This window comes from Lycium ferocissimum, chromosome 10 (genome assembly GCF_029784015.1).
Source record: "Lycium ferocissimum isolate CSIRO_LF1 chromosome 10, AGI_CSIRO_Lferr_CH_V1, whole genome shotgun sequence".
Classification (NCBI taxonomy): Eukaryota; Viridiplantae; Streptophyta; class Magnoliopsida; order Solanales; family Solanaceae; genus Lycium; species Lycium ferocissimum.
The window spans coordinates 54418461-54490549 of NC_081351.1; the positions used below are offsets into that span (position 1 = coordinate 54418461).

Genomic DNA, 72089 nt, shown 5'->3' on the forward strand with positions numbered 1-72089 from the left:
ATAGATAAGATAAATATAGTTATCATCACCTTGTATTGCCTTTAACTCTTAACTCTAAATTAACTTAGATTCATAGGTAATAAAATTAGATAAAAGAACTGCAACTCTTACCAGATCTTTTTTTTCAGGCATCATGTAACCATCATCAAATTAAAGGAGAGACTATTAGTTCACTTTTTTTTTTTTTGGATAAGGAGACAATATTATTTTACATTGTTTTTGTCTTGTTATAAAGATTAAAAAAAAGCGAACTCAAGAAGATCAAGCATCAATGACAACGGAGAAGTCATTCTGACTATATTAGTGGGCTTCACTAATTTTATATCTCATATAATATTGTTTGCATGTAGCATGGGTCATTACAAGTATGGGTTCAAAGCAGATCCTTACTGGATACCAACAGTTCATTAATATCATTCAAAATATACTTTAGGTCCTGTTTGTAGATAGAGATTGAACAAAGTACATAGCAAGACTAAATATAAGACCCAATCATGAAGTGCGAGGTACTAGACAACCCAAGCTTAAATAGGTCCGGGAGATGAAACTAAAAAAAAAAAGAAAGAAATAAGGGAATATAATTAATGACATTTCAAGTGATGTGTTACGTAAATGACAAGATTTAAGACAAGCGAGCTTTACCCGGAAATTCTTGCGCGCGTATGTAAGCACAGGGATCCTTCTTAACACCATTAGCATGAACACTTTGGTTGGTCCATTTGCAATCTTTTATGTTGGTGAAGAAGTTTCTTGATCACTTTTAGCAAATACTTCTTTCTCCAAAGATGTAAACCGAGTTCATTCAGCAAATAGTTCAAGACCACCGAAAGTTGCTTGTTAGCGGCTAACATTTAATTGTCGGTAGTACATTAGTTAGAGAAGAAACTAGCGGCAATTAGCTACTAGCCACTAAATATTTGCCGTTAAAAGGCTTTTTTGTAGTAGTGATGGGGTGTTGAGCTTATACTTGTGCTCTTTGTATTTGCGATTAGATCAACCATTGAACGAGCACGTCCGACTATGACAAGGAGAAGTTGCGGGAAAGACTAGCTAAGATTTCGAGTGTCGTTGCCGACTATGACAAGGAATTGTTCCCGGGTGATTGCACTCTCATATTTCCCTTGCTAATCGGGAATAACTAAATAGTTAGAGATGAGTAATGTTTTTTTTTTTCCTTGCGGTGGTGGCATTGCTCTTCTTTACGCAAAGAAAAGAAAGTTAGATAAATTAACAACAACCAACTTTGACCAGAAGATTGGTGTATAAATCATTCAGAATGCTCTGAAGGTTTGCTATGCTCTTTAACTCTTGTTAATTAGTCTACAATATAACCCCTCAGAAATAGAGTAGATCACAACTTATGCCATGGTTTAACTCATGATTGCAGACACCAGTACATACAATAGCCTAATGCGGGAGTAGAGGTGTCGTCGTTGTTGGTATAAAACCTTATAAGATGACTTAAATTGGTACTACAATTTACTAAAGTCCAACCAACCAGAATTTGAATTATAACCAATGATAAAACCAAATTTTGATCATAAAATAACCAAAAAAGCCGGTGCAATGAAATGATGAAGTATTCCATAGTGAAACCGAAGAAAGAACTTTCGGTAAAGCAATTTGCTATTCTTCCTGGTGGTCATACTCATATCCATGTATACAAATAATGTCCCAAATTTGTTCCCTTAGTGCATCATTCGGCGATACTATCCTTGTACACACACGCATTTGTGAACCTATTGCATACTTGATGTTATCATATGAATTGCATGATGTACTAATGTGAAAAAGATGCTACTATTTATTACAAAAACCAACGGATGCTCTAATTCCATGTACTAGAGTAACCATTAGCGAAACAATATTGTATCACTTCATATCTAAGATGAATAGGATCAGTGGCACAATAAATATGTAGCACTGCATAATTTGAACTCCTAGAATCCTGTTGCTGATCATGGCCATATAGTATCCTGCTATATATCCCACTAGCAACTGTATGAAAGTACAATATTTCCATATCATTTCCTATAAATGTAGGATCAATAGAAAGTAGTATGATATCAATATTGAAACAGGCTTGTACCAATTCATTTCCAAGATACTTAGGATCATTAGCACAAACAAGTTTCAAATTTTCTGAACTTCTGATGTTTTTTTGCTTGCATGTAGAGATCAAACATGCAAAAAAGAAGAAAGAGTTAGTAATAATTACCACCATGTTCTCCTCCTTAAGGACTTGAACATGATGGTAGTGTTCCCCTCTCCTCTCCACATCAGAAACCTTCTGCCTCCATATGCATTCTAAACAGCTGCTTAGCCTTAGTCTTTCGGCACATATTTGATCATTTATATCCAAGTTGTATGAAACTCTTTTTTGCTGGTCATCCTGAGACTTCAATTCCAACGAAAAATGGATAAATATATCTGCTCCCTATCTTTGGAATTCATTTCTCTTTTTATTTGGTAAAATTGAATGGTTAGTATTCTTGATGTTTTAATTTCATTACTTATTACGGAAAGATATCAAGAAATATTACGGGAAAAATCACGATCTCGATCGATATTGATCAATGTGAAGCATATTACGAAGTCATTTTGGGAACAAGGAAGAGAAGAATATATCGTAGTCCTTCACCCATGCATTAGTTTTTTTATGTTATACGCTTTTCTTTGGAAAGAACAAAATTATGCACTAACAATACTTGATGGATGTGTGGGTTCTTTTGGTAGTTGATAGCTTGGTGTTGTCAGTGTTTTGGACTAAACGATTAGGATTCCGTTATCTATTTTGAATCTTTTTTATAAATATTATTTTATGTGAATATCGGTTATTTTTAAGGGTATTTATTAATTTGTATTTAGTATGTTACAACGGTGCATTTAAAAAAACAAAATGGAAGAAAAATATTTGTGATAGATTTACGTGATTTTTAGTGGGTGCTAGAGGAAAAAACGGTAGGCTACGAGATCGCGACAAATATTGTATTGTCGCTAAATGCGAGGCACAATTAATTCAAATATTTTGCGACGGATTAGCGACAATGGTTTTCGTCGCGAATTTACTAAAACGACAAAATGAAATATGAAATTAGTCACGGAATTCATAACAATAGCAACAAAATATTCTTGCTATAATGTGAAACGGATCTCATACGTCGCTACTCCGTCGCTATATTTGCTACGGATTTATTTTCGAGTCACTAATAGGTTAACGAGCGCAAAATCGTAACGAGCGACATTCGTCGCTAATGCATGCAACACGTGTTTATGCAACGGATATGTCTATGGCGATTAGCGACGAATACGTCGAGTCACTGTATTGTTTTTTAGTGTGCTTGGCTCGTCAACGAGGCCTCACTCGCTAACTGAGGAAGCGTAGAAGAAATAGGGCGACTTTGTGAGCTTAGCGACTCGCTTCTACCTCCACCTTCTCATTGGCATCTTTTATATAATCCGTTACCGCGTGAAAACAATAAACTTTTTTCCGGAAGATAACATAACGACCTCGCTAAAGTTACATCGACTTTGAATAATTTTCTTGGAGCTAGGACTGCCACAAACGACATCCTTTAGACTCGGAAGCATAACCGAAAATATGCACTTATGACCCAGAAGCTTCCCATCATTAACATGAGCAAAAACAATGCATCCAAAAACTCTAAGAATAGAGCAGTCAACGGGATTACTAGGCTAAACTTCTTTGGGAATTTTAAAGTCAATAGATGAATGTGGAGACAGTGAAGAGGTAACGAAGCGCGTAAAAACGGCTTGGTCCCGAAATCGAGCGGGTGCCATAAGCTTGACATTTGAGAGCATACAACGGGCTATCTCGAAAAGTAATATTCTGTTTATACGTTACGCAACTCCCGTTATAACAGGGCTTATGAACGAGAGTCTCATGTCTAGCAATATCATAAATAGTGCAGAACTCATTAAACTCATTACAATAGAACTCTAAACCATTATCGATCTGAAACCTTCTTAATTTTTGGCCGAGTTTGGTTCTCAAAAGGGCTTTGAATTTCTTGAAATAGGAAATGCTTCACTTTGCACGTATTAGGAAATAAACCCGAACCTTCGAGAAAAATCATCAGTCAACATGTAGCGTTTTTCCTCCAAAAGGGAATGAACTTTGGAGGACCCCGCCATCCGAATGAATATAATCGAGAATGCCACGTGTACGGTGTTTCTTCTACGAAGAAACTAACTCTCTTCTCCGTTTCCCATAAACACAATGATCACAAAAGTCAAGTTTACCGGTACCGAGTTTACCAAGAAGAACCTCTTTTTGCTCGGAATAGTCATACCTTTCTCACTCATATGGCCCAGACGCATATGCCATAAACGGGTGAGATCATCGTCGGATACTGAAGTAGAAACTGCTACAGACCCCGTCACAATTGAACCCTGTAGGTAATAAAGAGTCCTACGTCTTGTTCCTTTCATCAAGACCAGGGCACCTTTTGAAACCTTGAGAACTCCACCTTCAACTGAATATTTACATCCAAGAGATTTAAAAGTACCCAGAGAAATAAGGTTCCATTTCAAGTCAGGAACATGACGAATGTTGGTCAAGGTCCTGATAACACCATCATGGGTCCTAATTTTTACAGTACCAATCCCAATAACGTTGCATGGGGCATCATTCCCCATTAGGACAGCACCACAAGCTTTCTCGTATATTTGAAAACCGATCCTATGAGGACACGCGTGATATGTACATCCAGAATCAAAAACCCATTCAAGAATTTTTCTTATCACGAAGGCGCATGAAAACATCGCCTTCGGAATCACTTTCAACAACTCATAACCTTGTGGTTTTACGCAACATTTTGTTATTTTCTACTCTCTCTAGTTTATCTTCAATTTATGACAATCACCAACTATGTGGTTTGTCTTCTTGCGGTGTTGCGAAATTTTTCATTGTTGAATTTACGGCCTCTAGACTTGGACCTAAAATTCTTTCTATTACTCCCTTTATCATGGGATCTTCCTCAATGTTAGAAAACCTTGTCCTTTGTCTTCAGAACGCACTTCAAAATCAAATTTTCCTTTGGACAACAAATTAGATTTGACATCCTCATAACTCAGTGTTTTATTACCACTATATAGCATGATTTCTTTAAAGTGCTTATACGTAGAGGGTAGGGAGACCACCTACAATATTGCTTTATCCTCATCTTCGACCTTAATGTCTAAATTTTCTAGGTCAAGAATAACAGAGTTGAACTCATCAAGATGATTTTGAATGGGGGTACCTTCAGCCATAGAGAATGTGTATAGCGGGTCCTTCGGACGAATTTTATTTGCAAGACTTTTCGTCATGCTGGAGTGACTCTAACCAACCGCAGGCTCCGCACACGTGATGGTCTCATGTGAATAACCTCGCGAAGAACCATCTTAGATAAACATAGTTGGATATTTGAAAGCGCCTTTTCATCCAATTCCTCCCATTGACCATCTGTCATAGACTCGGGTTTCCTTGATTTCCCAAGAAGAGCCTTCTTTAATCCGTTCTGGGTAAGAACGACTTGCATCTGAACTTTCCAGATACTAAAGCTTATCTTGCCGTCGAACTTCTCGATATCAAACTTGGTTACGGTAGACATCCTGGATCTTAAATGCTCTGATACCACTTGTTAAAAATTAAACGAGCGATGCAGCGAAACCGATTAGGATGCACCAACACAAGAACAATAACGCAAGAAAGAAATACACGTAATGAACACAAGATTTACGTGGAAACCCAAGACGGGAAAAACCAGGGGCGCGAAGCGCAGAGAAATCAACTATAAGGTGAGGAGTACAAAACGATCTCAACAGGGTGTCAAAGCACAACGAGATCAAATAAAATGAAAGATTACAATCTCTCAATGAAAACCCTCTCTAACCTAAGTGTGGAATATAGTCTTGTGTGTAGTCTTGACAATTGTTCTCTTTTTATTGATGTTTTGGCCGAAAATCTCCTTTAAATAGGGGTTGAAGACGTTCAAAATACTTTGGAGTTAGAGATAGGATAAGCGCCGAATCCCAGTTGGAATGGGACAATTTCGTGAAACCCTTTTGGGACATATTCTAACATTAAGATTTAAGCACTTGTACTTTGATCTGAATAGTTCTTAACCATTAAGATCATGAACAAAGTTTTAATATCATTAAGAGATATTTTTGTATAGATGATTTTCACCACCACTTTATCCACAATCACCAACTGCTACCTCTGTCACCACAACTACCGATGCCAATCACCAGCTACCACCACCAACCACCTCTGTCGTCACAACCACTACTGACAACCACTACCACCACTGCCAACTATTACTGTTAGTCGCTACCACACCTACCACCTCCATATTATAATTATATCCACTGTCACCACCATTGTCACTACTATTAGCCACTTCCATCATTACGACAATCCCTACTACCAACCACCTCCACCATCACAACTAGCACTACCGGCCAGCTACCACCAAACACATCCTCGACCACCACATATTTTTTAATCACTACCATCACCATCAACACTGCCAACAACAAACATCAACCAACTCCAGCACAACCACCACCATCACACAAGTCACTACAACACCAAACACCTCTATCATCACAACTATCACCACCACTGTTACCAGCCACTAACACTAATAATCACCACCCCTAGCACCACTACCATCACTAGCGAACATAAATGTTTCATTTTTTAATCAAATAATTATTTTATTTTATTTTAAAAAAATTATATTTAATTATTTTATTTATTTGAGTTGTATATTTATTATATTTAAAAATAAATAAATTATGTATATTCAGATGTTAAAAACAAACAGTCTTAATCATTTAATGTTCATATCAAGAGACAACATCTTAATTATTCAAATGTGCATTCAGATTCAGACGTCTTAATCGTAATGAAAACATATGAGACCTCAATTGACCATATTAGAAAAACTAATCTCAGCATAATTAATTTAACATTTGGTTAGCCGTATATCTTTCCGGCCGAACTCTTTTTTGTCAAAAAAAAAAAAAAAAAAAAAATTCAACAGGGATACTGATTATTTTAGTATTTCAAGAAGATCAGATGCTCCTAACATTGGTTTATTTCTTATTGATGTGCTTGTGGATCTTGTGTGGCTATTTTTTTTTAAAAAAAAAAAATTGGGCCTCATGACAATCTTTAATTTAGTTCCAATGCGAAAGCATTTACTCCTTTTACTATATAGCATTCACTCTATAAACCTAATTTGAGTTGGCAGAGATTTTTGTTGCTTTATTTGCATTAACCAATCTTGATTTACGTGCATGTTTGCACTAACCTAATCTTTAAATTTGGGGCCCAAAAGTAATTTGCATAACATTTTTTTGGATAATTTAAATAAATTTTGTCAAAAAAGGGTAAGCTTAATGACATAGGTAATCCTCAACTCCCAAAAGGAAGTGGGAGAAAAAGGGAAAGCATTATATTCCAAAAGCACCAAACAGATATATACACTTCATTATGTTTATACGTGCATGACAAACGGAAGCATAACAAAATAATTATGTTAGTTGTAGCATAACATATGCCTGAACCTACCACCACAAGCAAAATTTGATAACAAAAGAAGCCAAATAATTGTTGTTTTCAAGTGTTTCACCAACCTTATAATTCAACTTTCACAAGGTTGAACTCTTATCTTCTTAGTCTTCTATCATAAGCTTTGGTACTTTAGGAAAATATGAATATATACTTGGCAAGAATTCATTGGTTTAAAAAATGTAGATACCAAAAGGATTTAATTAACGTATACACATTGACCGTGCAAATAAATGTATAGATAATTGTTAACTTGCTTTATAAAGTTAATTGCCTTATAAATTTTCAGGTTATCAATTTCACTTTAATAACTTTTAAAGTGATCTGACAAATAAAATAATGTTTACATTGTCAGTGTATAGAAATCAAATACTTAGTACTTACATAACTTTGGCCATAAGTTGATGTTAGGTTATTTTGAGGTGGGAGGTTAAGGTCAATTCCAGTAAATATCAGACTATACCTATAAGAAGAAGGGATCTTGATTCGTTGTTGCATGTACAACTATCTGCACTTCTCCTTAATAGAGGGTTTTGTTGGTTGTTGCAGTTATTTTATTTATATACTTGTAGGGCTGCGGAAACACAATAAGGTCCATTACTAATATTTTTATGGTGTGGAATTTGACCAATTGATCAGGCGCCCCCCACCCACCTCCCCCAACCCACACACACACCCAAAAAAAAAAAAAAAAAAAAAAAAACCCTTATAGGTCAAATAATTGTCAAATTTTGATATTTAAATAATTCATCCATGCTTATTTTAAATTCGTGTTGAAATGATACCGTATATATCCACCTTTCAAAAGCTATTGCTAAAACAAGCAAAGTCCAGTTTTGCTCTAATCTAGTCAATAGAACTTTTCTTTTCTACGAGAAGGAGAAAAATCAGCATACGACTTTACACGTTCCTTTAACGAATTTCTATAATTCTTGTAATGTCAATTAAAGACAAACGCAGACATTTAAGTTGAAATAAAATTGCTCTGACGTAGCCATTACGTTACAAGTCAACCTACTTAATTGCTAGAAATAATCTTGTCTCCTGTTATTAGCATTCGGCAGCTAAAATTGATATTTTAACTAAAAATTTGGTAAATTGTAGCGAACTACCCGTTTAAACTAAAAGGTTGTTTACAGGAAATCAAAAAATCAATCCGAACCGAAAACCAAATTGAACCGGAAAAAGAAAACCTATTTTTTCTTGATTTGATTTGGTTTTTAGTCTTAAATTTTAAAACCTGCTAATATTTGGTTTGGTCATTATTTTAAGTAAGAAATAACCGAAAAATTAAATCAAGTCGACTATATAAATATCTAGCTAAAATTTATAATTATATTTATATATATGTATAAAATTTTCTTTAAAATAAAATTGTAGTATATATATTATCTTTCGTAATCTTGGGTTGCTTCTTAGATGAGTTTTAAGAGTTTAAACTGCAATAAGCCTATTCAGTCAACGTTTTGGCTCTACTATACACTAGTGAAAATCTCCGCACTTCACGCGGTTACAAATATATATTTCTTAAGTATAAAACAAAACAAAAAAAATATAAATATATATAACTTTTTCTATTTGTTGATACATGAAAAAATGTACAAACATTGGTTGTTCCTAAATTTAGCATAAAAATGTTTATACTACCAAGGAAATGAGAATTAAATATAAATGTGTAAAAAGTAGAACCGACATGAGCGCAAAATTCGCAGTGTTTACTTGGACAAAAGAGAAAAAAAATATAGAGAAAAAAACACAAAACAAAAAATAAGACATATCACTTGTTTGTTTGCCTTTTAGACTCTCCCCGTGTAGCTATGGGAACAAAACAGAGAAGATCAAAATTTAAAATACCAAAACTCATAAGAAAAATTGAGAAGATCAAATTTAAAAAAAAAAAATTCAAAAAATTTTCAAAATTCAAAATACTACAATCGATAAGAATGATAATCACCTCCCGATTAACAAAATTAAAAGGAAAAAATAAAAGCAATAGTTGTGGAGATTTAGAGTGACACACAAGGATAATAAAATCATTGATGTAAAACGATAGTTCGTCTAAATATGTTATTCTTTGCAAAGTAAGTGGTCGTTACTTTGGACAAACTTTGGACAACGACTTTGGGCGTGGAAAATTTCACCAAAAAGTTCTAAAATAATTTATTTTCTATTTTCTTGCTTTCAATCCTAAAATCTCTTATTTCCTCTTTGCTTTCTCTTGACCCAAAGATATCAATTATGCATACCGCAAAATGGTTAAAAGATCTTATTCTTGCAATTTTTGAATTGTGGGTTTAGTTGTCTCACTTAGGTTCAGAATTCAATTTTAATAGCTATTTTTAATTTCCTATCTTTTCCTCCTGCTCCAAAATCCTGAAAGATTTGAGAAAAAAATACATAATTGAATATCTCCTCTGTTCCTTGCTTAGCAAAAACTTGCAACCAATGAGTATGACTATTGTAATTACTACCTACCACACAAAGAAAAGGGAAAGAAATATAAAAGAGAGAAAAATTGCTTACAACTTTAAAATAAGATTATGACGATAGAGAAGAGAAAAAAATGTAAAAATACTTTAGAATCGACGTTGCCTTCTCATGTCTCCGAACACTCCAAGGTAGCAAAGCCTAACTAAAGTATATAATTCTTGCACCTTTCTTTTTCAACTCAACATCATCGCATTTACCATCAGACCGATTCAAACCTTCATAAGGCCACCTGATGCTTAAGAATTTAAGTACAAAGAGTTTCACATCCATACTTCTCGCCTTTGCGTATTCTCAATGCATTATATGATGAGTTAACAATAATAATAAAATTATGTTAGTATAATAATTGCTAAAAGTAACATTAATAGGGAAGGAGAAAAGACCTTAAGTTAATGGTAAATAGTTTGGTTTGGTGTCCATACCATTGCCATTTCAAGTTCTCATTGTATTGCTAAACATTATGCGGTATATTGCTCAGTTTCAGGTTTTAAAAACTGAAAGCATAGCGACTACACTTGTAAGAGTTGTAACTATTAGCATTAACAAAGCTTTAGTGGGGAATTTAATTTGGAGCACCCATTTACATAACACATAAATGACCTTTGAACTTTTTAATATAACACATAAATGGAAAAAAATAGAAAAAGCCAAAAAAAGCGATAAAAAAGATAAATGTCAAATTATACCATGACAGTGCTACATGTGATTGTTTACGCCACTTTATATTATATATAGATATGTTGAGGCAAACCCATGCTTTTATAAAGTATAATTCCCTACATTAATTAATGTCTTCTAAATATATGTCCAAGGAACTTTTACCATTAGCTAATCCCCTCATTCTATTTTTGTTAGTAGTAAGTAACATTTTTTATTTCCTATATATGTTCTTTCTAATTTCCTAAAAAATTTCAGGTGGTATTTAGATGGACAGATAGTAACCTTATTCTGATCAAGGTGGTTTAGCATGATAAGAAATTGGATCAAATTAACTCTATATTGTAAGACATTCTCAAGGGTGAAAATACTTCCTGCAAGCAAGGAGTACTAAGAATATAGTGAAGGAGGAGCAACAATGTTTTTGTTTGAAATTTATCAATATCGACTATGAGCTAAATAATTTGAAATATTTGAATATCAAATAGTAGGTGAGAACTGATTACGACGTAAAATTAACACAAATATTTTAGTAATGATTACAATGTGAATCACTCCATCAAGAACCTTGATTCAAAATATAGGGTGATACGATTATTCAACTATTTCTCACCAGAAAAAGAAAGCTTAGTTGGGATCGATACTAACTAAGAATGCTATTGAACTAAGAAATTTTAACTCCGAAATACCTGGAAAGCGAAACTAGGTAAGATTCCAAATTTTTAAAATGAACGTTTGAAAATACTGATTGAAGCTCAACATTTACACTTGTTACTAGACCGGGCCAATTGCATGTATAAAATGTGAGTCTTAAAGTAACCAAAATTGTGTTATATGAGTATAAGTAATCTAAATGTGGTCTAAATAGTACCCACCCAACCTAAATAGCGTTCATCCAACCACTAAACTAAAAGTAGTCAGAGGATGTACAATATATGCATAATTCATGCGCACTCGTGTATCATTAATGTATAATTTATGTATATCGACTCAAAAAGATAAACACTAAATTTTGCCGGCTATTTATGTAAAGATTCCTAGTGTTTTTTTCAGTTGGCCCCAGCAAATGGCATTGAAATAAGGGTCTTTGTATATATATATATATTAAGGAGAAATATTTACGAAACGTGACGATAGTTTTATATTTACAAAACATAACATTACAAATCCTATACAAAACATGCTTTATATTTAAAAAAAAAAAATTATTTTTTATTTTTTTAAAAATCATTTTTTAAAAATATTTTTTATTTTTTTAAAAAAATATTTTTTTTTTAATTTATTTTTATTTTTTAAAAAAATTAATATTTTTTTTTTTGCTCAAAAACTTATGTATGAAAGTTGTATGAAATGTATATCTCGCTCAAGACTTAAAAAGTTTGCTCAAAATTTAGTGTATGAAAAATGTATGAAATGTGTGTATATCTCGTTCAAGGCTTAAAAATCCGCTCAAAATTGTGTGTATGAAAACAATATGAAATTTGTATCTTGCTCATGTCTTAAAATTTCGCTCACATTTTCATGTATAAAGTTCATGTTAGATTTCCGTAAAATTAATACAACTACAACAACATTGTAACAATTTTCATACAATATTCAAGGCTTAAAGTTTTCGCTCAAAATTTTGTATATGAAAATTATATTAAAAATTTTGCTCACACATACACATTTCATACAACTTTCATACATAGAAATATGAGGTAATTTTTTAGGCCATTGAGCAAAAAAAAAATTAATATTTAAAAATATATATAAAAATTATTTTTAAAAAAATAAAAATATTTTTTTTTAAAAAAAAATTTTTTTAATAAAAATATATATATTTTTCTGGAAAAAAAAAAAAAAAACAAAGAAAAATATATGAAAATCCGTCATGTTTTGTAATATATCGTTATGTTTTGTAAATAAGGAAAACTATCGTTACGTTTCGTAAATATTTTAACATGTATATATACATAGTTTTCCCTTGAAGTAACCTAACTCCAAAGAAAGCAACTAGAAATGACACCGGTTAGCCACTTTTAGGGTTGCAATTTAATACATAGCCATCATTTGGGTATTTAAAATTTAGTCGCTTTAAATTTAGCCAACAACCATTTATTTTACTTCTTCGCATAATTGCGACATGTTTCATCCTAATTTAGCCAACATTCGTTTCGTTTCTCATGAAGAGGAGGTGAACATCCAATATCTACTTTGGTCAGTTTCATCATACTTACAGAGGAAAAGCCAAAAATAGAAGATTGCTAAAAGATGGTGATACCTAACTGATAAATTCTAAGTGCTTTTTGGTTTGATGATTGTCAGACTAATTCAGAATCAGATAGAGACCTGGTTTATGATCTGCTCTATGTGTACCATGCACCGTCAGCAGAGACAGCTGTAAACCCGAGCTACTCACTGCGCACAAGTACAACAGTGAGTTGGCCCATGCTTTAGGTCAAACTATTGAATGAGTGGTCTCTATTCATCCCACATGCTTCCCACTATATATACAACATGTTACAACATATTGTGTATCGCTTGGAAAACCTAAAAATCACCCAAAAGGTGCAGCCATCGTAAGACTCTCCAAGTATTCAACAAAGCCAATCACAAATCAAGGACCAGTTCCAACACTCAAGATGCTTTAGTCTCCTAGTTTGTTTTAAGCTTTGTTTCATGTGCTTTTACTTGTAAACCTACTCTTCTTTTATAAGAAGCTGTTGTAGGTATTTCAAATTTTTAGTAGTTGTTAGGCAGTTTACCTTTCAAGCTATTAAGTGATACCCTTGGCTAGTGTTAGTCTAAGGTTTATTAGTTGGGTCCTACTAAGAGGTAGTCGACCTTAGTTTCCTTGGCTAGAGTTAGTCAAGTGGAGATATTTGCAATCGGAGTGTTACAAAGGTTGAGAGACTATGGGAGTTAGTTCCTAGGTTGCTACTATTTTAAGGGTTGACGGATTATGGGAGTTTGTTTCTAGCTTACAATAGAGTTGTAACCTTGAAGTTGCTCGTGTAGTGGAATTGAAATCCTACCGGGGTAGGTCGTGATTTTTAATCCCTTGAGCAAGGAATTTTCCACGGTAAAAACAGTGTCTTCTTTACTTACTGCATTACATAAGGGAACTGATACTCAACCAGATCTCCTCATATTGTGTTTGGTGGACGCACAGCCTATAACACTAACGATATCAATATAAACTTTTAGAGACTTTTTCTTAGAGATTAAACCAACTTCATCTTTCACTTTGACAATATTCTTCTTCACTAGTTAACTACAGTTCAAACTTTAAGTTTGCTTCTTGAATTATAAGTCATGAAGTTCAATTGTTATGGGCTTTTGCACCTTTTTCAATTTGAGCAGCAAGTTTCTATTTGTGAATGTAATAATTTTATTACAATATTCATTCTTTTTAAATTTACAATGCTATTGATTTAACTGTATGCAAGTGCTCTCTAGAGGTCTTTCTTGAATGTCTTTTCTTTGCTCTTTGGAGAAAAAGGAAGAAGAAAGAAGAAAAATAAATAAAAGAAGAAAGAAAAAAAAGGGAGGAGGAAGAGGACGATGGAGCAGAAGAAGAAGCAATTTGAAGTTTGTCCATCTGATTAAAATTTAAACATATTATAAATGCTGATTAATTTTCACAATCAGGTGCGAATTTATTATCCGAATTTGTAAAATTTAGGGAGTTGAGAAGGAATACAGAAACTGCTTCGAGCCAATATTCGTATACCAGACGCTACGGTGCTGAAATAACCCATGTAATACTCCTAGAAAAAACTCAAACGACGTAAAATTTTAAATAATGACACTTTACTATTAGACGCTTAACGTCAAACGTGCACTCTCCAATAGGGGAAGAATGACACGATTTTCCCTTCAAACGGGTTGGTCCTTAATTTTTGCCTTTTAAAATCTAACTTATTCCTAGCGGGACATAAGTTCGCCTAAGTTCTTCAAAGATGCGGACATGAATTTTGAGATATTATGATGCAAAAACATAAACTTATGCCCCCGAAAAGTTATTGGGAAAATTAAGTTCTATATCTATTTTTAAAAATATTTACGACATACTTGTTATGTCTGAGGGACAAAAATTAAATACGAGTACGAAGTAGGCACAGAAGTGCAAAATGACCCACAATAATTTCCATGTCGGCCCAACTGAAAACGGCCTAGCCAAAGCAGTTTCACAGTTATAACGTATAAAAAGCATCATCGCCATTTTTCTCTTGTTCATTATCCTTCCATGGCTACTACCATAATAACTGCTCCAACTTCCAGAATTGGAATGCACTGCCGTTTTGAAGCTCCAAAACACCATTTCTTCAACAGTTGTACCACCAACTTCTCACTTTCTATTTCAAGCCCTAATTTCAAGCTTTCATCACATACAATGCCCCCCAATTCTTTCCGAGTCAACGCTTCAGGTATGCGAAATGTGGTGGACTATGCTTTAGATTTATTGTTTCCCTTTATCAAATAGTATGTGATTAATCAGCTCCATTCTGATCTTCTTTTTCTTTGTTACCACTTACTTGTACTTCCTAATTTCGAGTATTAGCTACTTATTCGCTGGTAGAGACAATCGCCAAAGTCCTGTACTATTCATAGATTGTTGGTTAATTATGCTTAAGTTTTACGAAATAGCTTCTCAGTGACCGATTCTACATTCAAATTTGGGCTTACTTCTGTTCCCTGGCTTGTGTGGGATAGGATAGGGTGGTGGGTAGGGGTGTCAAATGGGCGGGTTGGGTTGAATTTGGGCATGTCAAAATTAATAAAAATCCGCCCAAAAGTTACTTTGGCTAAAAGCGGGTCATAACTCAACCCGCCCAATTCCTACTGATATGTTTTAATTTCGTTATTTGTTCTTTCATAATTTTTTAGTACCTAATAAAAGTATTTTCTATATTTATTATGGCTATATGTAATGTGGCCTTCATTTTGATATAGGCATAAGCCTATTAGCAAGAATCCTGGTGGAAGATTGAACTTGGGCACCAAGTTTTAATATGTGTGGTGGATACATTTGTTCATGACATTACAAACTTGGAGACCAAGTACTTCTTGCTATAAATAGAAGAGCTTCCCATAGTTGAAGACACACCAAAAACAATTTAAAGAGCTTCTCTTTCTCTTTGTCTTCTTCTCTTCTTTTAGAGTATTATTGTAAGAGAGTTGTCTGTTGGGAAATACTTGTGTGAACCCTTCTTTGGAGTGATCTTGTGAGGTTATTCTTTTGGGATACTTTTTGGGGGTAATTAGAGTATTTACTCTAATTTTGTACTCTCTATTGTACTCTTGTTGATATAGTGAAATCGCTCTTTTCCGCTTGTGGACGTAGGTCTCACTGACCGAACCACGTTAAATTTGTGCCTCATTTATTTTCTTTGCTTGCCGTTATAATCAACTTACTATTGTCTTTGTTATTGTCATTATCACGTTGTTTGGCTAAATTCCGCATTACCCGGATTCTCGACCCTAACAAATTTATATCAGAGCCGGATCTAACCGGGTTAATTTCAGTAGCCAAAGATGATTGTAACAAAGACTTATGTTGAGAAATTTGACCAATGTGCAAACGTTGGGATGTGGCAATTGAAGATGGAAGCTATCCTAATTCAGGACGGCTTATATATGGCACTGGAAGGAAAAGAAAAGTATCCAGAAAGTATGACGGGCCCCGAGTTTGCCTTCATAAACAAAAAGGCAAAATCAGGTATCATTTTAAATCTCTCAAATGAGGTTTTACGTGAAGTATCTGCAGAAACCACAGCCAAAGGCATGTGGGAAAAATTAAAAACCCTGTATATGAAGAGGACAGTGGAAAATAGACTTTACCTGAAGCAAAAACTTTACACATTTCGTATGGTTGAAGGTACTTCTATACTCTCACATCTTGATGCATTTGATTCCATTCTTATGGATTTGAACAATATTGATGCTGAAGTTAAAGATGAGGATCAAGCCGTGTTATTGCTTATTTCCCTTCCCCAGTCGTTTAAACATATAAGAGATACTATGCTTTATGGAAAGGATAATTTCTCTGTAAGAGATAAAATCTATCTGAAAATCAAAAGAACAGATAGATAGAGATATTACTGGGGAAACTAGTACACCCCATGGGGAAGGCTTGTTTGTAAGAGGTAGATCTGATAAGAAAGAATCAAGTAGTGAGAGGTCTAAATCAAGGTCAAAGTCTAGATACAGAAATGTTGTGTGCAAATATTGTCATAAGAAAGGTCATATTATTTCCAAATGCTATAAATTGAAAAACAAAGAAGAAAAATGAGCACCAAAATACTAACACTGCTGAAGCAAGTGTAGCTGCAGATGAGACCGAGGGAACAATATTTTTAGCTACTACCAATAGCTTTAAATCTATTGATGAGTGGATTTTGGATTCGGGTTGCTCTTATCATATCTGTCCCAATAGGGATTTGTTTACCACATACGAATCTGTTGGAGGTGGAGTTGTCTTGATGGGTAACAATGCTCCATGCAAAGACATTGGTAAAGGTACAATACGAATCAGAATGCACGATGGTGTGGTGAGAACTCTCACCGATGTTAGATATGTTCCTGACTTAAAGAAAAATCTCATCTCATTGGGCACTCTAGAATCTCTTGGGTGCAAATACACAGTTGAAGGCGAATTTCTGAAAATCTCTCTAGGTGCTCTGGTGATAATGAAAGCACGCAGATCTGGTACGTTGTACACTTTATTGGGATCCACTGTTACAGGTGCTGCTGCAGTTTCCACATCAAATCAACCTGATTCCGACATCACCAAATTGTGGCATATGCGATTGGGGCATATGAGTGAGAAAGGTCTTTCCATTCTCAACAAAATAGGTCTCCTATGTGGACAAAGTACCAGAAATATTTAGTTCTGCGAATATTGTGTGTTCGGGAAGCAGAAAGAGTCAGCTTCAAATCTCCAGCAATTCATCGAACAAAGGATACTTTGGATTGCATTCATTCAGATCTTTGGGGTCCTTCTCGTACCCCGTCAAAAGGTGGTGCCAGGTATATGCTAACTTTCATTGATGATTATTCAAGGAAAGTTTGGGTTTATTTCCTGAAAAATAAAAGTGATGTTTTCTTAACTTTCAAACAATGGAAAGTTTTGATTGAGAAGCAAACAGGAAAACATGTCGAGTGGCTTAGAACAGATAATGGTTTGGAATCTTGTGATGATGAGTTCAATGGATTTTGCAAAAATGAAGGAATTGCTCGACATCACACTGTGAGGATGACCCCTCAGCAAAATGGTGTTGCAGAAAGGATGAACAGAACTCTTTTGGAAAGAGCTCGTTGCTTGATTTCAAATGCTAGGTTGACAAACGCCTTTTGGGCAGAAGCTATCTCTACAGCTTGTTATATTGTCAACCGTGCTCCTTCTGCACCTTTGAACTTTAAGACTCCGGAGGAAATGTGGTCAGGTACTCCTGCTAATTATTCAGATTTAAAAAATTTTGGTTGTCCCGCGTACATGCATGTGAATGAAGGAAAATTAGAGCCAAGGGCTAAAAAGTGTATTTTCCTTGGATATGCATCTGGGGTGAAAGGATATAGACTCTGGTATCCTGATCCCAAGTCACCAAAATTTATAATTAGCAGAGATGTAACCTTTGATGAATCCTCTATGTTACATCCCAGAAAAGAGTCTTCTAGTTCTTGTAATAAGAATAAAGAGCAAGGTATACATGAGCAGGTGAAGGTGAAGGTTGAGCTTGGCATTCCTTCTGAGCCAAGCTCATCAACTGTGGAACAAAATGCAGTTGAAGCTCTTGAAGTTGAGCCAGAAGTTGAACCAAATGAGTATTCCATAGCCACACACAGACCAAGGAGACAAATTCAAAAACCAGGAAGGTATGGAGATTATGTTGCATTTGCTTTTTCAGTTGCACAGGAAACTGAAGAAATTGGAGAACCATCAAAATATTCAGAAGCAGTTTCTGGTGGTGATTCAGCCAAGTGGCTGATTGCAATGAATGAAGAAGTTGAATCTCTCCACAAGAATGGTACTTGGTCTCTTGTAAAGCCGCCATCAGGAAAGTGAATTGTTGATTGCAAATGGGTCTTCAAGAAAAAGGATGGCATTCCAGAGGTTGCAGATGCACGGTATAAGGCACGATTAGTAGCAAAGGGCTATAGTCAAGTACAAGGAGTTGATTTTAGTGAGATTTTCTCACCTGTTGTTAAACATAGCTCCATTCGTGTTTTGCTTGCCTTAGTTGCCATGTATGATTTGGAGTTAGAACACTTGATGTTAAGACAACTTTCTTACATGGCGAACTTGAGTAGCAAATATTCATGCATCAACCTGAAGGTTTTGAGATTGAAGGGAAAGAAGATCATGTTTGCTTGTTGAAGAAATCCTTGTACGGATTAAAGCAGTCTCCAAGAAAATGGTACAACAGGTTTGATTCCTTTATGTTGGGTTTTGGTTATTCGAGGAGCATGTATGATAGTTGTGTTTACTTCCGGAAGTTAAATGATGGTTCATTTGTTTACTTATTGTTATATGTTGACGACATGCTCATTGCTGCTAAGGATTTGACAGAAATTCACAATTTGAAAAGTCAGCTGAAAAGTGAATTTGAAATGAAAGATTTGGGAGCAGCTAAGAAAATCCTTGGCATGGAGATCAAAAGAGATCGAGGAGCCAACAGGCTATTCCTGACCCAGAAGTACTTGGAGAAAGTCTTGGAGAGGTTTGGCATGAAAGATGCTAAACCAGTGAGTACTCCTACTCACTCCTCTTGCTGCTCATTTTAAGTTATCAGATGCTCAATCACCGCATTCAGAGGAAGAAGAGAGGTATATAGCACAAGTACCATATTCTAGTGCAGTCGGCAGTATTATGTATGCAATAGTGTGTACTCGTCCAGACGTTTCACAAGCCGTAAGTGTGGTAAGCCGGTATATGGATTGCCCGGGTAAATCACATTGGCAGGCTGTGAAATGGATTCTCAGATACTTTAAACGCATGTTTGGAGTTTGGGAGAAATACTAACTCTTTGATTGGTTTTGTAGACTCAGATTATGCAGGTGATCTTGATAAAAGAAGATCACTAACAGGCTATGTATTTTGCATTGGTGGTTGCGCTATTAGTTGGAAAGCTACATTACAACATGTAGTAGCTTTATCTACTACTGAAGCAGAATATATGGCAGTGACTGAGGCGATCAAAGAAGCCTTATGGTTGAAGGGTCTATTTGGTGAACTCAGCTTATACCAAGGTGGTATTACCATTTTCTGTGATAGTCAAAGTGCCATTCACTTGACTAAAGATCAGATGTATCATGAGAGGACGAAGCATATAGATATCAAGTATCACTTCATCCGGGAAACTATTGCTGAAGGAAAGGTCTCTGTTCAGAAAGTCAACACTAGAGACAATCCTGCGACATGTTTACAAAGCCTCTTCCTGTTGGCCAGTTCAAGCTCTGCTTGAACTTGATTGCCTTTTATGAAGGATGATTTAGCCCATATGGGCTTTAGCAGAGATGGTGGAGCAAAATTACTATATCACTCAAAATTAGGCCAAGGTGGAGATTTGTAATATGGCCTTCATTTTGATATAGGCATAAACCTATTAGCAAGAATCCTGGCGGAAGATTGAACTTGGGCACCAAGTTTTAATATGTGTGGTGGATACATTTGTTCATGACATTACCCATGACATCACAAAGTTGGAGACCAAGTACTTCTTGCTATAAATAGAAGAGCTTTCCATATTTGAAGACACACCAAAAACAATTTGAAGAGCTGCTCTCTCTCTGTCTTCTTCTTTTCTTTTGGAGTATTATTGTAAGAGAGTTGTGTGTTGGGAAATACTTGTGTGAACCCTTCTTTGGAGTGATCTTGTGAGGTTATTCTCTTGGGATACTTTTTGGGGTAATTAGAGTTATTTATACTAATTTTGTACTCTTTATTGTCTCTAATTTTGTATTCTTTATTGTACTCTTGTTGATATAGTGAAATTGCTCCTCTCCGCTTGTGGACGTAGGTCACACTGACCGAACCACGTTAAATTTGTGCCTCATTTATTTTCTTTGCTTGCCGTTGTAATCAACTTACTATTGTCTTTGTTATTGCCATTATAGCGTTGTTTGGCTAAATTCCGCATTACCCGGGTTCTCGATCCTAACACTATATATAACCTAGCAATTTTTTTTTTTTAAACAAAAAAATCTTTTTATTAAGATTTCTTGTGGTTCAATTTGGGTTGCATATCAGTCCAACTTTTTATATGCTGAGATGGGCTGAGCTAATAATTGGGCGGGTTGGTTTTGCCACCCCTAGACTGGTGGGTGCTATGCAACCTTCCCCTTGCATTTCTGCAAGTTTCTGAGCCTCAAAAAGTTCACTGAGGAAGCAACTCTACCATTGTCGGAAGGCTCACTAATTCTACGTTTAAGTATCGAATGAAATTGGGTTTTTGCATATGGACTTGCAGTTGTCATTGTATAACTTGAGGTGCCAAAGAGATTATGCTAGATATGCAGTAGCAGTCTGTCATTGTATGACTTGAAGATGCCATAGGGATTATGCAAGATATGCAGAAATTTTCTGTTTCTCGTTTAGCTGCTTCATTTACTTTTGCATTCATTAGCTCTCAAGAATTGGGAACCGTTCATTTGACAAGAAGATTTCTTGGTTAATTGGATATCAAGACTACTTAGTTATGCTGGGAGGAATTTCCTTGGTTGAGCTAATTTCCATATCCAAGTAACTCATGAATTAACTCCGTAATTCCAATATTGACACACAGCCAATAGTCCCTAAAACTTATAACACCATTTCATTTCTATGCTACTTACACAACTTTCAAGAATTCAAAATTTAACTTTAACTATGATATCTCTATCAAGCTAACTGTTCAAGCTTACGTCAATATTTGCGTTCATATTCTATTGTTATCTTTCTCAAAAAAATATTCGCGTTCACTTTTACTAAGATAACAAAATATTCAATGTATATCTTAAATACCCTGTCTAATCTAATAGTGACATAGTGTTATATTAAATTGGACGGAGGGGTAATTATCAGCAATAGGTGGCGAATTGATGTCTGAAACAATACATAATGTTTACTCTTTAGATATACATCTTCCTAAAGTTCAATTGTCAAGTTTCAATTTTTTAGTCTTACTTATTGGTTCCTGAAGATGCTCCAAGTGAAGAATTGGAGGCTTCTTCTAGGGGGGCAGTTGGAGCAAACGACTTGTTAATTGTAGGACCTGGAGTTCTTGGGCGTTTAGTGGCAGAAAGATGGAGAGAGGTACTTCCTGAACTAATAATCATATGATTTCTTTGAGAAGTAGGAACCATCCTACCTCGTAACCTAACTAAAAATATACATGCATGTTTTTTTCTTGTTTGTTAAATCTGCTTTATTATGGAAATGTTTGATGTTCATTTTCTGAAATTGATATTAGCTGTATGAGTTTCTGGCTTATTAACTGTGACAGACTGGTAGATTTCTGCTACACTTAGTGGAGTATGCATCATAATTGAGACTGCTAAGAGTTTTGGACCATTTAATGTGGCAGGAATACCCAGGCTGTCAGATTTTTGGGCAGACAATGACCACCGATCACCATGATGAACTTATTAAAATGGGAATTAGTCCATCTTCTCGAGAGTCCAAGTTTACATCTAAGTTCCCTTATGTTATATACTGTGCTCCTCCATCCCGGACTGAAGACTACCCTGGTGATGTTAGGTAAGCTTGACAGTTCTTGCAATAGCTATCTCCTATCACCTATCTGTGGTGGCTTTTTTTTTGATATTTAGTTTCAAATAGTTTGGGGCTCATTAGGTATGGTGCATGGTGTCTCAGTTCTCGGGAACAAGAACATCAAGATGGAATTTTTTTTCTGTTAGTATCTAATTTATAGAAAACACAAATGCTTTTAAACTATAGTGCAGTAATAAGAAAAATATTTGCTTGTTTAGTAAAACTATTGTTTTGTTGTGAAATAGTCCCTCCTTTCCTACTGCTGTATGATTGCAAGTATCCTGGCTAGTCATTAGCAGTAAATGCTTTATATAGCTGGAAGCTGCATGAGTAATAGTGTACGTTTTGAAAATCATGTGTATGGGATGGTCAGACCAGTTTTCTGATTCGGCTCTGCTAATCTGGGCGGTAATGGTCAGCAGCAAATTTAGGTTTAATGATAGCTTTAACTTTCTTCAGATTCTCTGTGCTAACTTTGATCATATTGATACTTCAATTTGAGTTAATACTACAAAACCCAGTGCTACCTTAAATTAATTTCTACTTCACACATACAATGAGCAGGGACGCTGCATTAAAATGGAATGGTGAAGGTTCTTTCCTATTTACCTCAAGCTCTGCACCATATGACTGCTCTGATAATGGATCAGTTGATGAGGTGTGATGTCTTACATAAAATATTAGCCTTGCCAATTAAAGATACAGGCTTTGGAAACTGTTTTTTCTGAAGGAAACGACTGAATTTTAACTCATGAAGTTTCATTCTTGAGAGAATTCTTCATGTGTTTCAGTAAGGAGATCTGAGCTTTCATTAAACTCTTTTGGTTATCATTTATTTTTTATTTTTTTGTGTAGGATGGTCCCATAGTCCCAATTGGAAGGAGTCCAAGGACTGATATACTTCTCAAGGCAGAGGAAGTAGTGCTGGAGTTTGGTGGTTGTGTTGTTAGATTGGCTGGCCTTTATATATCCTTGGATACAGATCAAAGATCTAGAGTTCTTTTTGTGTAGCCCGTAATTCTTTATTTACCTTAACCACTAACACAAGGAAGGCAGAGGTGCGCACACATATTGGTTACATAAAGGAACTGTGGATGTTCGCCCTGATCACATCCTCAATCTTATCCATTATGAGGTGAATTGTGGCATCCATGTTTTGGATCATGTTTAGTTTAGAGGTTGCACTTTGTTGTTCTTCATGTGGCCTGTCTTTCCTACAGGATGCTGCTTCTTTGTCAGCCACCATCTTGAAGAAGAGACTTCGCGGTCGGATCTTTTTGGGTTGTGACAACCACCCCTTATCCAGGTCATCCAATCTACATGATTGTTAATTTTTCTGGCTCAAAGTCGAAGCTCTCTGATCCATGTTGCCCCTTAATTGTTGTATTACCTTGTCCAATGGCAGGCAGGAAGTAATGGACTTGGTCAATAAAAGTGGGAAGTTTGAGAAAAAATTCGAGGGTTTCACTGGTAACTGACTTATGTTGAAATCCTTTAGCCACTGGTTTATAGAAAATCATGCTACAGCAGTCACTTATTCCTTCTTTCAGGAACTAGTGGCCCTCTAGGGAAGAAGTTAAACAATTCAAAGACTCGTGCTGAACTAGGATGGGAGCCCAAATATCCAAGCTTCGCTCAGTTCCTTGGAGTTTCACATTAAACTGCTGCAAGAGCTCTCATTCTTTCGAATTATTGAAGAAATGCAGGAGAACTGTTTTCACAGAGTTGTCTTTTGATGCGGCATGTTTGGATCAGTGCTTTTATGCATTTAATTGCCACCATGTTATGCAGATATTGCGTCTGTAACATATGCCGGGGTTTTGGTTTTTCTTTACTGTCTCCACTGTAATTTGTTGTTAGGAAAGGATGGTTGTCTTTGTCAATTACTACTGAGATGTTTATAATATTGGATTAAGGTGACATTCTTGAAATGTTGGTTTTATAGTTAGAAAAAGAAAATCTAATGGGTGGGAAATGTTACGGTTTTATTAGCTTCCTCTGATGTAACTCTCTCTATGGAGGCTTTGTGATGATGATCAAGATGTTCTTGGAGACCCAACTCCTATCATTTATAAGTATAATCTCTGCTGTTTGTTGGAATGTTTTTGTTCTCATTAGAGACGTATATTTAATAATATAGATAAATGAGAAACTTAGAAAATCCTAATTTGGTTTGAATGCGAACTAGTATAAGAATAAAGCTAGAGTGGATACATAGGATTCATCTTGTAAATACTAACTGGTTCGAGATTGAGATTTAGTTTGATTGGTTGGTTAAATATAGTACAATTTGCACGATTGTCCTTATTCGAGGGTGGTATTTAACTTGTGCCCCTTAAATTGCCCGTCTTTAATTTTTGTCCCTTCACCTAAAAATTTATGAGTTTAGGGTTCGAATTTCCGCTTAGTCATAAATTTTTTTTTAAAAAAAAGGTTAAATTACAAGACGGAGCTTGGATTTCGCAAGGCAGAATTTACATGCAAAACTCTATCTTAAGGCAGAGTTTGCTACCTTATAACGCAGAGTTTGCCTTAAGGTAGAAAACTCTACAAACTCTGCCTTCTAGCATAAAGGTAGAGTTTGAATCAAAAACTCTATCTTAAGGTAGAGTTTGAATCTAAAACTATGCCTTATGAATTTTTATTTTTATTTTTTAATGAGAGAGAGTTCGAACCTGGAACTCATAGATTTTTAGGCGAAGGATAAAAATTAAAGATACCAATTTGAGGGGCAAAAATTAAAGGCCAGTGCAAGGCAATCCGCGCAAAAAAATGTGTTTAGGGCGGTCGCAAATTTTGGTGGTAGCATTTTTGTCATTGATAAATTAGTACAAGTGTTTTAAGTCGTAAGAGGACATCTTCGTATCTTGCTAATAGCATGTTTTATTCAATATTTCATTTTCCATTTTTGTTTTGCGATGGAGTGGAAATAGTAAAAGAAGGATCGGAATTTCACCGTATCAATTCTCAGATTATTATCTTCTTTTTTAAATTTTGTTTCTATCAAGTTTTGTCTTTGGCCTCTCATAGGCGAACCTTTCATAACAGGTGTCATCATTTTGAACTCTAGGGGATCGTTTGGTAGGTGGAATGGAACAGACAAGGATATTCCATGAGATTATTGTATTCCATTTTCATATGGGATAGTAATTCACCATTTGTAGTACAAATGATAGGATAAAATAATTCCACGACTAATTAATTTCCTTTACCAAACGCGGAATAAAATAATCCCGCATCTTATCCCGAGATTATTATTATTATCCCACCGATCAAACGACCCCGACATATATAACTTTAAGATATGATTTGACTTTGAGTTTGTACCAGTTGTCACCACTGAATAACTCTTATTCCAATACTGTGCACATACGGATCCAACCTTCTACTAATGAAACTAATGATCATATAAGAAAAAATAATTAGAAAGGCACCCACTAACATATAATTTTGCATACGTCTCTCTTCTCTTGCCGTGCACATTTAACATGTTAATTTGTACTAGAACCGACCATCATTTAAGAATACAAGAAAACACAAGAAGTGCTAGATTTTGCCATGCCATAAGGAAAAGATAGTCATAAATGACCATTGAATAAGTGGGGCAATAATAATATATAAAAAGCTAAATTAAGAAAAGGGAATGCATTCACTTGAGTTAGGCAACTCATTGTCAAACTTATATTTGTTGAAAATGATTAATTAGTGAACGAAGCAAAAACGACGGCTCTCTTCACATACCCAAACACGAAGCAAAGCAAATACTAACAATTATTGTCTTCATTCATGCTTACTTTTATTCCTTAAAAAAAGAATTGGTTAATTATTGAGCAATTTTCAGGCACTTGTCAACTTATATTACGTTTGATTTGTTAAGCATGATTACTAGGGGTCCCATTTGCTGAGATCATAAGACACTCTTGAAATCTGGCAATCACTAGTGGTAATTATAGAGTGAATTATACTCTATTAGTTTAGGTTGAAAGATCCACAATTAGGTCGTGGAGATTCTTTTGTTATTTATTTATAGTTCTTTAGTTTGTGACGTACAATGATCGATCGAAGATTTATTCATTTCTTTCAAACAATCTTTTCAACCAAATGTTTTAAAAATAAGTGTTTTTTTAAAAATAAAAAATAAAAAATAAAACTTTAAGAAGTGAAAACACATCTGGATTTTTTTTTTTTAGCTTTTGAAAAAGTTGAAATGAAAAATTGTACAAAATATTTGGTTGAAATTTTTAATTTTTGAAAATTCTTCACTTGTTTTTTAAACAAATATCAATCTTAGTACATACAAGAGAAATCTAACTTGCACAACCATCAAAGGTTGTGATGCGATGATATGTACCTTTTCATCCTTAATCAAAGTTTCGAGTTTGAGCACAGAGAATGAAATTATTTTTGATACAAAATGGTTTACCTCCAAAGAGGTATTTCTGTGGCGAATCCGCATTAGTCTAGCTCTAGAATAACTACTAGGCACCAAATGAGCAGCCAAAATAAATAAATAAATAAATAACCTGTGTTATCCTATCAGCGAAAGGAAATTGAAATCTAATCTATTTTTGTTAAAATAGAAAAGAACTACTACTTTTAAAAAAAAAATCACTCAGTATATTTCTGATAATCACATTGATGCCCAACAAAATTCAAATTCAGGTCGAAAAATCTCATAACGTAAAATGCTCCTAGCAAAAAAAAAATGAATTACTCCCTCCAGTCCAAAATAATTGATGTTTAAGCCTCTAAAGTAGGTCCAAAGTAATGTTACATCTCGAAAATTTTGAGTCGTGTGAATCATGAGTAGACTAGCACGAGCCTAAAGTGTGAATCATGAGTAGCCTAGCACGAGCCTAAAGTGGACATGAGGTCCTTATGAGATTAAGGAGCGTATTTGATAACTTTAAGTGAGTACTTTAAGGCTTTGAAGTCATATGAATATGTGGAACTAAGTTCGTTGAAGGAAGTGATATATGAGCCATGTTTGGAAAGGTTCTCGCTACAGTTGAGCTAATATTTATTTAGTAATGTCTTGAGGAAGGGCTATGGGGCCTCTTGTGTGGTTAATGAAGTGTTATGCATGTGCCAAGAAGGTTCCATAAGGATTGGGAGTCAAACGAATCGAAAGGAGCAACTTATTGGAAGATGGCACTTTGACGGACCGTATAATATTTGACGGCCCGTCAAATGGTGGAGCACCACCGTATAACGGTCATAGTAGGCTATGCAAAGCTGGGCAGTTTGACGGTGCACTTTGACGGACCGTCTAAATTTTGGCGGTCCGTCAAAGTGGTCGCAGGATTGCCCGTTGGGTTTTTAAGTCACGCTTTATATATTTCATTCCACTTCATTTGGACATTTTATTTTCCCAAATCAGATCCAAGAGCTCTCCAAAAACCCTCTCTTCAACTCCATAAACTAATCTAAGCCAAGTCCAAGAGAATTAAGAGATTCAAGTGCTAAGAAGCTTGCTAGGGCTTGTGGAACTCAAGTTTTCCTTGGGTGTTAATGTTAGGATTTTTCACTTTGGTGGAGTAACTTGATTCAAGACTTGTTTTTGTGAGATTAAGGTAAGCTTTTACATCTCTTGCATATGGTTAAAGTTGTTTGATTGTTATACCATGTGGTTGAAGGAAGAAAAGTGGAAATAGGGTTCAAGTATGAACTTGGAGGTATTTTGAGCTATATGTTAACTTGAATTGACATTCTTGGCATGTTATAAGTATAACCTTGTTGAAGGTAAGTCTAATGATGTTGAGGAAATATTGTATGTAAGTGTGTATGAAGTTGTGTTGAGATTATTATCATGAGTGATCTTGAAAGAAGTTTTGGGGATTGGATGATGCTTAACTTGAATGAAATCTCTTGATTGTGTTATTGTTGATAATGTCATTGTTGATTGGGAGTTGTTTTAGAATTTGGTAGAAGTAGACGAAATAGGAGAAATGCTGCCCAATTTCCGTTAGCTCATGAACTATTCTAGTTTGAATTTAAGAATGTCCTTAAGACTTAACCTAGTATGAATCCTTTTTAAATGTAGATCTCTCAAGCTTTGGCGGTGAACCTTAAGTAGTTAAAGAGGACGAAGAGGTATGTAAGGCTAACCATTCTTCTTAAGGCATGTTCCCATTTGTCGTATGCCTTCACATGAGTTCCATAATGTCTTCCATGATGACCTCATTTCCTAAAATCATTAAAGCTCACAGCTCGTGATATTCTCATAACACTATTGGTCACATCCTATGATAGTTGATCTTCTAAGGAAAGACATAATGAAAGTGACGATGACGATGATGATGTTGATGATACTTATGTACTTCTATGTATATATCTAAGTACGACTATTAAAAACACCGAGCTTATATGACCGGGTATGATATCTAACGCACGCGCACCACTGCAGTTGGGTACGGATAACACTGAGCCTTGGTAGGGCTAGGTATGTATAACACCGAGCCTTGTCATAGCCGGGTACATGAGACACCGAACCTCTATGATCGGGTATGATATTACTATATATATATATATATATATATATATATATATATATATATATATATATATATATATATATATATATATATATATATAAGTGTATATAATGGAAGGTTCCCACTAGAAATAGGGTAAGTGAATATGATGAACGTCGCTAGAGGTATACATGGCTCTATCATCCCATGATTTTTCTTCCTTATGTTATCATTCCTGCTTCTATTTATGCTATTGATTATGCTTTAAATATTCAGTACATTGTTCGTACTGACGTCCTTTTGTTTGTGGATGCTGCGTCATGCCCGCATGTGGACAGGGAGACAGACTTAATCCTTAGGCTGCTTATCCAGCGATTGCTTAGAGGAGCTCCACTTGATTCGGAGCTATAGCTATTGGTACTATTCTTTTGTGTATATATGGGCATGGCGGGGCCCTGTCCCGTTTATATGATGATGATGTCACATACTCTTTCTAGAGGCTCGTAGACAGTTGAGTACAGTTAGATGTCTTGTAGCATTGTCGGCTCATATTTTGTATATCATTTTGTCAGCCTCGTCGGCTTGTATATATATGTATATGGGCATGTTTGTTGATGTTGATATAAAAGTGTCTTAACCCGATGGAAAATGTATTACAGACGCATAGAGATTATGAGTAGGCTATGTGGCTCACCTAGTTATGTTTGTAAAAGTATGATGAGAGGTGTCCGGTGGGTTAGCTCCGAGTGTCCGTCATGGCCCTCCGTTTGGGTCGTGACAAGTAATTGATGTTCACAAAATTAAGATGTATTTATTTCTTTTCTTTAAAAAAAAAAAAAAAAAAAAAAAAAAAAAAAAACTTTCCTTGACACATTTCATATCCTCGTGATAATTATGTCAACCTAAAAGAAAAATCATAATTAAGGGTATTTAAATCAAAACTCCTCTTAATTTTTAGGAGTACGTGAATTCCTTAATCTATGAGCTCAAAACTAAAACATCAATTATTTTGAATGAGAAGGAAGTACTAATAAAAGTGAATTGGAGGGTGGGGGTACATTAATGTCACCAAGTTAAAGATCTATAAGGCCAAGGTGCTCCTTTTTTCTTCTTTTTTTTGGTATCTCAAACATGGGTTCCAACCATTGTTTGGGGGGGGGGGGGGCCTTTAGCTACTCTCTGATGTAACTACTCGATCGTCCCTCCAATTCTTAATCTTGAGATACAAAGAGATGTGGGGGTCCCCAATCAATCAAATACGTGAACAAAAAGAAAAGAGAAGAAAAAGCTGGGTTGGAGTTTTTATCTCCCAAAATTAGAAAAGTGTAATCGAAGATAGTGATATAAATTAGAAAAAGAATTAAGTCAAATTTCTCCTTTTTTACATAAAAAAAATGGATCATGAATGATGGTAAATGGTTAGTTCATAATCAAACTAATAAACTAAATCTTTTTCAAACATCAAATTATGATGTAATATTTTTGCTTTTGATTAAATGACGGAAGAAAAACAAAAAATAGTTGATTTGAAGGTAATTTATTAATCTCCAAGGAACATTCCATCCTGTAAATATTTACCCTGCCGCACCAGGTACTTACATTAAACTAACTCAACTTATACCATGGTTAAGTGATTGAATGAAATAAAAAAATATATTATTAATCATGATTAATTGATAGTTGTATATGTTCAGATACATGTTATGCACCCATTAATTAGGTGATAACTCCCAAACGAGTAAGTATTTACACATCCGAAATGGTTAATAGCTAGGCCACAATTCGAAATGCGGTGTTACAAATTCCTTTTTACCCCCATGTTAACTGTATGAATAAAAATCATACTCTAGTATTATTAACGTTTGAAGGCACTCAATTCAGTGGCATACACTTCTATTCTGACTTTAGTCATACTAACTAGCAAAGCAAAAAGAATAAGCAACTAACAGGCGAATACATCAAACCATGTTAATTTACCAATAAATAAGTGCGTATGAAGTGGTATAAAAAATATATGGATTATTCATAACTAAGCGATAAAACTTATATAAAAGATACATATCATGCATTTTATCTCTTTGTCTCGCACCTGGCGAAGGAGAATTACTTAATGGATCATTTTCAAGACGAATGTCACTTTCAAATGTGTCAATGAAGTACTACGAATATATCTTGGTTTAGATTCCTTGTGAAGATTTCGTTATCTTTGCTGTGGATATGGCACAACATTCCTCCTCCTTTTTTCTTTCTTCGGGATGAATTTTTAAAACAGTGGCTAGCTACATATGTTCTGGCTTAATTGTAACCTTTGTGCATTTAGGTGAAGCAAGTACTAAGCCTAACTTGCTTTATTTTACGTACTTCTTAAACCCGAAAGCTAAAATTTCACTGTTGTTCCTAAATCCTAAATATGTGTATTAATTCAATTTACAAGAATTAAAACAAAGAAATCTTAGAGAATTTGTACCTTTCTCTCTCTCTCTCTCTCTACTAGATAATTGCGCCAGCAGGGAATTTGTATAATGACCAGGGTGACACTTCTCTAATTGCTATAGCCAACTCTTCTTGTTATTATTACTTTAATTTAGTTTCAAGTTTGAACATAGGATTGACCAAAACCTCATGACAACTTGTATACTAGTGCCTAGTGGGATCTTTAATCTTCTCCACTAGTCATAAAGAAAAGTTGGACATTTTTTCCCTTAAATAATGGAAAGCCAATGGTTTGTCTATTGAATTAAGTGAAGTGAATTTATTGAAAAACATGGGGTGGTGGTGCTTGCTCCTAATTTGCAATGCTTCTTTCCTGATTAGGAATCTTGTAGGCATAATAGTGAAGAGTGACATCTCTTCAGTTTGAAGCTCCCACTTACTGTAGAGAGTAGCTCTTTTTGAAAAGCAATAAGAGAAAAAGAGGACAAAAAGACTAAAGGGCACAATTGTCAAACATAAGACCCCACTTTGCTTCCATTATGTAATAAATAAGTAGGTTATACAAAGAGAACTTTCCATAGTAACAGTACAAACTGCCAACTAGCATCTTCATTGAATTTACAAAGACATTATGTCAATATTCTACATCTCAAGTTAATAAGGTGTCTCTAGGATTAGTTGTTTTAGATTTTGGCAAACTCAAGAGTTTTCTTGCCTTGAAGCTTGTTAGTAACATAGTGCATGCTGTACTCTCCATGATTGTACCTTTTATACTTGCAAGGATTATTTTCATCAACTAGTTCTTGCAGTGGTCCCAACTCAATTTCATAACTTGGTGCATAAAATGTCACAATGGATAGTCTATCTTTTTCTTGGTGGGTCACTGCTCTGTGCTCCACACTATTGTATCTCCCATTACTTAGAACCTGTTTTACAAAACAATATTAGAAAACCGAACTCGGATGGAACTAACAAAGATCGACAAACGAATACAAAGGTCAAAGGCTTTATTATTAAAAAAAGTAAAAGGAGGTCCAAGAATTGGAAAAAGAATGCACACCTCAATGGTATCACCAATGTTGATAACAAGTGCATTTGGAATTGGCTGGACAGGCACCCAAACATTGTCTTTAAGTATTTGTAGGCCAACTGAGCTGCCTTTACCCTGTTGCAACACTGTAAGTGCACTTCCATCAGAGTGGGGACTTAGGCCCAAAACAAGGTCAGGTCTAGGACATGCTGGATAGTAGTTCATCCTCACTGCTTGTACAGCTACTCCAAACATTTCTTCAAAAATATCCTCATTTAGTCCAAGACTGATTGCTATGTATTTTAACAAATTCTTGCATAGTTTCCTTATCTCCCTTGAGTATATATCTACTGTTTCACTGCAAAAAAGAGAGAACGAATATTGAGCATCCAAGGGTGTGACTTAACGGTTAAGGGATGAAAATAATGAGATATCAGGCTTCAAATTCCACTAAACGCACACAGCGATCCGTGATTTTTTTTTTTTCATCTATAAGCCTTTACTTAAGAGTTTCTCGTGTGCACAGATTGACCCGACACCACCATTACACCCGAAAAGGAAAAAAAAAAAATCTTGTTTAAACTAGTACTCAACCTAATTAGGTGGTCCCCACCAACTTTTCCATCTAACTAAGCCTTTATTTCATAGTTACTTGATAGTTGTGTTGGTGAGAGTATATCATCAGGTGCGCACAAATTGACACCATTGTACAAAAGAAAAAAAGAACTTTTCTTGTTTAAACTAGTACCAATCTAAGGTGGTCCCCGACAAATTTACAAGTGTTTTCACTTGCTTATCCAACCGTTGTATTTTTGTAACTTTTTTCTGTAGCTGGAGTTTAAGCTTACCTGAAATCAAGTGGCTTTGTAGGCCAGAGTTTTGGGTCCCTAATGAAATGGGGTTCTACACCAAGTGCAAACATGTTACACCAGTCAAGTTTTTGATCTTCTGAGAAGACAAAAGCTTGACCATAACCTTGAACTGTTCCAGGAGCCATTGGATATTTCTGTTTCTCCTCTAAAGGTAGCATGAAGAATTCCATGGCTATTTTCTCCATCCTTTCAAGCAACTCCAAGTCAATCCCATGGTTAATCACCTACAACAACCATAAACTAAAATTAGAAGTTTGAAATTTTTAATCAATACGCTGTAAACAGAAGTTACATACCTGAAAGAATCCCCACTCTTCACAGGCACTGGAAAGCTTCATGATTTCATAGTGGAAATCCTGGCTATTCAAGATTTTGGACAAATCAACAACAGGAATGTTAAGGTTACATGAAGGAGTAGTAACTGTGGCAAGTTTAGGCCTTTCTATCATGTCTCTTACAAATCTTTCAGGAATAGAAGATGGTTTAGTCTTTTTCAGTTCTTGGACATCATCAATGTGACCAACCTTAACAGGAAAACTTGGCACTGGAGCCATTTTCTAACACGACAACTTTGTTTTGTTTTTTGGGGAATGGAGTCTTTTTTCTAGTGGGGTAGGAGGAAAAGATAGTATGCCAGTCAAGATTGTGGAAGTCTCTGCTATGTTAGGCATACAATATAGAAAATGTCAAGTATTTATAGAGGGTAAAGAGCGACCCAACTTGATGTTAGAAACCTTACGGAAAATACTTGATCACGAATTTTATCGGAAAATACTTGATCACGAATCCTTATAGAGAAATTCTTGAAAGCTTGTGGCGTGTCAATTAAGACACTGTCCTTAAACATATTTCACCCGATATGAATGTATCCCCAAAATTTAACAAGCTCTTTTAGTATAAAATTAGGAGCTAGATTCTAACAAAGATTACCAAATGAAAACCCAGCGCAATATATTTCGGAAAGAATAATTCCTCTAGATGTGTATCCTCACAAAAAATATATTAGGTGAAGAGAACTCAAATGAGAATAGAGTCTCACAGCCAAATCAACGGTTAGCAAATTAATATCAGATGAAGGCTCCAAATCAATGGCAATCAAGAGCAGTAAATGCCAATGAATAACAAATTAAGGGTCTGATACAATTGATGATAAGCTAATATGAAACAGTCAACCAACTTAAAGTCAAATAAAGACTCATTAGAATGCTGTTAAGGTGGATGAATTTAGACAAGTATTTCTTTTTGTGATATTACATGAATTTTTTCAACACTTGATGCATCACTGATATTATCGTGTGGGTCCTTGACTTATGCACTTTAATAAATTCTCAGTCATGCAACTTCTGTAGTTTAGAATTGTTTATAAATAAATCTTATAATTGCTTGCATTTCCATCCAATTATCAACTTTCAATATGGATCATAGCATCAGCATCTTGAGTTCTGAGTACGATTCTTTCCTAATATAAGAGTTATTTGTCTTTTCTTTCCTTCTTAGCTACCTTTTTAAAATATGTCTTTGGAAAACTTGAAAAGCATATTAGTTCCACCGATCAAAGCAAAATATTTCCACTTCCCTGTTAAGTTGCATTAAGGGTGAATCAAACGAGAGAAACAGAGAAATCCAAAAGAAGGATTCAATCAAACAAGAAAAAGATTTACTTGTGGAAGATATTTTTTTTTTCGGGTTAACAATCCAATATCCAAACTTCGGTGGCTCGATTAATCCGAATACACGTTAGGTAGCCCATAGTACAACTTGCTACCGAATGGTTTTCCATTCTTTAAACTCGAGATTCTGCTTAAGAGCAGAGGGATCTCAATCATCGATACATTCATGAAAAGCGAAAAGTCCTATTGTGGGGAACTGATAAACTATGAGTAGATCTTACTTATACATGTATTAGTCTGTATAGTGGGTTATTTGTTATAAATGTTGGGAATAAACCCGCCACAAAAATAATATTTATGATATTTACAGCGAAATAATAATATCGCACCGTGATACTGTTAATCAACAAGAATAAAAGGAGCGATAATGACACCAAGATTTTTACGTGGAAACCCAAAAGGGAATAAACCACGGGCCGAGAGGAAGAATTTTACACTTTATAGGTCTGAGTAAAATACTCCAAAGACCACTACACACTCAAAACGAATAACCCTCCTTTAAGGTTTCCCAGCTCACTACAATATCGCTCACACTCTCTAATTTTCCTCATAGACTATTTCTTTATCTGTGAATGTCTCACTCTTCTTTCTCTCTTTGTTTGGTGTGATTACAAATGGAAAAACGGCTCCCCATTTATAGGAGACCAAACTTGTCCTCCAAGCACAAAAAGAGAAAAGGAAAAGTTAAACAAAATTTGTCTACCATAAATTTTTCCTTCGGCTCCAAGTAAGAGTTCCAACTAAGTAATTTGGCACATGCCAATTAAAACCAAATGGGATGGATCTCATCAATCTCCCTATCCAGTCCCATTCACCTGAAAGAGGCAACGCCGGGCTTCTAGTTTGAGAGCATGCCGTCAAGTTCCCTGCATAGCTCGAACTTGTCTCTTGGTACCACTTTCGTGAACAAATCTGAATCACTTATAGGGATTTTCTTGACCTGCATAGATCCGTCCTCTATCTTTTCCTGAATCCAGTGATATCTCACATCGATGTGCTTCGTCCTCGCACAGTACATGGAGTTCTTGTTCAAGTCTATTGCACTTTGACTGTCACAATAGGCGACATACTCCTCCTGATGCAATCCAAGCTCTTGAAGGAACCGTTTCGTCCCACATTATCTTAGCCAACTTCGTAAGAGGCAATGTACTCTTCTTCAGTTGTAAAGAGTGTGACATACTTTTGCAACTTCGACTGCCATGATATAGCTTCCCCTAAAAATGTGAACAGGTATCCAGTAGTAGATTTATGATTATTAAGATCACTTGCCATACCAGCATCTGTATAACCTTTCAAGACTGGATCAGATCCTCCGAAACACAAACGATGCTCGATAGTACCTCTCGAAGTACCGAGTATCCACTTGATCGCTTCCCGTGTTCTTTTCCGAGGATTTTCAAGGAATCTGCTAATAACACCAACTGCATGAGCAATATCAGGTCTAGTGCATACCATTACATACATTAAGCTTCCGACTGCTGACGAATGAGGAACTTTGGTCATGCTCTCTTTCTCTTCCTTTGTTGTAGGACACATCTATTTGCTCAACCTTAAATGACCAGTTAGAGCGTGCTAACGGGTTTAGCATTCTTTATGTCGAAGTGTTCTAGTACACGCTCAATGTACTTCTCCTGAGAGAGCAACAACTTTATGCTTGTTCATTCTCGATCAATCTTCATCCTCAAAATTTGTTGTGCCGGGCCCAAGTCCTTCATGTTAAATAAATTGGATAGATCTCCCTTCTACTTGAAAATCATCTCCTTATCTTGTCCTATAATTACATGTCATCCACATACAACAACAAAATAATAAAGTTGTTGTCAGAAAAGCTTTTGAAGGTATACACACAGACCAAAATCGGTCTTTGTGTAAGTTTGACTTTTCATGAATGAGTCAAACTTGTTATACTACGACTTTGTGCACCTTTTTAACCCGTAAAGACTCTTATTCAATTTTCACACCATGTGTTTCTTTCCTGATACTTCAAATCCTTCTGGTTGCTCCATATAAATCTCCTCTTCAAATCTCAGTGAAGAAATACAGTTTTCACGTCCAACTGCTCCACTTCAAGATCTAGGCTAGCTGCTAAGCTCAAAATGGTTCAAATAGAAGTCATTTGACAACAGGTGAGAAAATTTTATCAAAATCAATGCCTTTCTGTTGTTCAAAGTCTTTTACCAACAATCGAGCTTTGTATCTGACCAACTTGCCATTTTCATCTTTCTTGAGTTTAAAGACCCGCTTGCATTTGAGCAGACTTTTATCCTTTGGAAGTTCAACGAGCTTGTATGTGCCATTTTTATGTAGAGAATCCATCTCTTCTTGCATGGCTTTCATCGACTGGCTCTTTTCTAGATGAGAAAGCACCTCCTTCAAACTTTCTGGCTTCCCCTCATCACTAATGAGGACATACTTTGAGGAAGGGTACTTGGATGACTCTACCTTTTGCCTTTTTGAACTCCTCAGAGGTTGAGATTGTTCTTCTTCTTCCTGAGTACGACATAATCATCAAGTTGCTCTCACTGCTCAATAATCTCACCAGATTGCTCCTCTACGATCGGCAACCTCGTTGGTCATACTTTCTGCATTCGTGGGATAATTAGAAGTAGAAGGAATAGTAACAAGGTTAGTGACTATACCATTATTTTCCTTCTCTGACAGATCAACAGCAGTTCCAAATTCACTTTCTCGGAAGACTACGTCTCTGTATCTGATGACTTTCTTCTTTACAAGATCCCGCAGTTTATACCCGAACTCTTCATCTCCATATCCGATGAAGATGCAGGGAACAAAATTATCATCTAGCTTCGTTCTCTGCTCCTTCGGTACACGTGCAAAAGTTCTGCAACTAAACACCTTCATATGCGAGTAGGACACCTCCTTGTTGATCCAAACTCTCTCTGGGATGTCAAACTCCAATGGAACTGATGGACTACTATTGATCAGGTAACAACTTGTCCGAACTGCTTCACCCCAGAACGACTTAGGCAATTTAGCCATTCTGAGCATGCTTCTTACCTTCTCAATAATGGTGTGATTCATCCTCTCATCTACACCATTGTGTTGTGGGGTTACAGGAACTGTCTTTTCATGTCTGGTCCCATGGCTTGAATAGTATCCTTCAAATTCCCTTAAAGTGTACTCACCTCCATTGTCAATGCGGAGACGTTTTAGCTTTCGACCTGTCTCCCTTTCCACTAGAGCATGAAATTTCTAGAAAACTTGAAACACCTGATCTTTGGTTTTCAAGATATAAACCCACAATTTTCGTGAAGCATCATCAATAAAAGTAACAAAGTATTTGTTACTGCCCATTGATTCTATCTCCAATGGACCACAAACATCAGAATATACCAAATCAAGTATATTCAATTTTCTTTCAGGCGATGTCTGAAATGAGACTCTATGCTGCTTGTCAAATAAATAGTAGTCACAAGGTTTTATCATTGTACCTTTGGCAAAAGAGATGAGTGATTTCTTGGCAAGAATCTGCAATCCTTTCTCGCACATATGACCCATTGTTCTATGCCACAAATCTACAGAAATCTCAGCCTGAGCTACGTTCAATTCCCCTCGAAATATTTCTGCATTTGTCATGTACAACGTGTCACGAGCAATTATTTTTGCAATCACCAATGATGTCTTGGTAAGTCTCCATTTTTTATTTGCAAAATAGTTCTCATATCCATCTCGGTCCAAAGCAATTCCCGAGATCAAGTTCAACCTCAAATCAGGTACATGGCGGACATCCTTCAGAACCAATGTGCATTCGACATTTGTCTTGATACAAATGTCTCTGATCCCCGCAATCTTTGAGTAACTGGTGTTACCCATTTGCACAGTCCCGAAATCACCTGTTATATATCTACAAAAAAAATCTTTTACCAGTGTAGTATGGTAAGATACTGCTGTGTCAACCACCCATTCCGACTCTGCACCTGCGAAGTGCATACATTCTTCTTCATCATTTATGAAGAGAACAACATTATCATTGTTTTGCACTGTGGCAGTTGTGTTGTCGTCATTCCTCTGGCCACTGCTTTCACCTTTGCCCTTATTTAGATTTGGACAATCTCTTTTTTAGTGATTTGGTTGATCGCAATTATAGCAATTTCTGGCTTTTGACTTAGATCGGATCTTAGACTTCCCGCGAGCTCAAGATCTACCATAGTTGCTCGAACTCCTTTGGTAACTCCTGCCTCTACTTTCTGTGATGAGAGCCTAACCATGATTTTCAGGCTTCTTTCTCATCTTATTATTGAGTAGAAGAGCTGATGTGACATCCTTCAGCTCAATTGAGTCCTTACCATGTAAGATAGTTGTTGCCAAATTGTCATAAGATGATGGCAACGTGTTTAGAAGCACGATCGCTTTATCTTCCTCCTCGATCTTTACTCTAAGGTTGGCCAGCTGCGTGATTAATCCATTAAGCACATTTAAATGTGACAAAAAATTCATACCTTCGCCCATATGTAGAGCGTATAACTGTTTCTTTAGGTACAATTTGCTGACAAATTGTTTCTTTAGATACAATTTGTTTGGCAGCATCTTGGACATGTATAGGTTTTCCAACCTTGTCCAAATACCACATGCGCTTTCTTCATCGATGATGTTATTGACCACATCATCTGCTAAGTGCAACCTGATTACACTAGCTGCCTTTTCATCCATTTCCTCCCAATCCTCAAGTTTAATGGATTCGGGCTTTTTGTATTTGCCGCGTAGTGCCTTGTGCAAACCTTATTGGATGAGCAAATCCCTCATATCCTTCTCTGCCATGTTAAGAAACCGCTATCGCCGTTGAATTTTGCTACCTCATACTTTATTCCATACATTTTTTTTTTACCGTGTATAGTATGACCGACCGCAAAAAATATTTCTATGAATGAGCAGAACCTGTGCTCTGATACCAGTTATTAGGAATAAACCCGCCACAGAAATAATATTCACGGTATTTATAGCGGAATAATAATGCAACACCGTGACACAGTTAATAAACAAGAATAAAAGGAGCGATAATGACACTAAGATTTTTACGCGGAAAACCAAAAGGAAAAAAACCACGGGCCGAGAGGAGCAACTGATATCACTATAGCAAGGACTTTACACTTTGTACGTTTGAGTAAAACACTCCAAAGACCACTACACAGTCAAAAGAAATAACCCTCTTTTAAGATTTTCCACCTCACTACAATATCGCTCACACTCTCTATGTTTCCTCACAGATTATTTCTCTATCTGTGAATGCCTCACTCTTCTTTATCTCTTTGTTTGGTGTGATTACAAATGGGAGAATGACTCTCTATTTACAAGAGACCAAACTTGGCCTCTAAGCGCAAAAAGAAAAAAGGAAAATTTAAACAAAATTTGTCTACCACAAATTTTTCTTTTGGCTCCAAATAAGAGTTCCAACCAAGTAATTTGGCAAATTCAAATTACAACCAAATGGGATGGATCTCATCGATAAAAGCGAGCATCCCATTTCCAAGACATTTAACATAGTTCCTCACGCGGATACCGAAGAGGGGACCCAAAAGATTCCATTTACCTTAATAATATTTCGTAAAAGAGTGAGTTAGCAAAGTTAGACAATATTGGAATGGGCATAGGAAGTAGGAATATGTATTGATGTATCAGATTTGTTAATGCTCCCAGGTTGATGCAATGTATTCCACTAGTTGCTAGAAGACCTGATTATTGGTGTATCGACCTGTACAACATGAATTGAAATTGGAACCAGGTAGGTTTTCTCCGTAACCCCCTAGTAACTAAAAGTAAACAACACAGAAAAGCACCTATTTTTGCCGGATCCAGGAAAGCGGAGAAAAATGGGATGTTTTATTGATAGGAACAAAAAAGAGTTTATATATGTTACGATATAAACAAGAATGCTCATCAGAGCCACAAGAACATGTACCGTATGGTATACAAGAATTTTCACCTTGTTGAAGGTCTAACGGTGATACCCCAAAACAAATAAATAGTCATCGTTGTGAGAGCAACCGAGATCCGATGAGAATTTGCGCGTAGCTGCTAGTCTTTGGCATAAAAAAGAAGGTTGTAATAACGAAACAGACATGCAAGAATTTGGTTTAGCTAGTGGAATAACAAAGACATGGATCTATATTCAATACACAATCAGAGGATTTCTCAGTCCAAGAAGAAGAAGAATTCCCCTTGATTTCTTTTTGCTCCGCTCAGCAAGGTGTTCAACCAGTCAGTCTCACAGCCAGACAGACTTATACCATTACACTTACGTGCAGAATCTTAGCTTGAGCCTACCTTCTCACTCTTCTATTACTCTTTAGGAGGCATCTGCCCCTGTTAAACTACTCACTTGGCAGTGTCCCCCTTTTTCCCAGAATGACGGTGCGCGGTTTGGCATTCTTAGATGATAGAGTGGTCTTTCAAGATTAGTCGTTGTGTGTCCCATCTCCCACCTATCATACACATTCGATTAATTAAGGTTGTCACTGCGAAGCTATAATTAAGGTGCACGAAATCTTACTGTCTAGTTTTTGGTACTCCGCATATTCATGGAGAATTCAATTACATCGTGTTCATGTCAGAAACAGCAGGCAATCATTACACCATTGGTTTCAGCAAAGAACTTACTAAGTCAGAATGTCAAGACAAATCAGGCTCAATAACTCCAAAAGTACCCCTCCCCACTTCCCTCCTCCCTATTCCATCCCACTCCAAAAGAAAAAGAATTGTGCTTGGCAGCAAAATAAATTAGTTTGTTAGCTGTAAAATAGACTTAACGTGTTTGAATGGGGAACTTAAAAAAGCGAAAATTTACGAACTTATAAGCCACGTCAACGGGCTCTATAACTATTGAAGGACAAAAAGGGAAGGAAGTCAAGGAACTTAAAATGGAAATTGGAATTGAATGCAAGTGTTGGTACTGGTAATAGCGATGCATCTCTGATTTTATTGTGTGGGTCCCCAATTGATGCACTTTAATAAATTCAGTCATGCAAGTTCTATAATTTAGAAATGTTTCACCAACAAATCAATAATTGCTTGCATAGGTACGATAGCATCAGCATCTCATAAAATTTAATGTGATTTGACAGGGTCAGTCAGTAAAAATAACACTATAGAGAGGTCTGGACCACGTTTCTAATGCCTCCAAAAAAAGCAATCCGTATTACTCATAATTAATGAGGAATTCTGAGTTTCAATCGATCCCTCTATCAAGTCCCAATTAGAAATATTTTAAAGAAGAAGAGACATAATTCAAATTTGAGGTAAAACTTTTCTCAGCCTTTACAGAATTCTTCTGCTAATTCACACGAAATCAAAGGTCGACTCATTGAGGAACTTATATCAATCATGCAAGAATATGCTCCTTTAAAACTGGAAAGGCTAATCACAAAGAAAATACATTCATAAGTTTGGTATAGAACTGTCAACCTCATCATCCCCTACTTTCTCTTTTTTGTTTTGCACGCCTATAGAGAAACTCCAAAAGTAACAGCCATCAGTCTTTTTTTGCCATCCAGCCATCAGTCCAATAATAGAAAAAAAAAATATTTATAAGGTAGCATTTGAACTATTTTATTCTTTTAACATATTTCATCATGTAATCTCTTTACAACCCCTCCCTTAATACGTAGTAAAATGGAACAAAAATTACTTAATTTTTTATCGATTAAATAAAAATATTTATCGGAGTATTAACTCATATTCGTAGGAAGAGTTTTAATAATTGAAAAGTAAAGTTTATTGATTGTGCAAAATACTTAAAAATCATTTATAAGGTAGCATTTGACAATATTTTATTCTTTTAACATATTTATCATAGCAGAAGTGGCGTAGTAATCTCTTTCTACAGGGGCTTAATGATGACAACCCCTTAAATGTTGTTAATTAATACCCACATATCATCAGAGAGTTAACAATTCCCAGTAAAATGGAACAAAAATTACTTAATTTTATCTTGATTAAATAAAATAACAAATATTCTTAATAATGACGGCAAGTATTTTGAGGCGTAAGGAGTATTAACTCATATTCCAGGAAGAGTGCAATTATTCTTAATACGAGAGTTTTTTTCTTTCCTTTTTAGCTGCCTAGGGTAAGCGTTTCTCAAATAATTGAAAAGTATATTAGTTTATTGATTGTGCAAAATACTATTACTCCCCAGTTAAGTTGCACCGAGGGTGAATCAAGCGAGAGAAACAGAGAAAATTAAAGAATGATTCAATCAAACAAGACAAGATTTATTACACATCAAAGAATTGACCAAGTTATGGGCTCCACAATTGCAAACACACCCCTCAATTCTAGTCCCCACTTCACTCCTCATCCCACTTGAAAAGAGAACAAGACAAAGTTAGTCATTAATAGGAGGCAGCAGGTAACCAGTAGAATAACCGAAGTGGCATGAACACCGCAATATCAGGTAACTAACTGGACCGGACACCACTATTCAATTTACTTTTGAAAGGCAAAAGGGGCTGGGAAGGGGCAGAAATTGGAAAAATTGGAAATTAATGTGATAGTAGGCTCCAGGAATTTTCCTATTATTTTTTCAACTAAGATTTAGATACAGACGAATCTCCTTATTTCTTGACCGCGGATTCTCACATTATTTTCTTGAAAAGATATTATATCATCGTGAGAGAGTTTAAAATGAGTAATGTTGTATGAAAAATGAATGGTAATAATGGTGGTAGGGGCCATGGTGTGATTACAAGTTGATGTCTCCCATTTGTGCAGACCAAATCTAGTGACGTTTGTCTTTCACTGAAAAAAGAGAGCTGTAAGCATAACCGTCCATACCACATTTTTGCATTAAACTACTACTACTAGCATTGTGGGAGGCCAAATCCCTTCCTCTTTAGTTAGCCATTTTAACAAAAAAATTCTAACTCCTAAACCAAGGAAGAAAGGCATGACTTGTAGTATTTCCCTTCTTTTATTGGTAAAGAACGTTGATAAACATCTAAGACCCTTTTTTTCATTTTTCTTTTTGTTGAAACAATGTAAATAGACTTAACGTTAGATGTGGCCCACACTATGTGGGGTCACACATTGGTGTACGCTAAAATTTAACGCAAGCAGTATTGACTTATTGGTGCAACTGATCAGCTAATTATACATGAGTTTGAATTAGAGGTTGTGTAGTTTGACTTCCACGTTCCTCAGCCTAAGGGTAAAATAGGCATTTTATAGCTAAATTATTACTAATTATATAAAGATGTACAGTAATATTTTTGGAACTGACTATAAACGAAAGAATGTCATAAAAATTGGGAAGGAGGGAGTACTATGTTTGGTTTGATTTTGGAAAATTTAATTTCCACATAAAATTCAGCATTAAGTTATACAATGTTTGATACTTTTTTTTCCTCATAAATAAGATTTGCATAAGTTATGCGAGAATTTATGTATTACTTTATCTGGTAGAATGTGAAATAAACATATGTGTATTAGTTACTTGGATTAATATTCTAAAATGACAAAATTAACCATCATAATAGTAAAAATATTTATTTATCTTATTTAAAGAATAAACAAATATTTTATATTATACATTGTACAGTATAGTAGTAAATCGTAATATAACAATCATTCAATAGGAAATAATTTATGCATTATTAGGCCTTATATTACTAATCCCTACTTAATTTATATGTGAACCAAACAAACCCCTAATTATTGTTTACTTTGTAGATTATTTCTTTATACATTCTTTTTTACTACTATAGAGTGTAGGGTAAGTGGAGGGGGGGGTCTGGCTTTTTGAAAGGAGAAGAAAAAGGTGAGTGTAACATTGGACTGAAAGATACATTCGACCAAATTGAGTTAATGAGGTTCTTCCTTTCACCATTTTGAATTTTGATCACCAGACAACGCGTGATATTCTTTACATTTTCTTCAATATGTTGTCTTTTGGAATTTTTTGTCACAATTAGGTAAAAAGAACAGCTCTTGATTTGAGAACGTATTCTTTTTAGTTTCCCTTTTTACGGTTTTTGATGACTAGGAGAATATTATATTATTTTTGCTTGTGTGGTAATAGTGGATTTTACAGAGACTTCTATCAGTACCTTGTACTAATACCTTTACTTGCTCAAGCAAAACTGGAGGTAGAGTAGAAGGTACAGATTTGATAGAATTCAATAGCTTTGTTCCAAACCTTGTATTCATCTTAAAAATTGCAGTTAACATGTCTAAATTAATGTAGAACTCAATAAATCAAAAGGACTGGAATCCAGTATATATCTATGTACTATCCCTTCCCAATCACCATTAAAACTCCCTCGCTATTATACAATGTATAGTTAAAGTATACACACTGTATAAACAGTCTATAACAGGTTCATATACACTGGGTACCATGTACAGTTATACAGCGGATAGTGGGAAGTGAAGGGCGAGATGGTTCGGGCATGTGAAGAGGAGATGCACGGACGCCCCAGTCCGGAGGTGTGAAAGGTTGGTTATGGATGGCTTTAGGAGAGGTAGAGGTATGCCGAAGATGTATTGGGGAGAGGTGATAAAATAGGACATGACGCAGTTACAGCTTACCGAGGACATGACCTTAGATAGGAGGTTGTGGAGGACACGGATTAGAATAGAAAGTTAGTAGGTAGTAGTGAGTTGTTTTGCTTATCATTTCTTACTAGTAGTCGTAGTATTTTGGTGAAGAATCAACCAAACTACTGATTTTGGAAAAGCAATTGAAAGGACTTCAGAGGGGCTATCTTTTGTTTAATGCAATATTTGCTGCTAATCGAGTTAATTCTTCAACTACAAATTCTTGATCCGCATTTGTCCTCAAGTCCTACATGACCAGGAGAATGTCTTGTTTTTACTTGATAAATTTGAACATGATTTTCCCCTCTAAAGTTCTCTTTTGATGGCTAACCTCTCGTCCGTGGAGAACAGATTCGAAAACAAAGATAATGATAAATTTTCATGCACTAGTCTGGGATAAATTTTTTCTTCTCACAAAATCATAATCTCTATTCTATATGCAGATTAAGTACCTTTATAGTCCAAATTTGTAGTTCAATAATCATGGTTAAAACATGAGTTATTTGAAGCTCAACAATGGTTCAGCCTATTGGCTGAAAAGGAAAAATATATCCTGATTTGGGATTCACTTCATAATGATTAAGTGCTCTACAAGTCCCCAAATTCCAAACCTGAGACTTGAGAGTTGTAGCTTAGCTTTCCAACGCTGAAAAGTTCATATTAAGCAGGCCAATTAAAAGAATAGCATTGACAGCAATGAGAAAAGGGATTATCAGAAAATATCCAATTCTTACATGTTACAGCCAAAACAGAATATGGAATTCCTGATGTTAATCAAATTACAGACGTTTATAACATGCAACGCTACAATAACAAAACTAAAACTAAAACCAAGCAGCCCAACACATGCTACAAGTGTAACATCCAGTAGTGACCCAACTTCAATCTGTATGTCGCAGTTCCATGAAGAGAATTGTCTATGATATGTGCTTGATGAAACAGTTGTTTCTTCAAGAAAAAGAAACATGTTGTCCTTCCCCTCCCAGGTACACTAAAATAAGCAGATATGCGATGAATTCCCACAGTAGTTTGTTTTCTCCTTCAACTCCCAGGTACACTAAAATAAGTGCGCGACGAATTCCCACAGTAGTTTTTTTTTTTCTCCATTCTTTCCCTTGTCAAGCAAAGTGCAGCAAAACACGATGTTATTTACTCCAGCATGACTCAGTTGACATGTACCGATGATAAAAACAGCAAACCATAGTGTAACATCTATCTTAAACACAGCAGATAAGTTGACAAGAATCCTTCTCTAAATTTGAGACTCTGCACCAGGTCATCTCCAGTAAGCCCTAGCAAACTCTCATGCAAAGATAGCTGCCTGTTATTGGTTCCTCAAATATAAAATCAGCTGGGAGAATATCCTCTGTTACTCATAAGTCATAACGTAGTACATACCTGTGGCAGTAAATCAGCAGTTTTCTGTCCACCTTACAGTTCATCATCCACCCTCCACCATATCTTTCACTACCTTGACCGCTGTAATATGAAGACTACGTCAACAGGAAGCGAACAGAATATATAGTCTCACCAATCATCCATCCTATTTCTATTACCATATCTGCTCAATACTACTTCATAGCACAAATATAAAATCAGCTGGGAGAATATCCTCTGTTACTCATAAGTCATAACGTAGTACATACCTGTGGCACTAAATCAGCAGTTTTCTGTCCACCTTACGGTTCATCATCCACCCTCCACCATATCTTTCACTACCTTGACCACTGTAATATGACGACTACGTCAACAGGAAGCGAACAGAATATATAGTCTCACCAATCATCCATCCTATTTCTATTACCATATCTGCTCAATACTACTTCATGGCACAAAGAACTCACTTCAAAAATGATTCTCTGAAACCATTTCACAAGCAAAGCCATGTTTATAGTCATGCAGATTTCCAGTGCACAGACACTTAAAAGGGCAACCACAATGTCCCTTTTTACAGGGTAAATATTTGGGTTATAACTGTTGCCATCCCAACTACCTTTGGAGCTTTCTTATCCTACCTCCACATAACCGGGCATTACAACAAGGACATGATAGAACTAAACAAGTTTGACAGACTAGACTAAATTGACCAGAGTGATGTACACCATAACCCCCCCCCCCCCCCCCCCAACAAAAACGACAAATATTGTCATCCAAGATGCCTATTTCTTTTCATACCCCCTACAGGAAAAAATTGTTAACGATATATATAATTGTATCAGCACCTGAGCAGAAAATGCTGCAGTTGCATAATTTTATTAGCACTTAGAGCAAAATATGCCTAACCATCAACTCCTTCATAGAAGATTATCACTAGTAAACACCAAAATTCTCTCATTTTTCCTAGAAACTAAAGGCTCAAATGGAAAATTAAAACTAGATTAAATCCAAAAATCAAAGCTACTAAGGAAAGATTGATATATTAGAAACTAGCATCGCTAACTTCTATTCTCAAATGCTAAAAACAGTTGTGACTAGGCATTTTGATCTGTTTTAATTTTGTTGCATCAAGAATACCGCAGTTGAAGCACCTAAAGGAGAATTTGGTATCTTTCTGGATTAGACTAGGAACATGAGTTATTTATCTACTATACATCTCGACACCACGATCAAGTCAGAAATGTAGCTATAGGCACCTGAATAAAATAATGATGCATTTGGTGTCGGCCTTTTGGAAACAATTTTGCTGTCAGTCATCGATGAACCAAACTTTTGCTGGCACGCAACACATATTCAATTAATTACTGTTATCTAAGCGGGCTACAAACTTAAAACAACATCATCTAGTGAAAAGAGTAAAGGACCACAGACGATAGCCTTACCTGGCATGCCTTTCCGGAACACAAGGAGCAACCAGAGTTTGACCTTGTCTCACGAGGAACACATTTCCCTATTCGTTGACTGCACTAAACAGATGTCCTGTTGCAACTTCCCCACAATAAGATCAGTTGAAAACTCAGCCAGGCAACATGGAAGGAAACTCAAGTCTAATCTTCATAAATACAAACAAAGGGAAGGATGGCGCAACTTACAGCAAAACTTCAACTTCTTCTGCAGAATGTTCTTTTAAGATCAACAGATTTAACGGATACCAAGCTGTCCAAAAAAAATATGACCCACACATCCAACCTTCTTGGCTCATTAAAAGAGAGCAGAAGCTGATAAGATGTTTACAAGCATGCAGACATAAGTGATTAACCATGTTATCCAATCCTTTCTTTTACATACCAGAAAATGCAATTCTGTACCAATCTCCTCCCCTCTTTTTTTCCTCTCTTTTTCTTTTCCTTATTTCTTTTCTTTCTTTTTTTCTTTTTTTTTTTTTTTTTTTTTTTTTTTTTGCGAAGTTCCTTGGGAATATGCCAAGTATATAAAACAAAATTTGTGAGGCAGAATCAGTGGCTTATTGTCATATATTTTGACGAAATTTAAAAAAAAAAAAAAATGGAGTAAGAAGAAACAATGGCGGATAACATAGTAATTCCACTAAATTCCTCCACCAAAATTGTGCCTTATGTTCCATTAGAAAAAATGAAGTTATATACGGCAACCCAAGGATCCAAGTCCTCTAGTAAAGGATGAAACACTGGGACTAGAATGGAACTCATGTCTACTTAGATATGTCACCTAATGCTCTCAATATCCATACTCCTATTTTTCTCTATTGCCAACAGAAAGAACCAAATATTCAAAACTGTATCTTAAGTAAACTCTGAATCTTATCCTTGAAGAGTTGAAACTTTAAACACCTCGTCCCCAACCTGTATATTTTAAGGTTGAGCATCTGTGGCCTTATCATATACCAAAAAGTTGAATTCTCAAAATTTCATGAAATAGCAAATCAATCCCACTTTGTACACATGTACAGGAATATAACACACTTAACAGCATGCCTCTTCACCAAATTGCAATGCAGGTCCTCACTTCCCTCCCATTTCCAAAGGCCTGCTTGTGAATGGTGAAAACAAGCAAAACCACATTAAATACAGGCTGATTTAACCTCTACCGCCACCAAAACCATTATTGTTAATTGCCTCGATAGCTTGCTTCACCAAACGTATTAGCTCCTCTACATCCTGGAAACTGAATTCAATAACCCGTTTAACAGAAATGATAGCGTCTTTATTCTCTGCCTCTTCAAGGTTTGTGGCAGCTGCAAAAGCATTCTGCGCTTTTCTAGATGCCTCCATAGCAGAATTTACATCCTTTGTCTGCAAAATTTTATATCTGTTTAATTTCTTACCCTACGTAAATGGGTAGCTAACACAAAAACAATACAATAATCTAAAAAGAAGGAAGAAATCCCTCGACTCCTCCAGTTTCAGTAGTCATTTGACATCCAATAAAAGGAAAAAGAACGCTGTAAATATCCAACAAAACTGTGAACTACCACCAATGTCTGAAATCATAAACCAGTGAACTTACAAAGTCAAGCAGACGAACAAAACTAGGACGGTTTCGAGGAGCAATAACATGATTTCCAGCAAGAGAACTACAGCCTCTTGATAAAGCAGTCTTCTCTGCCACTGTTTGATTGTTTGTGTTATCAACATCAGATGCGGAAGATGAAGGAGATTCACCTGAACAAAAAGTGTGGGCTAAACATGATGCAACTGCATAGCATCGAGTATATCTGAAGCAGAATCATGTTGTACACACAAGATACGCTAAAAGATATCCAAATTCAAGTGGGAAATTCACGTGAATGAGATTCCCCTGAATAAAAAGCATGGACTAAACATGATGCAACAACTACACAATATCGAGATTTTTTGGACCACAATCATACTATAATCGCATAGATGCTAAAACATATTCTTGCAAGCAGGAAACTCATGTGAAGCTAACCAGTGGCGGAGCCAGAATTTTCACTAAGGCGTGTCAAAATATAAAAAAGTAAATTCACGAAGAAGCCAAAGAGTGTCAATTTGTAATATATATGTATAAAAATAAAAATTTTACCTAACTACACAGTGTAATTTTCCGACGAAGGGGTGTCGGTTGACACCCCTCAACTACATGTGGCTCCGCCACTGAAGCTAACAGTCCTCCATTAAAACAAAGCTAGAGTACTATAAAACATGAATGCCAGATACATAAATATGTTAATCAAGTCGACAACTAATAACCAAAGACATTCTATTCATAACAACGTTAGACTTCAGTTTTCCTATCACATTTAAATGTCCTCCCTGGGGGCATGTTCTCCTTTCTCCTATTTAATTTCTTACTGTGCTTCCAAACTGTGGCTAAGCATTCTTTGCAAATCAGTTCTTTTAATCACAAAAAGCCCACTGCTAAGCACGGCCAAAATAACTAAACTAGGGTAAACCCCAACATCTCATGCTTGAAGACTTTTATTATACAACAGAATTAATTTCCAATCAATGAGAATTCTTCAAAAAATTCAAATATACATTGCCCCCTCCCCTCCCAACACCTCTGAGGTGTCTCACTTACACACATGCATCTCTTTATGCATAGTGCATCTGCATGAATCAAGACTGGTGTTTTTAAACCAAGAAATCCACTATTTCCATCTTCAGAACTTGGTGGATGATGGCGTCTGCCCCTCTACCTTCTCTACTTAAATATCAGACTTGGTTCACCAACTGATAACTCGTGACATGTGTCTACCACACATTTAGCGATGTACTAACTCTGCCAATAAATAAAGCCTTGGGCCGTGTGAGAATCAAGACAGTTAAATTAGGATGTCTTATTGTTCCCACTTAGGAATTGTTTAAATAATTTGAAAAATATAAGGGTTGTATTACGAAATCAGTATGCCTATCGAACCTCTAATGCTTTTGGTCCAGATCTCTCTTGTGGAAAACATACATCAATTATAATTTCTCAGCAGAGAGGGTGGGTATCTTTTTAACCACGTCTCGGCTAAACAAAAATCATTTTCAAAATTAAAATCACATTATGCCTAATGGTGTTTCTTAGAATGTTGGAATATAAAATAACAAAAAGAAAAAAGAAAAAAAAACACTAAGAGTATCATTGTGTTCCTTCCTTTTTAGTGAGGCTTCGTCATATGATTATGCTAACAACTGCTGGCAATTTTGATGGCTGCAAGACAAGAAACTCTTTAAGTTCAGTACTTCAAGACAACAACATACCTTGATGGGGAACTTGCAAACTTGCTTGCAGATCATGCCAAATTCTACTCGAACTCATGTTTTTGCAGTATACCACCCTCATGTATGCAACCTCCATACACTTATAGGCCAAAGCAGCAGTAGCAGCTTCACCACGTTTCTCATATTCAAGTGCACAAGTTCTGCAACATTATGAGAACATATTTTACAGCCAGAAAAAAGAGCAGTCATCAAACAAGAAGTAATTAGATAGTTGTAACTAGCTTTAGATTTGCTTAACCATGTATGGAAACATTTACACAGAATATTCAAATTTTTTTTTATACACCAGGTTCTATGCAGAATATCTAAACTTGAGTTTATTCAGCAGCACTCCACAGGAAACAATTGATTAAATAAACAGTAGTTTCACTTATCAAAAAAAAAAAAATTAACAGCAGCTTCGGCCGAGTAAAACTTGGTAAGGCAGAGGTTCTTTATAAAATGATACGGCCTTGAGCCAAACAGTAAACCAAAAGATAAACCATCAACAGATTTGAGGAGCTTCAGAAATTTTCCCAATAAAGAAAAGGTTAAATAAATGCTTACGAAATGGTATATCTATCGGAACTGTACAATTTGAAGTTACACTTACTCGCAAAGTTTGGCTGTGATACTATAGATTTGTATTTGATTCATCTCCCCAGATTTGCCACTTTCCCCATTTGAGCTTTCTAAAAGTGAAGCACCCTGAAGAAACTTCAATGCCGCTTGGAAATAAGCTTCATTATATTCAGCATGAAATCCAGAGTTCTGCAAATAGCTTCAACAATTAGGAAAAACTAATACATACACTGCACACATACGTAAACAAGGGGAATGGGTCATGACTTCTTCAGTATAAACTCAACTAGCTAAAGAAGCAGATAAGAAATTAGCTTTAGGAGATAGGCCAGCAACAAGTTCCAATTGAGATAAAAGTATAAGTTGAAAGGAGATATTAGTAGAACCTTAAGACGATCAGCAACATCTCTAAGGTCTTCAGCTTCTCTCAAGACGGTAGAAGCAGTCTGACAAGAGGTCTCCCTTTTTGAGGGGGTGGGAGCACTAGGTTCCTGCACCACACAATGATCAGGCTCCAAATGCCCCATGCTGTTGTGACTCACATTTTGACACACACCAATGCCAGGATCTTTTAGCATAGTTGACACTCTGGCACTTACAGAAGTATTAGCAGTCCCTACATCTTTAAGACTTCCTTTCTGGGAACTTGAAGCAGGTTTGCTCTTGATAACTGATGTGCCTAGTTTATCTTCAGCATGTGCACCAACTTGTGACCTTCGGTCCCTGGATTCTGTCTGAGTTGATCTACCATTTGTTGCGATTCGAGCATCAATTTCCTGAGGAGGTTTTTGCTTCGTAAGAACTTTTCCTTCCATGTCGCATACACTATTCAACTTTGTAGTTGACCCAACACCATCATGCTTCAATCGGTGCTCTCTCCTGGTATCACTACAATGTGTGGGATCTTTCTTACTAACTTTTTGATTGGTTTTGAAAGATTTAGTACTAGAGTCAAGATAGTTATGGTCAATCTTTGAATTCAGGACTTCCTTGGTGCCCAGTTGATCAGATATCTTCTCTTCTACGCTTTGAGTATTAAAACCAGCATTCTCCTTAAATTGCAATGTTGAATCTTTGGCAGATTTATGTTCGTTAGGCATAGAAACGTGTTTCTTGCTCACTCTACCCTTGCCATCAGAGCAATATGCAGCATGCTTCTCAGTCATGTAGGGGCTACATTCCTCCAGAACATCAACAGTACTATTACCCATATGGCTATTTCCAATATCTTCCAATTTAGCATCATCTTTCCCTGAACTCTCCATTCTTGCATGTGAAGCCTTACTCGTGATGAACATCCTCATGGGAGATGATGAAACGGACCCTACAGGTGATCCTTTCGCTTGGTGATTCGCTCTGCGTTTCCGGGAATCAGAAACTTTTGAAGAGCTTGAAGTGGCAGCCGTTGATAACTGTTCAGAACCCAAGTCCTTTTTCAATGAATCAATATCTTCCATCGTCAATCGAGACTGAACCTTCACTCTGTACTTCTTTGTCTGATGTTCTCTTTCTACACTTCTGTCTATAGGAAAATCCCTGGTTCCTGTTAGAACAATTCTGGTAGCTGTACCTCTTGTTCTTGATTTCTCTTCACCCCTGCTTGTACTGGACTCTTTTTTTTCAGACTGGAACGCCTTGGGTTTCTTCTGCTTTCTGGAACCACTCTCACCACTAACCTCCCTCACAATTGCATTGCCATCACTGTCACCCAAGTGATTATCATTACTTTGTGAATTCATTAAATAGTCTTGATCCCTCAATTTTCTTTTCTTTACAGAAATTTCTCTTCCAATATTGGTTTTTACGTCAATCGAGCCACTATTCCTTGAATCCTGGGCTCGATTGCCATGCTTCTTTTCCAAAATTTGTAACCTTTCTGTCAGCTCAGGCTTTGTCTCCTTCAAATTACCACTTTCATGGTAGTCCTGGATACCGGTCACAACTTCTCGAGTTGCCACAAAAGCTTGGTCACTTTTGATTTTTAATTTTTTCAGATCCCTGTGATCATATTGATCGGACTCCCTTTTGGCTTTCTTTTTTGGCTTTTCATCACCTGCCAATATATTATAATCGGAAGCAAGTTAAAAATCTATACAGAGGTCAGGCAGGAAAAATGCCAGCCTGAAGATAAATACTATACCATTAGCCATGCGCTCCTTCGGCTTGTTCAGATGTTTGCCAAGGACATCAGACGACTTAAGGGGAATCTGTGCATTGGATTTGCTAATTGAATTTGATTCAGCAACAGGTTGGTTCACATTCTTCAAATTTCTTCTTTTGACCAGTTCATGTTGCAAGTTTGAGTTTGCGGTCAACAATGGACCATGATTGCTGCTTGTATTTGGTGTCTCTCTTAATTTATGTTTCTTCTTTCCTCCATTAACCATGTAATCAAAACCCGCATTCTGACTGTTACTGCCGAGCCCATGCATATCAGCTGGAACTACTCCAGCCGCACTTCTACCAGCATGATTTTGAAGCCTATTGAGGTTATCAGGAAGGGGCATTTGGTACAAGGCATGCAGAGCTCTTGTCGTCTCCCCCTCACTAATGTCACAACGGTTCATTCCAGGCCTACAAAAATTAATTTTGAGTTATCATCACCAAATTATAGCAATGCAGGATCTATTTACAAAGACGGATAACTAGGCAGAGTATTGGAGCATGCGTACACCGATAAAAGAGAGCTAAGACTTTGAATAAACCACGAAAAGAGACTAAGACCCCAAAACTGAAGAAAACTTACAGCCAGTATAACATACTGCACATCCACCTCTCAGGCAAATGCTCGGGTTTTGTACCATATGGAAGAAGACGCCACGTCTCACATTTATCACAGGCAACCCAATCTTCTTCGATAACAACAGGAGCAACTGGTGGCTCAGCTTCAGATGCCAGCTCCTTCGCATCCTTTATGTCCACGGCTGAAGGATCCTTCGTAGGGGCCACACATGCCACATGACTATCAACTTTTTTGCTTTGCACCTGTCTTGATTTAGCAGAAGATGACTGTTGTCCTTTACATGCCTCCAGTTTAGATTTCTTCAACTTATCACCTGGAGGTCTACTCAGAGAATCCAGTTGATTTGTGGGTTTTTCTAACTGTGCATCATATACATGAGCCACGCGGACATCCTTCTTAGAACTCTTCTTGTTCTTGAGAGTAACAGAAACCCCTCTTGCCTCTGCCACATCTGCAGCTGGCTTCAAACCAGGTTGATGTTCTATTAATTTCTTTTTGCCTTCAGATGATTGCTTCTCTGTGTGAGGCATCCTAGGTTGGTCAGGTTTATGGCTTGCAGCTTTCATAACAACTTTCTTTCGCAGAGAGACAGCCCCACTAGAATCCCTCTCACTCTCGGATACATCAGAATCAGCTCTAAATGAAGGAACTGATCTGCTGCATTTGCTCCTGCCACCTTCCTTGCTATCAAAAGAAGCATTTTTCTGAATGCTTTTAAACTGGAGTTCCACTGATCTACTTCTTACTTCCTGGTGATCATATTTGTCACCGCTTAGGTCAGATGAAGATTCCAACGAGTCATCCTTATCCAAATCACTACCAAACAATTGATCTTTAAGTCGTTTGATCTCCCTTTTCTTCATAGGAACATCCTTCTCTGAGTCTTCTACAGCTTCAGGTGCCCCACCAGCAACTTTCACTGATTCATGAGTATCACATACTAAATCAGGCAGGACTCTCTGATTAAGGTCATTTGAGAAGCAGTGCCTGTTTTCCAAGCTCTCAGTTCCCAAGTTTTGCAGAAACAAGGAGATCGTGTCATTTCTGACCTCTGAATTCAGTTCCTCGGCATATTCACTTTTACCAACTGATTTAGTTTTCTTCCTGATCAAGACATCCCCATATTCCAGCCTGGAAGTTGAACCATTGGCAGACATGACAGATTGAGGGTTAGTATCCTTTGCAGCAGCCACATGCTCATTGTCTACGAAACATTTTTCATTTCTTGACAAAGTCAATAACTTCTCATGAAGAGGTGAAAGCAGCACGCTTCCAGCAACTGGGAAAGAAGTCATTGTCTGTTTCAAAGGGAAAAAAACCGAAAATTAAAATAGCAACAGATACTATTCTCTTTTTTCTGTGTGAAAAAAAGAGGGATTTTTACGTAACAGAAAACTGGCTTACCTGAAGGATGTTGGATGGAGAATCACTGTGAATTTCTTGAAACTTGGACAACATCTCACCACTCTCAGTAGGACTATTTTCCATCGATGAAGAGGGAGAGATAAGCCCAAGACTAGTGTGTAAAGCAGTAGTCTTCTGAGCTGTCTTATCAGAACCAACTCTAATCCGGAGTTTGAGTGTTCTCTGATCAGTTGGATTAAGTGACTTAATCATAGAAACTTCATGTTTTGCAGGGAACTTATTAGATTCTTGGGCCGAAAAGCATGAATCTTGTCTAGCAGAACCAGCTGTACCATTCCTCCGAGTTGGAGGAGGATCAGACACAGCCATAGAGTTCTGAGGAGGCCCCTGGACAGAAACACAACCACCACACAGAAGTTAAACTAAATGTTCCCAGGTTGATAAAAGGTATGGACAAAATGTTATTCCTTCAAAGCATTTAACAAAAGACAAACTTTTAACAGACCTCGGAGGCCAAATGGTTGGGCGATCTTGATGCGCCTTGATTTTGAGATATCTGTGGAGTTCTTGGCTGAGATAGAATTGTAGGGGAGCGCTGATAAGTAGGTAAAAACGAACCATATCCACCAAATTTTGCCCCTGTCAAAAGTAAAAGAAATTTAATCGACTATTCTACAAGAAGAAAGAGATTCACAACTGTTTTCTATGATCAATAGGACTGGTTACCAGCGTACTTACCCAAATTCTCAGCAAAAACACCTCCTTCAAAATCTTTCCGAAAATGACCCAAAACACTTTGAAGCTTCTCATCCTTTCACAAAGAAAATCAACAATTTTAATGTCATTGTTTTGTATAATCAATGACAATAACAGCTCATAATGTAGCATATACTTTAACCACAGTATTGCAGAGCGAGGGGGGAGGCTGTCTGAAAGAGAATCTCTTGTTCTTTTTCTTTTCTTATTTTTACACTTCACTAAGCAGAAATGGTCCTAAACTTCACCACTATAACATGAAACCAATATCTCTAGCACAATGTCCCAATTTCATTTTTTCCAGTTCTGTTCCTAAACCCAATAAGTTCTCTTTTTTAAGCCAACCAAAATTATTTAACTGATTCAGTACAGAATCACAGAACCACCTATAATGAATTTGAATTAGTAAAGCCTAATCTTTTACCCAGAACATTAATAATCAAACCAGAATTCAACTATGAAAAATAAAAATAAAAATCTGCAACCATATTAAGCATTTCATGAACTGATTGTTAAAACTGCAGGTCTTGAAAATGAATTCAACAAATAGGAGAAACAAAAAAAAAAAAAAAGAACTCTTACAATGTAAGAGTCAATATCAGGGTCAATGTTTGTATCATCATCATCCTTGTAATAACAAGGTGCTTCCCCTTCTTCAAGCTCATGTTCTTCCATCATCTGAGCCCGCTTATTTCCCCAACTCATAGATTAAAAACTATAACCAAAACCCTAACCCTAGACCAGTTTTACCACCTATCCTAAAATCCAACATATCACTCACAATTCAAAAATCCAACTTCGACCCATTAAATTACTCACAAAACCCACAAAAACCCACAAAGGATTTTCACAGTTACCTATCCAACCTTCAAAATCAAGAACTACCATTGAAACTCTTGATCATCTAATGTATATTCCTAGTTGTTTATAATAAAATTAAGACAGTAAAATACTTTAAAATTAATTTTTTTTAAAACCCAAAAAGATGGGTATTAGAAGAATCAAATGTGTTGACAACCCAAAAGATCGAATTATTTGATTGGGAATGTTGTTCTTGTGTTGTTGATGTGTGTAACATGAGATATCACAGGGTATAGAGAAACAAAGAAAGAAACCTTTGTTTTCTTTTTTATTATTTTTTTCCCTTTTTAGGTCCCTTTCTTTAATTTTTTCCGTCTTAATTGCATTATATTTTATTTAATGCTTTTATTTTTATACTCTAAATTATTTTCTGACCATGTAGTGAAATTTGACAAATTTAAAATGTGGGGGAAATAAGATTGGAGTGGCGCGTTGAAATGATCGAATTGGTAACACTTTGTGTAAGTGCAAAATCCAGCAAGGAGTCAATGTGTCCGGAATCTAGTCCCATAAAATATGGTTTTTGCTAGGTTAATAAAATGAGAAAAATACATAAAATCACCATAACTTGTATTCAAAATTCACTTTAACAATTTAACTTTACACGTGTTTATATACTCCCTAAATAACTTTTAGGTGAATTAATTACCATATTAATGATCGACGTAGCAAATTAAAAAAATCAACACGTAAATGGCAAAAAATTGAAGAGGAAAACCCACCCACCCCCCACGCCCACCCACCCCACCTTCTTCTTGTTCATTTGCTTCCTTTCTTCACCCCCAAAAATTGTTTTACTTTCTTTTAGCTAATTTAAAGTAGTAGTAGTACGAATTTAAAGAGAAACAGAGAATATTGAACCTTGGACATATAAGAGTTCAGAATCGAATCTCCTAAGAAAGTAGATCTTTTGTCTCAGGTAACCTGCTCCAAAGAACAATAAAAGGGCAAAACATCCAGCCAGCAGGATTCACCGGAAATAGGATGTTTTCCGGCTAATATCACAAAAAATCAAAGCAACGTTTAAAGGGTCAATGGCGTCGCTTCAACGGCGAACGCCAGAGCGATGTTGTAAGCCTGTAATAGAGCAAACATCAAACGAGAACAACAACGGGAAAAAGAAAAAGAGCTACGACTTCGCTTGAGTCACTTTCTCTGGTCAGATCTGGTTAGGGGGAACAAAAGTGGGGCTGGTGGCATCGTTAATGTCTGAGTTTCGTCGCATATGACGTCTCAGGCAAGGTCTGACAGTGACGAAGGAAAGCAAAAGGGCTAGGGTTGTTATGGATGTTTAACTGGAGACAGCGGAGGAAATGACCGCTTAAAGAACCTCTGCGGAGTAGAACTCGCTGGAGATCTTCGGCGGAGACAATGGGTAAGACGTAGAAAAAAATGACGTTGGAGAAGAAAAAAATGGAAAGTGAGTTTCTTTACTACCTGACATGTCATCGACATGTGGTTGAGACGACGCTTCTGTGGTGTGGTGCGCATGTATATCACCTACCAATCATGAAACTGGTATTGCATGCATAACAGTATAAGGTGATATTTATTTCACTTAAAAGTTGTTTAGGAGGTATATAAACACCTATAAAGTTAAATTGTTAAAGTGAGTTTTGGGGACGTGTATATTCTCTAATAAAATTGACCTACATTGATATGTTGTATTGTTGTTGTACCCACACCCACATGGGTGCATTAGCATTTCAATTAAGAAAATACTGGGTATGTTGTTGTAATAAAATGAATTTAATTTATTCAAAATAAGCAAAACATTTCGATGGAAAAGTATGTCTTATAGTAGGAAATATTATTTTTATTAAAAATGAAACAAAATGCTAACCACACACGAAAGAAACGTACTTCCACTTTATTAGTGTGGACTTGGAGTAACAAATTTAGCTCAAAATATAACGCCTCATTTGTTTGCGTTTAATCAAAGTTTTGATCTTAATTATTAAAACTTATGACCCTTAATTATTTAAGCCTTTATTATAAATATTTTTTTTATTTTTACAACCACCTAATGAGGTCTGAATAGATTTGAATAATTAAATTTTATAAAGTTTTAATATCACTTAAATGTTATTCTATTCTACAAAAATGGCAGTTCACCACTACTCCATTCATTTTCATTGCTAGCCATCATTATCAGTATCCATCATCCACCATTCATTTTCATAACCACCATTGTCGCTAATCACCACAATTAGCTATCACTATCACTTCCACCAATCACTACAGTCAAGCATCATCACCATTAGCCATTATATGCAATTATCAACATCACTCGTCATTACATCCATCAATTGCTACCCACACTCACCAACTTCTGCCACTATCATAGTCAACTACCGAAATTATTCGCTACCACAGTAGCAATATGACCATGCGCCACAATTTTCAGCCGACATCACCAACTATCATCATCAACAACCACTACTAATCATTATTGTCAACTACCATCACCACTAGACAGTACCTATATCATCACTAGCAATCAACATCATCCCCAATCTGCACCCACAACTACCATCCTAGCCATCACCACCACCAGTCGTGATATATAGTTTTTTTTTTTTAAAAAAAAAAAAATGTTGATAGGGTATTAGATGAATTTAGTATTTTATTTAAATTTATACAACAACATACCCATTGTAATCCCACGATGGCGTTTAGAGAGGGTAGGATGTACGCAGATTTTACTACTATCTTTGTCGGTAGAGACGCTGTTTCCGATAGACCCTCGGCTCAAAAGAAAATAGACAGCAAAATGGCAATACACAAAACAGATAATAATAAACATCGAAGAATAAGTGACTACGCAATGTCTAAGTACTACGACATAAGGCAAAAGAAAGAGAAGAATAAGTACTGCACTCCAAATCACCGCACCCCACCCCTACCCCCTCAGCTACCTACTACTTTTTTACCCTATTCCTCGACCTCCATACCTTCCTATCTAAGGTCATGTCCTCAATCAGCTAGAGCTATGTCATGTCTTGTCCAATCACCTCTCCCACGCTCTTCATTGATCTACCTCTACCTCTTATAACTCCCGCAACTGCCAACATCTCACACCTTCTAACCGGCGCATCCTCACCCTCTTCTTCACATGCCCGAACTATCTCAGTCTCGCTTGCCTCATCTTGTCCCTCACTGACACCACACCCATCTTGTCCCAGATAGCTTTATTCCTAATCATATCTCTCCGGGAATGCCTACACATCCATCCGAGCATCTTCATCTCGGCTACCTTAATCTTCTGAATGTGGGCATCCTTGACCAGCCAACACTCTGCCCCTGTACAACAATGTTGGTCTAAGCACCACTCTGTAGAACATACCTTTAAGCCTAGGTGACACATTTTTATTGCACAGTACTCCAGAGGCGAGCCTCCATTTCACCCACCCTGCTCCAATACGATGTGCGACATCAGTGTCTATCTCCCCGTCTCTTTGGATTATGGACCCAAGATACTTGAAGCTTCCTCTCTTGGATATTACTTTGTTCCTCGATCGTCACTTCCACCTCCGCCTCCTACGTTATATCACTGAACTTGCATTCCAGATATTCTGTTATTTTGTTTTAGTTCTACTCAACCTGAAACTTTTAGACTTTAGGGCTCTCCTCCAAACTTCCAACCTATCATTAACTTCACTGTGCGTCTCGTCAATCAAGACTATGTCATCAGTGAATCACACACACCACGGCACCTCCCCTTGAATATTTAAATTTATATTTACTAATATTTAAGTAAATACATGTTTTATACATTTAGATGTCGAGAAAACAAACCATCTTAGTTTTTAGTATTCAAATCTTAATATTCAAATGTGTATTCAAACTCAAACATTTAAATCTTAATGCACGTCTTAATATTCATGGGTATTTTGATATTTAGACGTTTTAATATTAATTGAAAGATAAATGAGGCCTCACTCGCTCTAATTAATTCAAATGTGGAGAATCACGTTCAACCTATGTTCATTAATGGGTTAATTTTGGCACAATTTAAGTTTGTTCATTTGGGTAAATTTGGACTACCTCTGCTGTTTAAATTGGCCCATAACAAAATTAATCAAAACACAGGAAAAAAAAAATCTAGGATTTAGTTTGTAAAATATAGTCATAATAAAGAGGAAAAGATTTTATTAGTTTAGTTTGGCAATTTATTAGATTTTAAATAAATAGAAAAATATTTTAGAGTTTGGCAAGTTGTCGTGAGCATTGTTTTAGCATAAATTGACTCGCTTATTTTGTTTCAACCTAAAAGTCCAATTATGACATGGCTTATTTATTGTCAATGCAATCCGTTTTACGCTACCCAAGTTTAGCACAATCCATCCAATTTACATCGCTTACCGTAGACATTTGAATTTTACTAGTCTTCATGTACGCGCAAAACGCGTACCTCATTTGACAACAAACATTATAGGAAAAGTTGAATTTTGTGACGAACTTCATCGTTAGCAGTCGCTAACTTGCTAGCTAACAAAACTTTTTGATGATTCGTCACTAATTCGTTGGTAATTAGGATTAGCATCAAATTTTATTGTTTAACTTTCTCTCGTTAATTCATATTTATTTAGTAGTGAAATAACTTAATATATTTATTTATTTAGTAGTGAAATAACTTAATATATAAAAATATATTGATAGTTTTCATTAGTTAGAATAAGTGTAACAACAATAATATATAACGAATTATTTAGAATATATTTTATTTTTTACTATTTCATCCTTGTTATTTTAAATTTGTATTTTACCGCCAATTTGACATCTAACATTATACTATATCGATTTTGTTTTATTTTTATATTTTTCATCACTAATATTTTTATTATTTAACAAATTTATATACTTAAGAGTTTTGCCAATTTGAAAAATAAATTTACTAATGTGAAGAATTACCAAAAGAATAAAATTGCATTCTTTGCTAATTAGTTAATTCAAAATTTTAATTGTTTGTTCGCAACATCAAAGGAAATTAATTTATTTTTTATTAATTCAAATTCTTGATATTTGATCATCCCAGATTTTAAATATTTAACCGCAATTATTATTTTATTCCATCACAATTTTGTATGAACTTGTTTACTTTGACTCTTTTGATTTTATTCTTTTTAAAGTATTTTTACTTTTTTAACCTCTCAACATTTTTTATTTGGCCTTCATGCCTTTTATGTGTACTTTAATTTAATGAGTTTAATGTATTTTTTATTGGATAAGAAATTTGCTCGTAAATAGTTAAATCGGAAAACTAACATATTGATGTTATTCCTATATTTCTTAAACTTTTAAACCCATCAAATTAATAGATATACTACACAAATAAAATTTCATTTAACTAAGTAAATTTAAGATAATTTTAAAGAAGGAGAATAAGTAATGAAACTAAAATAATAATGATAATTTTTAATAAAAGATTATATTAAATATAATTATAAATGACTTATATAAAGTGCAAGAAAGGTTTACTAATATTTGGTATATCTTACTAAGTAATTTGAATTCAGTTTCTATCTATGAGTTTCGAAAGATATGGAGTATTCGCTTTTTATTCTCTTTTTTCTAATCATAGACACAAATAAAAATTTGAAGAAAAATATTTGATCTCTTTCTAAAATTTCAGGAAAATAAATACTTAAAAGCTTTTATTTATAATTTTAATTTTAATATATTAAGTTACTCATATATCTCATAGAGAGTAAGTGTAGAACTTTCATAATATAAGGAATATAAATAGTTATTTTAAACTACAAGACGTATTCAAAACTAAATTATATATATCATAGGCGAAGTTAGTAAAATTAACCCCTTTCCAAAAAGTTTTGCATGATTAATGCGTTTCTTCTTGGTTAACAAGTTAGATGAGAATGATGTCGTTTCACATTAATAAAACATTGCAGATATTACCTAATTTATCTCAATCTTGAAAGGCAATGCGCTCGATAAGCAATTCTACTCCAAATAGGGTTAATTACATGATTTTTCTAATCCTACTTTACGGATTGATAATAAAGAATTCATACAAATAAAAAATTCCTAAATATTAAGAGTTAACATAGTTCAGTTAAGGAAACATTTAATAGCAATAGCCAATATTTTGGTTTATTTCAGCATTATAAAGTAAAAAAATAATTAAATGATAAATTTGTCCTTTCTCATTTATTTATTGTATATTTTAACTTTTTATATTTTTCTTGATACTTAGCTATATATTATAGATTTTAGGAATGGTTCATTTTCTTTTTTAAATGTACCTTCATAATTACATTTATTATAATTATACTCAGACGGTAATTTTTGAAGACAATTTTGTCTTTTTTCAAAAGATAATTTTCTTTTTATTTACGGTTAGGAATTTTTTTTTGAGAAATTACTTTGATATGCTGACAAAAAAGAAATAATATTAATGCATTTCAAAGGAATCAAATTAACAATAAAATTTTGTCAAAGAATCCTGTGTAAAAAAAGAAGAGAATTATAGTTGAATTTAAATTCTTGTTTAGTTCTAAATGTTGGAGTACACTTTTTAATTTGGGTAAAAATATCTAGAAAAGTCAAAGTGGTTTCAAAGTCCTAAATATTAGGAATTCTTATATAGTTTAATTATGAAAAGATTTCAATAAGCAAATTTTTAGCTGATTTAAAGTCATTCCCTTGTATGATTCTCGCTTTGGATGCGAGAGGTCCCGAGTTCGAATCTCGGAATGGCCCCATGTCTCCTCTTCGTAGCGGGAAAAAAACTCCTAAACGTAAAAGGAGCACAAAGGGTCCAAAACTTTCGTAAAATAAAAACTTCGAATCTACAAAGAAAATTGAAGAAACTTTTGGTATTAATTATCTATGGGCACAAAAATAAGTATCCGAACGCAGGGAAAAAATTCACAAACATAAAAGGATGATTTGTTAATCAAGATCAATAAAAACAACGTAATAAAAAAGAAAATACAAATTTTGACTTAATTAAGTATTATGTTAATGGAACTCGATCACCATTGTGCAATTTCAAGTAGTTACACCCTTTTCGAGAAAATCAATTCTAATGATCCTTGGCTCAACTTCATAGATAAAGGAATAAATTGGCGAAGAAAGTTCGTTAAGTAATTTTGTGCTTTATGTTCTTAGTTCATCATATATCAGAGTTAAACACAACTTAGAAAGTAATTATCATAATTGAAAAGCCAAATAATTCAAGAACAAATAAACATGATATATTTTTGCTCAAAGAACAAAACCCCGAAACTGTAAAGCTGGAGACATAATAGTGAAAATTGCGCTCTAACTCATAAAAGCTTATAACATAAGTAATGGTAAACCTAAAAAAATACTCCTAAAATTGGAAGAGGAATATAGAAAAATAAGAACCCTAACCAAACTTTTATAGCAAAATAATTATAGCCGTAACCGGAGTACTCCTAAATTATGTGCTTCGTGCTTTTAATTTTCCTTTTTTACTTGCTTTTGCTTGTAAATTGTTTTCAACTATATGGAAAAGATTGACTCCTAATATAAAAGGAGTCCTACGTCCAACAGAATTTGAAAGTGGGTGAAATATTTTCGTGTAGTCACCGGAAAGAAGGATTCTTAAATGTACAAGGTAAGAGAAGAAGTCCTAGATTTTAGAAATATAATAATTAAATGTTTATCACTAATCATTAAGAAAATAATTAAATGACATATTAAGCAAATAGTAAATGACGATTTTATCTATTACAAAGTCTTTTAATGAAGGGCAAAAAGTTCAATCAACATTTCCAAGGCCCTTCACACTTTTAATATAACTAGTTTCGGTGTACGCGCTTTGCGCGTGACCATAGCGGATACCTCATTTGACGATGAACACTATAAGAAAAGGAAAGTTAAACTTAGATATGAACTTCGTCGCTAAACCGTCCCTAAATTGTTCATAGCTAATTTTTTTTTAAAAATATTTTATTAATCAGTCCCTAAATTGAATTAGCGACAAAATAATTAAATGACATATTAAGCAAATAGTAAATGACGATTTTATCTATTACAGAGTCTTTTAATGAAGGGCAAAAAGTTCAATCAATATTTCCAAGGCCCTTCACACTTTTAATATAATAATTACTTTGATCCATTAAATTTTGGATTACATTTCAAATGCAATGCATATTAACTTAAATATATACTCCCATAACACCTAATCGGGCGGTAATGTCATGTTTACCATGGCATATACACTGCTGGGATGTAATTAGTGAGTTGTTGAAATTTCTTTACTATGAGCCTGCTTGGATGGCCTTAAAAAAGCGACTTATAAGCCAAAAAAAAAAAAAAAGTTGGGATAGCCAACTTTTTTTTTTTTTTGCTTATAAGTTCTGCTTTTAGATAAGCTAAAAACAAAGCCAATTATTTTTTGGGCATTTTAAGCACAAAATGGCTTATTTTATGTTCCACCAAACACTCAAAAAAAAAATTTCGAAAACAACTTATAAGTCAATCCAAATGGGCTCTATAATTGGCTCTAGATAAAGCCAAGAACACTAAAGTTAGAGAATGTGTGAAAGCAATAGAAAACAGGACCTCATAAAAAAGCTACTAGAGTATATATATAACGAGAATAACGATGAGGTCGGAAACTGTTAGTACATTGAATTTGAAACCTCCCTGAAAACTGCAAATATTATAGACACCAAGGACATGAAAAAAACATTCCTGTCTTAAATAAAGTGGTGTTGAAGATGAGTTGAGCAAACATCAAAAGCAAGAGCTATCAAATGCAATGTAAGAGCCTGCTTGAATTAGCTAATTGTAAATAGCCGAGAACCTTTAAGTGCGTAAGAACATTTTTAAGTGTTCAAGCTGATTTTATAAATAAGCAGTTATGTGTTTAGATAGAAGTACTGAAATTGATAATAAGTTGTTGATGTATTTGATAAAAAAGTGTTGATAAGCTTTACTTTGTTAGAATAACTAAAATTGTATACGGGTAAAACAGAGGATACGGGCATGCTCGGTTTCCCGACGTGAATGTTATATTCATCATGCTCGGCCGGGATAAGACCGGTATATCTCGATCGGGCATCAAGCCCGATCCGGAATGAGATATTAAGGCAGGATGAGGAGGCGGTTAACCACCATGAGGAGAAGACCGGAATATCCGCCTTCAGCCGGATATTTTAGCACCAATCCCGGCAACAACTGTCAATGGATTCCTTTCCTTACTTAGAATTGTATTAGGGCTAGGACTCCTTTACTATATAAAGAGGAGGCCCCCATTCATTTTGGGGGGTTCTTTTATTTTTTCACTCGACAGATAAAGGAAAAATCATGTACTAAGCAAGGCAATACAATTAACTGAGTTCATTCATCCTTTCTAAAATTCTCTTTGTTACTCATTGTTCAGATATCCGATCATAGGAACTTGACCTCGGTTCCCAGTACCCTAGGCCAGTCAGTATACATTTTGGTTAGATCTATATATTTCATTTTACTTATTCGCTTATCGTGTAGTCTAATCTCGTATTGAATTAAACCATATACCCTTAGCATCGCATACAAATTCAATTGTTTTTCATTTTAAGGCTAAACAAAAATAATCTTAAATATGGTGCAAAAAAATATAAATTTTAAAGTTCCTTGTAAAGAAAAAAGAGGAACGACAAATAACAACAACAACAACAACAACATACCCCGTGTGATCTCACAAGTGGGATCTGGGGAAGGTAGGATGTACGCAGACCTTATCCCTACCTTTGTAGGATAGAGAGGTTGTTTCCGATAGACCCTTGGCTCAAATAACGGACTTCAACTGATATTTAATATCAAAATTTTAACAATGATACTTGTAAGCAAAGAAAGTTTACAATCTTTAGATAGTAATATTAGATACGTTTTATTACTTAAGACGGGATCAATCATAATTGATATATCCTATAAGCGTAATTCTCTTGATAATATAGAATAGTCTTATGTTATCCTATTGAATAATTCAAACTCAGTCTCTTATCTAGTTAATTCTCTAATCTTCCTCATATTTAATTAATTCCTCAATCTCTTGTCTAATTAATTTTCTAATCCTTTAGATTTGTCTAACATATTTTTAGATTATGTCTTAAAAGTGTCAAGTAGCTTTTGCTCAATACACCACTTGGCTCAATATCAAGCTTGACTACCCTCCTTTAATATAATATGAATTTATCACTTAACTATAGTAAATTAGTATGATCTGGTAAACACCAGGTGCGGTAACTTTTATCCTTTCAAGTATATATTGTTAACACAAGATAAAATAAAAGTGATTTTAGTTTTAGATGTGAGGAAAATTATTTTTGTCTTTCTGATATGTCATTTTGGCCAAAATAAATTTGGTCCGAAATACTTATCATTTTAGGTAACAAGCAAGATTAGTAAATTTTTTCCATTACCGCTCTTACTATTCCAAGTAGACATGTAATTATCAATTACTCATTTGAAGAAAAGATAAGAATAATTTAGTTAAACATCTTTCATGATTAATACTACTAAATAATTTTGCTTGAGTTCGCCTAAAAAATAGATAACATAAGAAATTGACTGGAGCGAGTGTTAACTAACACTTCATTAGTTTGATTTTTTTCGTCATAAGACTATCAAAACTACAACCGTACTACAACCGTATAAGTACATAATCCAAACAAGAATTATGTCAATCCTATATAATTCAATTATGTTGTTTAGTGAATCTATTTGCATTTAATTTAAAATACTGCTCTATCATTTTCCATGAAAAATAGCGAAGAGGTTAATTGTATGTTTTTCCATTTTTTCATTTCTTTCAAAATATACACATGCACAAGTTTATAAGTGTGCTTTCTCAATTTGCAAGATTAATAACAACACACACACACACACACACACACACACACATATATATATATATATATATATTGTATACGGTAAATACCGGATATAGCATGAACCGATTAAATGAGGGCCGAGGGAAAGAAGAGAGGAACGTGCCCGATGACATTCGAGCTAAACCGGAGGGGGGCCTAGACCGGAGCTGAGCAAGAAGACCATTTGGTCCGCCTCCCTTAGCAGCTGGTCCGGTATAGCCGTTGATCCGTATGGCCGTTGTTCCGGAACAGCGCTTGGTCCGCATAGCCGTTGATCCGGTGTAGCCGTTGACCGTGCGGTCGTTGGTCCCACGATGCCGTGCCCGAGAGCCACGCGTCGGTAGCCGTCTGCCATGGGCGTCACCAACCATGCGTGTGTCGGACGGCGCGCGCGCCTAATCCCACCAAATCCGTTCGTAAATTTTGTCCTCGTTATTATTATTTTATTTAGTTCACATTGTATCAAGCTCGTATGGGGCAAAGACTATAAATATGGGGCACCCCCTCCTTTGAAGGGGTTGGCTCCCTTTATCTTTCAAGAACACTTGCAATAGAAGAATCTCATATATTTATTCCCTTCTCATATATTCGGCCTAGGCCATTTCTTTGTAGAATTATTGCTAATCATATAATACATTGTTCACAAACGCTTACATCTTTGGCTGCTTCATTAGTGAGCCTTCCAATCTCTATTTCCTTTATCTAACATACGTCAAGAACAAAGCACATATCCTATACCCACTTACAAATTCAATTGATTACCCGATTCCGGGGTAAACATATATATATATATATATATATATTTCCTTCATATTTAGAAATTTGTAAATTTATAAATGCACTTGCTCAACGGTGTCGATGGTCTATCGAAAACATACTCTCTACCCCACGAAGATAAGGATAAGGTCTGCGTACATTCTACCCCCTCCGAACTCCACTCGTGGGATTACATTAGGTATGTTGTTCTTGGTCTTGTTGTTGTTATACTTGCTCAACGGTAAGTTTTATAAAGACTTGTCACTACCTTGTTAGGGTCGGTCTACTGGATACGCATTGTTTTTGTACTCATGTTGCTCTTATTGCACTTTTATGTGCAGATTTGGATATGAGTACTAGCGGAGCAAAGGTGTTTTGGAGTCCTGCTACTTTGAGTTTCGGGGTAAGCTACAGGTTGATCCGCAACACCAGACTTTGACCATTTTTCTTTTGCCGTATATTTCTTTCTATTCCTAGACAGTTTGTTGTTTCAGACTTTTGTATTTACTTTCAGTCTTAGGTGCTCTTGACTCATATCACCAAGTCTTTGGGGTGTTGTGATTGGACCGCGTATTTGTTATACTCAAACTTGAGACTTTATTATCATGCTATTCTCGTATGCTTTCATTATATCTGCTAATAAGAAATAAATGACTAAAATTGAAATTGGTTCTTCTGCACCGAGTTGGATGTAGGTGCCATCACAATTAAGGAAAATTTTGGGTCATGAAAAATTATCAATTTCATTATGTGATCTGACGTCAGAGAAATCAATAGTCTAATTAAATTTGCGGTCGTGCAGTTAGTATCTCTCTGATGAACATATGTAAAGTTTTTTCTTTGTACGATTCAACTTCTTATTTCGGGAATCATTTATTGTAATGGCTGAAGTAGTACACATTAATGATAAAATACGAAAAGGTCGTTTCAGATGATTTGGACATTCATTTGTTTTGTGTCGATCTACAGATGCACCCATTTGTAGGTGTGAAACTATAGCAGGTGAAGGTGTTAAAAAGGAACGAGTTAGTCCTAAAATCATATGGAAAAAAGTTGTCTCGAAAGACCTAAAAATGATCGGTCAATACAAACTTAGCTAAACATGGCGCACAATGGAAGAAAAAGATCCATATCGGTGATAGTTACTAGTTAAGGATAGAAAGATCCATATCACTTGTGTCTTATTTAGGATGATTAGGGATGTTCACAGGTCGATTCGGGTCGGTTTTGGTTAAAACCAAAACTAAACCAACTTAATCAGTTTTTTCATTATTAAAACCAAACCAAACCAAATATTATACATATCCATTAGTTTGGTTGTTTTTGGTTTGATCGGTTTTTCAGTTTTTAGAAATCTAATGGTATTTCTTGCTTTCATTTTTTTTTCCTACGATTATGAAAGACTTTACTATCATTTTCCAACTTATAGTCTGTCATTACCTTTTTATTGTGGGAGCTATAATTTTCTTGAATTATGGAGAAAATGTCTTAAGATCTATAAATTTTGATCAAGTGAATAAATTTATAAGAAATATGTCTTTTTTTTTTTTTTTTAGGTAAATCTCATAGTTGTTTCTTTAAATAAATGAGTTTTGATTCATGGATTTCTTTTAATAAATAGGCTTAAGGAGTAAAGTTCATTAGCCTAATAGATTTTGATGAAAAAATAAACAAAGTACTTAAAATTGTTTATAAAATTAATATATTGCATATATAATTATAAAAATCGTTATATTATTTATCTGTTTGGTTCGATTTTTTCTTCGATTTGTTTTTAATAAAACCAAACCAAACCAAATATTATTGATTTTTTAAAATTTAAAATCAAACCAAACCCAAACAACTATCTGTTTATGTAATCGGTTTAGTTGGATTTGCGGTTTGGAACGGTTTTAACCAAGCCGTGAACATCCCTAAGTATGATGATCATATGAAATAAGCTTCAATGAAGAAGTGAGGACTCATATAGCTGACTCAACTTTTTCGGGACTGAGTATAGTTATTGTTGTTATAGTTTATTTATTGTTATAATGATTCAGAGATTGGAGATGTACATGGGAGAGGTGAGTGGTTATAGAGTTTCTTTTTCTCTCTCTCTCTATATATAAAATATATCCCGAGCTAAATTTAAAGACTAATCTACCTTTGTCTAAATGGATTGACATATTCATTCTAGCAGTTTTTTCGTATAAACTTCTGTAGTCTTTTCTTTAGATGCAATAATTTCTGGTTTAAGCATTTTTCTAAAGATTATTTTTACTTGTATTCATGATTTTGAACACGTGGCTTTATAGAAGGCGCCAACATTTGTTCTGACTTTTTTTTTCCCTTTGTCACAGCTTGGTTTTGTTACAATTTGAAATTCGTTTAATTTATCATCTCCATCTTCTTATCATTACAAAGATTAGAAATTAATAAGAATCTGCAACTTTTTGTATAAGGTGATATCTCAAGAATATTCAACTCTCAGAATTGGAGTTTGAGTTGTATTTGCAATATCTTTTATTTTCAATGTACACTTGTCAATAGCTGAAGGTATACTGAAATCTTCTC

The 72089-nt window shown here is 35.4% G+C and overlaps 3 protein-coding genes and 1 pseudogene across 21 annotated transcripts; 1 reads left to right on the plus strand and 3 right to left on the minus strand.

Moving 5' to 3' along the window:
* The first annotated feature begins 14898 nt into the window (after window positions 1-14898).
* On the plus strand, window positions 14899-24569 carry LOC132034323 (uncharacterized). Its single transcript, XM_059424634.1, has 9 exons — window positions 14899-15131; window positions 21876-22010; window positions 22282-22454; window positions 23034-23127; window positions 23325-23435; window positions 23515-23604; window positions 23690-23775; window positions 23875-23939; window positions 24020-24569. The coding sequence occupies exons 1-9, from the start codon at window positions 14964-14966 to the stop codon at window positions 24127-24129; spliced, it is 1032 nt and encodes a 343-aa protein (XP_059280617.1). The 5' UTR covers window positions 14899-14963; the 3' UTR covers window positions 24130-24569.
* A 7300-nt stretch (window positions 24570-31869) lies between these two features.
* Window positions 31870-33957, minus strand: LOC132034324 (protein SRG1). Its single transcript, XM_059424635.1, has 4 exons — window positions 33574-33957; window positions 33254-33501; window positions 32436-32763; window positions 31870-32301 (listed from the first exon to the last, which is right to left on the minus strand). The coding sequence occupies exons 1-4, from the start codon at window positions 33829-33831 to the stop codon at window positions 32059-32061; spliced, it is 1077 nt and encodes a 358-aa protein (XP_059280618.1). The 5' UTR covers window positions 33832-33957; the 3' UTR covers window positions 31870-32058.
* A 6534-nt stretch (window positions 33958-40491) lies between these two features.
* On the minus strand, window positions 40492-41026 carry LOC132035025 (putative cytochrome c biosynthesis ccmC-like mitochondrial protein; annotated as a pseudogene).
* A 5159-nt stretch (window positions 41027-46185) lies between these two features.
* On the minus strand, window positions 46186-59276 carry LOC132034325 (cysteine-tryptophan domain-containing zinc finger protein 3-like). Of its 19 annotated transcripts, none has more exons than XR_009409038.1 (13): window positions 57652-58196; window positions 57052-57124; window positions 56819-56952; window positions 56353-56700; window positions 54952-56246; window positions 54346-54779; window positions 52592-54258; window positions 52237-52394; window positions 51624-51784; window positions 49921-50075; window positions 48528-49706; window positions 48318-48414; window positions 46186-47225 (listed from the first exon to the last, which is right to left on the minus strand). XR_009409038.1 is itself a non-coding variant. In XM_059424638.1 (11 exons), exons 1-11 carry the CDS (start codon window positions 58798-58800, stop codon window positions 49491-49493), a joined length of 4650 nt encoding a protein of 1549 aa, XP_059280621.1. In that variant the 5' UTR covers window positions 58801-59276; the 3' UTR covers window positions 46186-49490. The 19 variants fall into 19 exon arrangements, 2 of the variants coding, with proteins under 2 accessions (XP_059280621.1, XP_059280619.1); XR_009409032.1 differs by having other exon boundaries at window positions 46186-48210; XR_009409040.1 differs by having other exon boundaries at window positions 48318-48423.
* Between the last annotated feature and the right edge of the window lie 12813 nt (window positions 59277-72089).

What these genes read in the sequence shown, in the direction of transcription:
- LOC132034323 (XM_059424634.1), top strand. Translation starts at nt 14,964, where the DNA reads ATGGCTACTACCATAATAACTGCTCCAACTTCCAGAATTGGAATGCAC. An exon ending in GACTACCCTGGTGATGTTAG is followed by an intron (nt 22,455 to 23,033) that starts GTAAGCTTGACA and finishes TACAATGAGCAG; the next exon opens with GGACGCTGCATTAAAATGGA. An exon ending in ATAATGGATCAGTTGATGAG is followed by an intron (nt 23,128 to 23,324) that starts GTGTGATGTCTT and finishes TTTTTTGTGTAG; the next exon opens with GATGGTCCCATAGTCCCAAT.
- LOC132034324 (XM_059424635.1), bottom strand. Translation starts at nt 33,831, where the DNA reads ATGGCTCCAGTGCCAAGTTTTCCTGTTAAGGTTGGTCACATTGATGAT. An exon ending in AAGAGTGGGGATTCTTTCAG is followed by an intron (nt 33,502 to 33,573) that starts GTATGTAACTTC and finishes TGGTTGTTGTAG; the next exon opens with GTGATTAACCATGGGATTGA. An exon ending in ACATTGGTGATACCATTGAG is followed by an intron (nt 32,302 to 32,435) that starts GTGTGCATTCTT and finishes TTTGTAAAACAG; the next exon opens with GTTCTAAGTAATGGGAGATA.
- LOC132034325 (XM_059424636.1), bottom strand. Translation starts at nt 57,774, where the DNA reads ATGAGTTGGGGAAATAAGCGGGCTCAGATGATGGAAGAACATGAGCTT. An exon ending in CTGATATTGACTCTTACATT is followed by an intron (nt 57,125 to 57,651) that starts GTAAGAGTTCTT and finishes TCTTTGTGAAAG; the next exon opens with GATGAGAAGCTTCAAAGTGT. An exon ending in TTTGCAAGTTCCCCATCAAG is followed by an intron (nt 50,076 to 51,623) that starts GTATGTTGTTGT and finishes CTTTTTGTTCAG; the next exon opens with GTGAATCTCCTTCATCTTCC.